At 37.4% G+C, this 72,089-nt stretch overlaps 1 protein-coding gene across 2 annotated transcripts; it reads left to right on the top strand.

The window, feature by feature from the left end:
- The first annotated feature begins 29,172 nt into the window (after window positions 1–29,172).
- On the top strand, window positions 29,173–66,825 carry RNF219 (ring finger protein 219). Of its 2 annotated transcripts, none has more exons than XM_011355465.2 (6): window positions 29,173–29,308; window positions 39,264–39,399; window positions 41,759–41,850; window positions 43,980–44,228; window positions 47,524–47,612; window positions 64,081–66,825. In XM_011355465.2, the coding sequence occupies exons 1-6, from the start codon at window positions 29,237–29,239 to the stop codon at window positions 65,594–65,596; spliced, it is 2,154 nt and encodes a 717-aa protein (XP_011353767.1). In that variant the 5' UTR covers window positions 29,173–29,236; the 3' UTR covers window positions 65,597–66,825. The 2 variants fall into 2 exon arrangements, with proteins under 2 accessions (XP_011353767.1, XP_011353769.1); XM_011355467.2 differs by having other exon boundaries at window positions 29,218–29,348.
- The last annotated feature ends 5,264 nt before the right edge of the window (window positions 66,826–72,089 follow it).

The raw sequence follows: 72,089 nt of genomic DNA, 5'->3' as shown, positions 1-72,089 counted from the left end.
AAGTTCAACAGAATCGCCAAATGGATTTTATTTTTTATCCCCATTACTTTATCCCCACATTACAAGATTGGAAACAGGATTTTAAATGGCCTCTGCCTAGCAGAGTCAAATACCCTGCCCTACCTTAATGCTAAAATATATATAGAATATTTTATATCTATTAAAATATATAAAATAATTTTAAACAAAAGTCCATACAATACTTAGATCTAGAAGTGACAGCCTATGCTAGAATTGGGAAGATCTTTCTGCTATCTAAAACATCAAAGAAGTTGGATTAAGAACAGAAAATAGAGGGCTACTATGCTTCACCTCAATAATGATAGCTTAGTATGTGCCCTGTACTTGTTTTAAATACTATATATCCATTTATCTAAACATCTATCTATTTTTCTAGGTAGACAGATAGATGGTAGATAGATAGGTAGGTAGGTAGGATAGATTGATAGATAGATAGATAGATAGATAGATAGATAGATAGATAGATAGATAGATAGATAGATAGATGAAAGATAGATACATGAGTGAGTATATACTGATTAAATCCTCAAAGGAATCCTAGATGATAGATAACTTTACTATCTCCATTTTTTATCTGAAAAAAAAAAACTGAGATACAGTGAAGTTCAGTAACTTGCACAAGATCAAAGAGTTAAAAGTGTTGGAGGCAGGATTCAAATCCCTATTTTCAAAACCTAGACCTTTGTTTTTACCCATTCTGTTATAATGACTTTCAAAGAGAGAAAGGAGGCTGGAAGTTACCTTGATCTCTCCTCCACCCTCTACCCCTCACTCAGTAAAGGAGGTTCTGTAATATCCAGAATTCTGAGGAGTTGTCCTTGGTAGGTAGAAGTGATGCTTTTTGAGACAGTCAAATGGTTTACCTGCTTCCCCATCTCCAGTTTCCCTAATCCCTGTAGAATGCTTCAGTTCCAAGCGGAGAGGAATCAGAGAGGATTTAGTTGGCCACAGGATTTCTAAAACAATTGGTACCAGGAGTTCCCAGACAGACTGGAAGTGGGGAGAGGAGTAGCTCTTGGGTCCTGAAAAGCAGTAGAGTGATTACTCTGAGGGATTCTTAATCCAAGAGAAGAGAGTCAAAACAGAAGTGCTTGGTTCTCAGGAGTTCTGCCAAATGATGGATATAATAGAAGAATCCTCTGAGAATTGAGAGACTTTGTTTTCTCTGGAGCCTCTGGTGAATGTAGAACTTACAGAAGCTAAAGTCTGGATTGATTTTTGTGGTATGGGTATACTGCTAAGAGTACAAAAATACCAGAGAGAGATGCCAAGTTAATGGCTATTGCCAGAAAGAATTCTAAGACATGCTTGGAAAATTAAACTTAATGGTTTGAGGTCCTGTCCTGGTATCTAGGTGCTGAAAGTTATCAGAGTCAAAAATCAGTGGTCTTCCTACTGAAGTCAGGAATCAGCCATTGTGACAATATCTCACTGTGCCGTACAAATAGAAGCAGCATTCTCATTGAGTTAACAGTTCAATTTAGAAGCTAATGATAAAGATCATTCTAAAAGATAAAACACTAGACCCTTGGTAATTAAACACAGGAACTAGAGAAATGCTCACTATCATTGTTATTTTTAACAGTGTTCTGGAAATCTTAGCCAATGCAAAAATAGGAATAAAATAGTAATAAAAAAGATGTGTATATATGCATTGCAAAGGAAAGAAATAAGGAGAGAGAAAACTGTCCTCATTTGAAGATGGCAAATGATCAGAAGGAATCTATAAAAGAATAGAAAAACTATGGAAACTATTAAGACATTTCAGTAAATTAGTATATTTACTAAATAAAAATTTAAATCTGTGTATGCTGCAAACTATAAAATTAAATGGCAAATTAATTAGGGGAAAACATATAAAATAAGGACAAAAAAGTACTATAAGACTTCATATATAAAAAAGCTTTTACAAATGAATAACTTAAATAAACGTTTGTTAATAACATAGGCAAAATAAATAAACATAAACAATACAATTGAGTATGTAAGAATCTCTTAAATAAAAATTAAAATGTAAAATTTCAAATAAGAGACAACAATATCAATTTGCTAAAAATATTTTAAAAGATATAACATTTGTCAAAACCCATAGAATGTACAACACCAAGAGTACACCCTAATATAAAGTATGGACTTTAGTTGATCAATATGAGTCAATATACGTTCATTGATTGCAACAACTGTACCACTGCGGCGCAGGATGTCGACAGTGGAGGAGATTGTGCGTGTGTGGGAACAAGGGGTATATAAGAACTCCCTGTGCCTTCCATGCTTTCCACTCAATTTTCGTATGAACCTAATACTGCTCTAAGAAAAGCTTATTAATTGAAAGAAGACAAAAACACTCTTGCGCACCACTATGCAAAAGTAATTGGGCATCAGGAATTTTAAAGATATTGATACACGAGGAGCCTATAATTTTGCTTCTAGGAATAAATGTAATTTGTTTAGAATTAGCAAAGATTTTATGTATGAGGATGTTTAGTATTACTTTGTAATGATAAAAATAAACTACAAATAAACAAAACAAAACAGGACCTAAATGCCAATGAGCATTCCAAACTGAAGGAAGTGCAAAGTCACTGAGACAAAAGCAAGCCTGGAATATTTAACAATTTAAAATGCTCAAGGTAAAATCTATAAACAAAAGGAAGATGATATGGTTTTAATCTTAACTTTATAAAAATATAAACACATAATTGCTTCTTAAAAACTCTACGGATGGAGGATCCTCAAAAAATTAAAAATAGAACTACCAAATGATTCAATAATTCCACTTCTGGCAATATATTCAAAGGAAACGAAAACACTAACTCGAAAAGATTTCTGACCCCTATGTTCATAGCAGCATTATTTACAGTAGCCAAGACATGGAAACAACTTAAGTGTCCATAAGTGGATAAACAGGTAAAGGAGTTGTGGTATACACACACACATATACACACATATACATATATATACATATATATGTATATATAAACACATATACACACAATGGAATATTACTCAGCCATAAAAAAAGAGGAAATCTTACCATTTATAATAGCATAGACAGACCTCAAAGGCACTACGTTAAGTGAAATAAGTCAGACAAAAAAAAGATAAATACTGTACGATTTCACTTATACATGGAATCTTTAAAAAAAACTCATAGAAAAGGAGATTAGACTTGTGATTACTGAGATGGGGGTAGGGGAAGGGGAGAAAGGTGGCCAAAAGCACAAGCTTCCAGTTATAAGATAAATAAGTACTAGCAATGTAATGCACAACCTGATGACTGTAGCTTACTATATGATATATAAGAAAGTTAAGGGAGTAAATCTTAAAAGTTCCCATCACAAGGAGAATATTTTTCTCCTTTATTATCTTCGTCATTCTTTCCTTTTTATTGTGTCTAAATGAGAAGATGGATGTTTGCCAAATCTATTATGATAATCGTTTCAGAATACAAGTAAATAAACCATCATGCTGTATGCGTTAAACCTACATAGTGATGTATGTCAATTAATTCTCGATAAAATAGGAAGGAAAAAAGAAACAAAGAGTACTGGGCATGCGCCATCCAAAAATAAAAAACTATATAGAAGTTTACAAATACATTAACAATAGTATCTCTGGGTGGTGAGATTTTCATTGATTTTTACATTTTTTTTCTTTGTCTATTTTCTGAGTGTTCTTTAATAAACATATATTACATATAGAATTTAAACACAAAATAAACATTATTTTAAAAAATTATTACTCAAGTCTAGCTCAATATTTGAAAGTCAATCTAATTATCACATTAGCAGTTTGTAAAAAAAATAACTACATTCTTATATCAATTCATGCAGAAAAGTATTTGACAAAACTCAACATCTCTTCATTATAAAAACTCTCAACTATGACTAGAAGGGAACTTCTTTAATTTAATGAAAGGTATTTACAAAATAACTGCAGTTAACATCACACTTTATGGTAAAATACTGACTACTTTCTTAAGTATTCTGCCATATTTGTTAATGAGAACCAACCTAATATCTTACTACTCAAAGTGTGGTCTGGGGACCCATGGCGTGGTAGAAGTGCAGAATTTCAGGCCAAGTCATCGACTTACTGAACCAGAATCTACAGCTTAACAAGATCCCCAGACAGTCCATTTGCACCTTACAGTCAGAGAAGCCCTTGTGTCACGTACCAGAATAAGCTTTGAAGCTAGACAGCCTTGGCTTTCAATCTCATCTCCACTAGTGTGTGACTTTGGGTAGGTCATCTAACCTTTCTGGGTTTCGGAATCTTCCTCTAAAAAATGGACAAAATGATATCTCCCTTGCCAGGTTGTCATAAAGGTAAAGATAATGGAACTGGTGAAATCATGCTCCCAAATGTGCCAGTGTTATTAAGAATATTCTTTTAAGAAGCCTGAAATATACCTATTTCTTTTATAATAACCACAGCTTGCTAGTGAATAACAAGTACAAAGGTATAACTGTACAGAGAGAAAGCTAACATTACCCAAACTGATAGAAAAAAAGCAAAAACAAGAACTCAGGTCTCCTGAGTGCCAGACTATCACACAGTGTTTGACTTTGCTGGGCCTGCATCACAAAGTTCACAATCCCCCCACCTCCAAGTTGTTTCCTGAATTGCTCAGTTATATATTCCTGGACATAATATCACAGCCATAGGTAATATTAGTCTATGTGTATATAGACTTAGTATTGCTGTCATTTTTAAAGGCCAAATTGAGACCTAGGTAGGACATCTCCTTTTCAATCTACCTTATTTGTCTTTCCAAACTTTAAAAAAGGAAGTTCCTTATTTCAGTCTTATAGTTTGTTGATTTGCCAATTGGCCCCTTATATGCAGAAGGCAAGGAGAGACTGGAGAAAGAGGCAGACCACTTCAGCTTCGTAGGTGACAGGTTAAATAAGCAAGGGAAATTACTTATGGGGATTGTCTTCCACCCCCCGTCATCAGAACCTTAAAAGTATATAGGGGCCTAGATTGGATTCAGTTGTACAGTTCAGATGGTCTCAAAAAAATCTTATTCTCTCAAGACTGTCTTTGAAACAGCTCCCAGTATGAGAATGGTGAGCAGAATGTACATTCCAAGGATGGGGACAGGGTGAGGAGCTTCTGGTTGCCTGGGTCCAGCTCGTGAGTCAGCCAGCTGTCATCTTCTTCATAACCTCCTCCAATAATAGCTCTGGGGGGGAAAAATGTAAAAATAGCTTATCAGAGTGAAAAATACAAAGTGGCAAGTGAAAAGGACCTGTCCTGGAACTCACTTTAGCTCTAAATAGCAATGAGAAGATCAGAAAAATGAATTCCATCCTTTATATTGGTCAACAGCAAAGAATTAATGAGGCTAAGTCAGAACCAGGCTTCTTACTCCTAATTCCAGTATTTCAGGAACTATACTGTCATCATGTGCTCCTTGTGTCTGATTTATTACCTTCCTGCTGCTATTTTAGCCAATGTCTCCTTTTTTGTCCTTAATGAGGATATAGAATATTTGGTCACCAGTTATCTTTGCAAAAAGTTCTCATGTCTTTATTCAATCATCCCTCAGGTTTTTCTTCATCAGTTTTGCTAAATTTTATCTTATGAACAAACCATTTTCCTGTTACCTTTCACTCAAACAAGATACCAAATCCATCTCATCTCTTGTATTTGCCTTAAAATCCCTGAATTCCTTGTCAACTTTGCTCTGGGTGTTTGAAAATGCTAGTTCTTGGAAGAGCTGTATAGCTCTCATCGACCAAGCTAATCTTGTGTCTCTCTTTAAAATCCTGAGGGAGGGCCATCTGTGGGGCTTGACACCAGATCAGTGCCAAGAGGTGCTAGGGCCCCTCATCACTTCTCAGTACTGCATGTTGCCCCACACCAACCCCAGACCCGTGTACATCAGATATCATCCAGTGGCGGGAGAAACATGAGGGCACTACAGTGAGTTTTCATAAAATTGCATTTAAGTCCATGGAAATAGTTGCCTTGTATTCTGAGATTATGTTTTTTGACTTCTGTTTTTTCAAATATCTTTCTTTTGTTGTAATAGTAAAATAACATTGCCCTCCTTTACTTGCTTTGCAAAACTAAAATTGTAGTAACCCTCAGTCAATCTCTTCATCTTTGCTGCTGTTGTTAAGGTTGTGTAGAGGTTAAGAGCTCACACCTTGACCTCTATGGTCCGAGCTGGATAAGAATTCCTGCCCTATTTTCTCTTGATAAAGTAACCACAGACAAGTTGCTAAACCTCTCTAAGCTTTTGTTCATTTATATTACAATGGAGATAACAGTATCTACATTGTCAAAAAAAAGTAATAAATAATATATGCTAAGTGCATAACACAGTACCTGGCACAGAGTAATGAATCAATAAATAGTAAGAATGATTATTATTATAGTCCCTTCAGGATTATTTGGCCAAACACTTAAAATAAGCTCCTATCTGTTGTCAAGATCTCTTTTTCTTTTTACAGAAAAACTAACATGGGGTCAACCTCAAGATCTCACCTTTGATTGCAGGTCAGTCCTACAGGACAGGGCTCTATCACTGAAGCAAAGCCAGTGTATTAATCATATTTTTACTTTCTATATTTTAAGATCTTTTGGCATCTTGGAGGCCTTCTGGACCAGAGGAGGGCCTAGCCCTCCCAGAATCAGCTAATTCCTAGGACTTTTGATATGCAAACCAACCAATTCAAAACCCATAACTCCAACCACCTCCTTTAGCTAACTCTCAAACACCAAGCCAATATTTGCCCTAAATCACCCCAGGGTCTGGTACCAGACAACAAGACCACCCCTGCAGCATTGAGCCCACTGAAATTATTCATAGTAGCCAATCCCAAACAGTTTGCCTTGCCCTGACTTGCCATTCTTGCAAAAACCACCATAAAAGCTTATGCCATGCTTTCTCCTTGACTCTTCCGCCACCTAACAGACTCAGGTGTTTCCATATGTGGCCCTGTGGGCTATGTCTTCTGTTTTTAGGGATCTGTGAGTAAAAGCTTCTTCCTCTTTGGAAGTTGTCTTCTGATTTGTTGGCTTCATCATACCTGATAAAAACAAATCCAGGGTACATTTTAATTCAGTCATCAGATCAGAGCTGTCCCAGATAACTCTTTATGGCTGAATACCCCCTTAAATTTGTATAAACCAAAGCATCACCATCAGAGTACAACTGCATTCCTTACTGATAGACCCCTCTCCTTCTCCACTCCAAATCCACTTGGGACTGGATGTGAATGTCCAGAATGGCTAGAGAATTGACTTGGCCTGCCAAGGCTAACTTCCAGGATTAAATATCATCCACATGGAAAGTGGGGCCACGTTCAGACCTGCTTCTGCAGTATAGAAATAGGGTATTCACTTTGGGAAATTTTTAAAAACCAGACCTCAATTATCTTACAAGTTTTTTGTCCTTTTGTTTTCTTGGAGTCAGTAACAATGCAGAACAAGCAGCATACAAAGAATCAAGACGCCGAGCCACTATTTTAAATAAGAGCCATAATGGAGCAAAAAATTATGTCTTACTTGTTTCCTGGGAAGAAATTTATTTTTATTTACTTACTATGCTTTGATGATATTAAAGGTTCCTTTCAGTTCTTAAGTTATATAATTTTATGCCTATTGCCATCGGTTGATTTTCTCACCAATTTTGATACACTTCACCGAGATACCATTAGGACACATGAAGTCTTATTAACTAACAGATGAGACTTGAGCAAAATATCTGTACTTGTTCCATACAGGAAATAACTTTGTGAAGTTCAAAAATTTAAAGCTTTGTTTTTTCCTATACCACTAACTCTCCTAGAAAAAATCTTCTTGGCCAAAATAAAAGTTTCTCGAAACCACCTAAGAAATTGCTCACCCTCCCGAGGGTCAAACCCCCCCACCCTCCATAGCCGCTGAGGATGGTAAAATGAAGCACAGAATTTTAGTGGCTCCGAATCTCTCACTTTCTTGATTCATCCTAGACATTGACTAGAACGACCTGCTGGGAGACTCCAGTAAAAAGACTCCCTTTACAAACACCTTGCCTTTCCCTTCATTTATAATTGAGGTTGAGCTTGTCAATAAAGCTTTCCAAAGGCCATTCACCACAATACTCTTAGACAAGTATTTACATTCTTTCCTTTTCCCCTATCAAAAGCAAGACTATTTTTTCTCCCTTAAAAAATGAATAGAAGTAGAAGGCAATTGGAAGCAGAGCTTAGCTTTTCTACTCCTGGAATGGTTTTTAAAAATTCCCATTCCAACAGAAATACATCTCGGACAATGAAAATTTGTCCCACTTTTTCCTCCTGCTATATAGATCTTAAGATGTGGGTCTAAAGGAACTTCTAAAATGGCGTCCTGAAGTCCTTTTGCTCTTTGCTTCTCCTGCTGTGGCTATTCTGTTGAGCATTCATTCCATGGCTTTTCTTCTTCTATTACTTTTTTTTTTTTTTTTGGTAATAAATGAAATGAGAAATTACTGGACTTGGGCTCAGTTTTTTTCCCCCAAACATCTATTTTCCTTATTGGGTTTCTGTGCTCATGTTCACATTTATGACAATGATCCTTTGCAGACACCTGTTAAAATACAAAAAAACAAAAAAACGGAAAACAGCTACACTAAAGAGCACATTCCTATTCCTCATCTTTCAGTCATCATCACCGTTTCCTGCTGCACGCTCAGACACCAAGTACTGAAAGTGGCTCCTTTCTCTACTTATAATATTTACTTTATTTTGCCTCACAACTTATGCAAATAAAGATTAGTTGTACCCAGACTATGTACATCATTTTTTAATTAGCAGAGTTCACTATGCTTAGAGAATATGGTGATTAAGTGGGACAGCAAAATGGTTAATCCATCAGAAAATTTACAAGTTTCTCACCTCAAAAAATTTCAACTTAAGATGCTTTTCTTCATTTGAACAACTCAGCCTTGCAGTAAAAGACAAGAAGGCAACTAATGTGAGCTAAAGCCCCATATTTGCATTAGCATCAGTCAATGGAAGAAAACATAACCTATTTTTAATTACATTCAAGGTGTTCATTCCATTAATCTTAAAATTAAACATGCAATAATAAATTTCATTGGTGAAATATTGCTTTACAGCATATTAGAAAAAGAAATACAATCACTCTGGCTACAAAGCAATGTATGGTGAACTCTTCTTGCAAACTCTTGCGTGGTTGTTTCCTGGGAAACCAAAACTCTGCAGATGTACAAACTAAAATGCAGATGTGTGCATTTGAAAGAAGTAAATCCAGTTTTTATTCCTAATGAAGCTGATTCATTTTTAGAGTTTTATGAAGAATACCAGATCCCTCTAAATTGGAATCAAAATCTGATCTCCTAAACGTTAACACTGATGCTATTTGAAGATGAACATTTATTCAATCAAATTTGATTTTTAAACCTATATAATATTTGATCTCCAGAGACTGGTAACTAGTGAACCACTAAGTAACCTTGTTCTTTGATATCTCGCTAGGGGCTCTGCTGAATCATCACCTTACAGGTTGTGTGCCAACTCTGGAACAAACGCAAATGTATATTTCCTCTCCAAATGCCCCACTTCTGCCAGGAAACTAACAGATGCACCAACAAATGTTGCAAGTCTGCCTATTAAATGTGGAGCTCATTGAATTTCTATTGCATTTTTTCCAGCACTAGTGCATTTGGAGCAAAGAAAGAAATTAAAATGAAGTCAGGTGTCATTCAAGAAAATTACAGTCCCACGGAGGATAGTTTTGAGTTGCAGCTTTGAGTTGCCATGCTGTGCCTTTCACAGCTGCCTACAGTTCCTGTCATTAATAATCAGTAAATAAGATCTGCAGGTGGGCCTGGAAGGCACCCGAGCCAAGAAGATGATAGTTAGGGTTTCTGTCTCTAAGATGGGTGGCCAGACTCATTTGCACAATCCTGCTTATGCTTCCATTCAAAAGTGCAACCCTACTTAGCATAGCTTCAGGGAAGCTGCCACAATATAGGGAATGCTAATTACTGTAACCAACTGGCAACGATGCATCCAAAATTAAATGGCCTGTGACTGAGCAGATGAACAATTTTTATGGCCCAAAGATCAGGAAACAGAGATAGTTTGTTAAATTAACTGACAGCCTCTTTGGTCTAAGTAGGTGAGTTGAAGTCATTTGAAAGCTGTGTTTGCGTGCAGTTACATACCAGAGTCTCTCCTGTGTAAGTACAGTTCCCCCTGCAGTTTTATGTGGGAGTATGGCTACATTTAGTACATAAAATTCAAAAAGTTCCCCAGTTCAATTCATAAATGACCAGGAGAAGCTATTCTGAATCCCTGTGGGATTGATTTTTCATACACAAATCTTCGATCTTTTAAAATTTACCTGAAACTAATTCACATAGTTGCATAGAGAGGTTTTTAGCAAACCTACAGAACCCTGCATGAACAAAAGCTTTTAACTTCTAATTTCCAACATTGATCACACTTAGAAACTGAGCCATTTTGCTAGCATATCAGAAATTGCTGTTATTATAAGTTGATTCCCAACTGTTAATGCGTATCTAAGTCTTCCCCCCAAAAATAAATCACAGAGATGAGAGCAAAGCCTTGGAATTTTTCAAAGCACTGCTTTTAGCAAAAAATACTTCTCCATACTATAATTTAAGCCAATATTTCTCAATTTCAACACTATTAGCATTATAAACTGGACAATTATTTGTTCAGGGGAGAGGAGGTGGTTAGAATGGTAACGGGGAGGACTGTTCTGTACATTATAAGGTGTCTATCAACATCCTCCACCTCTACCCACTAGATGCCAGTAGCAACCCCTTTCCCCCAAGTTATGACAATCAAAAATATTTTCAAGCGCTGTTAAATAAGCCCTGGAGAACAAAATTACCCCCTGGTTGAGAATCACTGGCCAATAGTTCAACAAACATTTACTGAATGCCTGTGAAATTACACCAGACTCTGTGAGATGAGGGGTGGAGAATGGGTAAGAGTTATATTGAGAAATAACCTGTGTCAAAACATGACACAATTGTGACCTGGAGGAGAGTGAAGTTTAACAGGGGAGACAAGCACATAAGCAGAACATTTCAACAATATATGGTACAGGCTAAAAGAGAAATGTGTACAGGGTGCTCGGAAAATACAGAGGAGGCAGCTTAACTCCTGCTGGTTCTGGTGAGATTTCCTAGAGGAAACTGAGCTGGGGCTTGAAGAATGAGCTAACACTGTCCAAGTAAAGAAAGAGCATTCCAGAGGCTGCAAGAGGGAAAACACAGAGGTGTGAAACAGCAGGGTATACGTGAGGTACTACATCCAGTTCTAAACACTTCTATCTACTGATACTAGTTTTAAAGGCACACGAGGAAAAAAAAAAAAAAGGAAAGACTGTTCAGAGGTGGGAGTGGCGTATATGTTTTTTGATGTTACAAGAAAGTACTTCCTAATCAATAATTCAACAAACATTAATTTACTGTCAACTAGAAATTCAAGGATATGTATGAGACTCCTTGCTATCTAGATGCTCACCATCTGGTAAGATATGAGAAGTACAGGTATGACTCAGATATGTTCTAAACTGCAGACTGAAATATAACTGTTACCCTAGGCTCTAGAATATTCTATTCATATATTGAATTTCACTAAGAGACATTAGAATTGCCAGATTTCCACGGCAGCCTTACAAGGGAATCTGAAGAAACTGAAAACAACAAATCATGGAAATTATGAAAAATGCCAAAGAAGAGGTACAGATTCCTAGAGTTGCAGAAGAGGTGGAAATAATGGTAGATTCCCATGATCAGACAAGACCTTGAGAAAGATATGTAATTTACTCTGATCTATTCTGATCTTAAAAATGGACTGTATTAAAATGGTAGAAATAGTAGAAAGAGTAAAAACATTTCAGACAATGGGAAAAATGGCAAGTATAATAAAACAGATGTTGGCTTGTGCTTGGCATTGTGAGGACAGTAAGGAGACATACCTGGGCATAACGATGCATTCCCATGGGAAGAAAGAATAGAAAGTAGACAGCAGCAAGATGTGGAGAATCTTCAAGCTGGAGAATGGGGGTTAGACAGTGCTTGATACTTATGTCTACCATTGAAAGATGGATAGAATATTGATAAGAGTTAGGGGGGAAACATAGACAGTGGCAAGAGGGTGGGAAATTATAGTGTATATCCAATGGCTGCAAAGTTTCATTGGCTTTGGATGGTCCCATGTGGAGGATGAAAGGGATTACTTACCCACAGTTTTCTGTATTTCATGGTAAACACCATTTCTTTTTTAGCATCATGCTAACATACTAATTACCACAAACAATTACTAGAAGGTTTATATTTTGTTAGGAAAAAATGTAAAAATCATGCCTCAAAGTGTACTATACCTCAGCAACCAAATGTCAAACCTCTAGGAAATGACTTCTGCCATTCTACACTAATTCTGACTTCAATAAAATGACATCCACTTTTCTCAGGCCCACAGAATAGGCAGTAAATGATGCCTCCCAACCACGGTGCCTCTGCCCCACACCCCTTAGGGACTTTGTTGCCTGCAGCCAATAGATTTAGGTGCATTCCTGCCTAGAGCAGGTAATAATCCAGCCCTGCTAGTTAGCATCGTGCAAGTTAACTCCGTCTCTCCCAGAGGCAGGTGTGGGGATCTCATCTTATTTTCCTTATCATTCTTTGTAAGCACATAATTTTGACTGTAAAAGGCAAGAGATTGGATATAAGTTCTGCCTTCCTTTGACCCTTTGGCCCCAGCACAGAGGCCAGCACTCTTATTTTATAAGTGACTGAATATACAAAAAAAATTTCTGCCCATGGTTCTCAAATTTGAGTGCACATAAGAATCACATGGAGACCCACCACCCAGAAATTATGATTCAGTAAGCATGAGGTTAGTATCTCTGCTTTTGCTTAGATGGTTCTGATACAGGAACAAATTTTTAGAAACAGTTTTTAGAAGAGTAAGAAGTATAGCTTTTTGAAGGATATTTCAGATATTTTTGTGGAAATTAAGGCCAGTTGTTCTTAGCTTTGAATTTTTATCCTCTCTAAATAGATGAATAAATAAATGTATTAGACAAAAAGCAACCTTGTTCCTTTTGAAGTGTCTCAGGAGTAGTCAGTCAACACTTTAAAGTCACTTGAGGTTTCCTTCAAGGAAATCTGCGATAAGTCTCAAGGCCCAGAATCGAATCTTCCATTCCTACATTAGTCACATTTTTAAAGAGATACAAGGGTCTCCAAAAAGACACTTGTTAAGAAATCTGCTTTCATTGAACAAAAAATCTTCACAATCTTTTGGAGTGTGTTGAGTGCCAGCCTTAGGTAAACTTAAGATCTGATGATAGTTCCCACAAAACTTACCTGATTGTCCTTCATTCTGTTCCTCTATTCTTTGCCACAGAAATCATGGAGTTACAGACACATAGAAAAGAAAATGTTGAACTAAACTTGGGAACAATTTGGCATGGCCACACTTGAACATCAGCCAAGGTGGGACAAAAGAATCTGACTTACTCCTGGACATGAAAGCACCGAAGAGATAAGGGATGGAGAAAGCAAAAACTTCATCAAAACTAAAAACTTCTGTTCTTAAAAAAATTGTTAAAAATAAAAAAGAGAAACTACAAACTGGGGAGAAAAATATTTTCAAAGCATATGTCTGACCACAGACTTGTATGTAGAATATATAAAGAACTCTTACAACTAGAAAAGAAGACAAGCAACCACTTTTAAATATGGGTAAGAGACATGAGCAGACATTTCACCAAAGAAGAAATATGATGGCAAATAAACACATGGAAAGATCCTTTAGGGAGGTGAAAAGTAATACCATAGTAGATATTCCCACATACCTATTAGAATGACTAAACATATGAAAGCCTAACCATACCAACTCCTAAAGAGGATGTGGGGCAACTGGAATTCCCATACACTGCTGGTGGGAATGTAAAATGATGAACCACCATGGACAATATTTTGGTAATTTCTTAAACACGAACACTAACAACCTGAAGTATGTCAATTGCAGGAGTTGCCGTGTAGTTAGCAATGGCATGTAAGACGTAAGAAATTGAAAACGGAGCCTCGTAGTCTCCTTTTGAAGCAGGGAGGATACTCTGGTGGCATTTTTTTTTTTCCTGGGCAAGTGTGAAATACAATAAGTCAACAGCAGAGATGCCTGCCTTCTAATGTGTGTCTCGGGATTGGCCTGCAAGGCTCGATACCCCCGTACTTAGCCTTGCAGATTTCATGTCACTTCTCCTGGTACTGAGCATGCCTGTCACTAGCAGCAGCATGCCAGCGGGGGCTGTCAGCTGCAGCTGTTTCCCAGCTGTTTACAGCACAGCTACATTGCTTCAGGCTGAACTTCTGTGTGTTGTCCAGCCACCTGGCCTGATTTCTTCCACCAACTTCTGTACATCAAATGATGATTGTCTAAGTTTCGATGATTCGGGGAATATCATAAAGTCCGATACTCTCATTAGGAGCTGAATTACAATGTTGTGTTCCCCAGAGGGGTGCTAGGCATTTCTCTTAGTCTAAACTTGTCCTAAGATTAGGTCATGCAGCCCAAGAGGCACACCTGGCCCCTAACTATGCATTCTGGGTTGATTTCAGAGCTTTCTGAACCACTGGATTCACTCTGGGGGCACTCCTGTTTAGTCATTTTCCTGTTCAAAGAGTTATATGTCTTTTTATTTTTAAAATGACCAGAGCCCTAAAATGTCACTCATCCTCATCCTCATCTATCAAAACCACCCCTTAGCAAATCTGATCATTCTTCGAAGCCCAGACCAATTCATTCCTGGTCTACAAAATCTTTCAATATTCTAGCCTATAGAGATTCATCTCTCTTATTCCTGGTTGCACATAGCACACATAATATTTTTCCTTTTTATTCCACAATTCAATCCATTTTATACATCGTTGATAGGTCAGATTTTCTGAAGCATAACTCCAATCATAGGCCTCCCAGCCCCCATACCCCACCATGGTAAGATATTTCCATCAGCTCTCAAGAGCTCACAAAACAAAGTCCAACATCCCGGGAAACTCCACCAATGGCCTCAGCTTATGCAGCTGGCCTACTGCTGCTCTTATCCAGCTAAACTTGAACTGTAGGATGTTCCTTAATGCTTTCCAATTTTCATAATTTAGCTTATGATAACACTTCCACCTAGAATATCTTTCCCCCTACTCCATGTAGATGAAAAGCTCAAATGGTGTTTTTCTATGAAGACTTCTCTTGTATGCTCACTGAAAATAATCTTTTCCACCAACCAATTCCCATTGCCACATATATGAATCTCTCTTAAGATGCTTGCCTTTTTATTTCTTTATAGGAATTATTTATGTTTAAGTAGTCTCAGCCTCCCTGCTGAACTACAAGTGCTATATTCCATTTATCTTTGTGCATAGTGTCTTGATTAGAACAGGAGATTAATAAACAATTCTTCCTTTGCTCAATCTTTTCCGCCAAATAGAGACAGCTGGGCCAAAATTTATGAGAATTTGAATATTTGTCCCAATGTTTGTAGTTCTGTGTCCTGGGGCAGCCACTTAGTCTCCATTTCTTCAAATGTAACACTGAAATAATAGCATCTTTCCTGTCTGCTCACTGGTTCATGGTGATGAGCTAATCAGATAATATGTTGATAGAGAGTCAAAAAACTGCAAAATGCTACACAGGCTTACATTCCCAAAAGTCAACATCTGAAATATGCTTGTGAAGTGCATACACTTTTATAAACTGCATCTTAAACTTTTAGGCACATAGGATCATTATAAAATTAGAGTTAACTCAGTGACATTTCATCTAGTACTTGTAAGGCCAGAGAAGCTTAGGAACTTTCTCTTTAATAGTGTCAGGGACACAACTATAACGGTGCCTACCTCTCAGTCTTATGCTATTTCCATTAAGCCATGTATAGTAGAACACTCAGAAATACTTGCTAAACCAATTAGATTCTGTGACATTTTGACTTATAGTTCAAAGGGCACTATAGATTGAGGTTCCCTTAGGGACTTACATGACTGAGAAAATAATATTGAATCAGTAGCTAAGAGCACGTGCTCTATGTCCTACCACACAATAACTGTCTTATTTTGAGCAAGGTCTCAAAACCTCTCTGAGCCCCTGCCAGAATGTAAACTCTTAGAGGGTGGGGAATTTGTGTCTATTTCGGTCACTGCTGTGTACCCAAACCTAGATCAGTGCCTGGCATATAATGTGTGTTTGATTTGTATTTGTTGAATGAATGAATGAATGAATCTCCATTTTCTTAAAAGGAAAATAGTAACAACCTCATAGAGCTGTACTACTGTCAATTAAATGAACGGAAGCATGTAACGCTCTTAACAGTGACTGGAATCCAGTAAGTGGAATCTAGTAAACTGGCTATTGTTACTCTCCTGAAAACAAATCTCTCATTGTTTCTTCCAGTTGGGGATGGGGAAAGGAGAGGTCTCCAAAAGAATGGGTTTTCTCTGATCCTGGTTACTAGGAACTGCAAGTCTAGACAGAATTAAAAAGCATATTGTGGCATATGTTAATTGTCCAGAGATGCGTCTACCAAACTAAGCATTATCACTGAAGATGAGAAACTGGAACAACTAGAGATGAAAAGAGATACAGAACAAAAACTAGAGAACAAAACACAAAACTAGAGAATAAAAAGGGCTCACTGATGCCATATACTAACATTATATGTCGATTTTTTCCAAAAACCAAAGAAACACCTCTCTTCTACCAAATACCTCAAAAATTAAATTGTAACCAAACATATAAATAAGGCAAAAGTAGGACATGTAGGTTATATTATTTTTATATTAAGGAGATATCTTATTAAATGCCACATTTATACTCACAGCTGAAGGCCACTTATGAAATCAAATGTACATGTTAACTCACTTTTTTCACAAATGTTCATACATAGAAGATTAAAACATAGTCAAGTAACTAGATCAAATGATAGCAACAATGTATCACACAGAGGGATAACCAATATCCAAATAATATAATAAAATCTAATTAACAATAATATAGACCTTGACATAATTTAATATGCCCTTGAGGATCCCAGAGGCATCTCAAGATTCTTCAGAGTCATAGAATCATCATTAAGAACTTCAGTTATAATTGTGTACTATTGATACTGGTTATCTGCTCTTTCTAGTTATTTGAATTCTGTATAATAGACATTTGTTACATAGGTACATAAAAGTAGGTATGTGGTTGGGGTGTATGTATATACATATAGCATAAATACAGTTTGAATACAGAATGTATAAATTTCCTTAATGCCTTGCTTTCCTTTTCTAGAACATTGCCTCCATTTTTCCATTAAAAAAAACCATAGCAGATTCTAAATAAAACATTTTTACCAGTTTATAAAAGGGCTTTAGGTTGTACTTAAAAATTTTTCCATTTAGCACATGGTTTGACTCATAAAAACTTGTGCTTTCATATTTTTAAAAGTTTATTTTAAAACAATGATGTTTTATCCTTTGCAGATCCATCCAAATAATGGTTAAAATGACAAAATAATGACAGAGCCATTCAAACATTAATGAATTCAATATTCATTTTTGACAGTATCCTGTTATCATTCAACAAGACTGCATCTTCTGGTGATTACCTGCCCATTATCCACTCACTGCATTGGTTTCTCCTATCTATATAAACATTCTAAACCTGAATTCTCCTATTTGATTAATCTTTTAGGTATAGATTTTAAATTAAGAGACAAGAGTCCCTTATGGAAAGGCTTGCATATTGAAGTATACTGAGATATATTCTCTTTTTTTTCAAAATAAAATTCCTACAACAAAAATACCTGATTTTAGTTCAGCCAGCTTTTTCCACAACTTATTCATGACAAATATAAACTTGATAGTTTAGAAAGTGTTCGGTCTTCCAGGAAGAAAGTATCTACGTTAAGACCACAATACTGCATCTTGAGTGAGCTTATAAAATTCAATAATTGCCTGTTTATACCACCTCCACCACCACCACCACCACCCACTTGCTACCAAAGCTACAAATCCTGGAATATTCCTGACTCCCCTTCCACCATCCCATAGCCAAACTCTTGCACCCATCTTGATAATAGAAGTCTCTCACCCAGCCAGTTCCTCTGCACACATAAGTCCTGCTGTTCTGGGGGGCCTTGCTGTTCCCTTCAATTGCTGGATTGTCTATCCTTTCCTACTGATGTAATAGCTGATCCCTACCCTGAAAGGCTTTCTCCTTAGGATCCCCACAACACTGTGCGGACCTTGTACTCAGCCCAGAAAAAGTGCTCTATAAGTGGTGGCTGTCCTGACTATATTATCTTGCCATATTTGATCAAGATTTAAATGTCTCTCTAGCCCCAGAGTGATTCAAGCTCCTTAAGGACAGACACCACATCTTGCTAGTTTAGTATCCTGCAGGTATAATACATGTTTTCTGGAACACAGTATATTCTTGACAAATGATTGTTGAATGAAAAGCCACAGAACACAAGTTAGAAAATCCATTTATGGCACTTAATAGTTATGTAGTTTTGCTACCTCTCTGAAACTCAATTTTCAAACTTCCCTTCAGTTTTTGCAAAGTCAGAGCAATAAGGTTGAGATTATGTATTGAAAACATAGAAAGCTTAACTGTATGCTTTGGTGAAGGGGTAAGAAGAGAACGGCATGAGGGCAGAGAAGAAAAGCCTTCATCGAAGCCCCTTTGGGTTGGTAAAATACCTTTTGGCTTAGGGCAGGTGAGTGGGGGAGGACTAGAAGATTCATTTGGCCCAAGTCTTACCTTTATCATATGACTCAAATTTTGACCTTTAACATTATCTCGAAAAGAATGTAAATACTTCATCATAGATACACTGATAATATTAAAAAGAGATATTCATCATTCAGCCTAAACACGTATATTAGGATACTGGTTCCCAAACTTTTTAATATAAAACTCAGTAAAAAATATATTTTACATCACAACCCAGCAAAAAATAATATTTATATTACCACATGCAATGCATTGTATATATGTGTTTAATTAAGTTTCTTAAAGTGTTGGTTGAAACCAGGACAGATGGAGGTGACGGTGAGGAGATGGGAATCGAGGAGAAAGTCAGTACAAATTACCAAGATCCTGTGGGCTGGAAGGGGGCGTAAAGATTTTCTATCAATTCACCTTGGCTGGAGGGAGAGAAGGTGAAGGAGTTTTTCACAACCTGGTTGCTCTGCTCATCACCCACTAATTGGTTTCATGATGTGACCCATGGATTGAAACCAATAACAAAGACCAAAAATTGTATAAGACAACACTGCCTATAATATATGTGCCAGAAATTAATGTTCTATGATGACTCCTATAATCATTTTGGGCAATGTGAAAGTAAGTATATTGTATTTTGGGTTAAAAGAATTAATGTTAAATGTAAATTTTAAAAATATACCACAATATTTGTGATACTATATTGGCTTTTTGCCATTTTTAATATACTATAGTGAAAAATGTTAAAAATAAATAAAAACAAACAAAAACTAAGTGGCCCAGCCTCTTGACCTCTGAAAGGTCCTTCTTATACCCAATGACTTTAAACAAAGAAACTAGGTTGCCTTCTGAAAGTTAAACTTGCACATTTGACATATCCACTGAAAAAAGGTAGGTCTCTGAGGCCCACAGAAGCAAAGGCTAGCTACAGCTAATTAACAATAAATAATGGCATATTTATAGAATAGAACAAGAAAAGTAGGGAGACACCAAGTCAGAGAGATCTATAAGCAGTACATGTGTGCACGTGCATGTGCACACACACACACACAAACGCACATGATATTTTCTTTATAGACAGACATGTTGCTGCAGGTTGGATTCTCTGGGAAGAAGATTCTGAAACAGAGTGGAACATACAGGAGGTCTGTCAGGAAGTGCCCTTGTGAGCAACACCTATAGAAGGGAAGGGAAGAAGTAGGATTGGGCAAAGTAATAAGTCAAGCTAGGATCCAGACCCAGCAACACTTGAGCAGATTCCATAGGGAACTCTAGAGCTGAATGGCCCATCAGGGTTGTTCTTCATTAGCCAGGCCTTTATATCTCTACCTCCATCAGTAACCAAATGTGGGCCAGCCTAGGAAGGATATGACTTTGGTTGCAACAGTTGCCTCTCTGTGGCTGATGCAAACCCTGAAGGGGCTGAGAGCTGAAAAATGTCTGCTGACAATACTCTCAACAACTAGGACATCAAGGTCCCTCTGAAAGGAAGAGTAGAGTGCGTTATCTCTGTGTCTATCACACTTGTAGTCCCAAGAAAGGGCTAGCCTGTGCTCTATGTACAGAAATTGCAGAGTCTTACATAAAATGAGCACTTAGAGGGCAGGATTATTGTATCCATGAGGAAGGGCTAGGATGTGCGGCTATAAAAAAAAAACACTCCAAAATCTCAGTAGCTTATAACAACAGACTTATTTCTAGCTCACATTTCAAATCTACTGCACATGGCCTGAGGCTCTGCTCTATGTTGTCTCCACTGCAGGACTCAGGCTTAAAGAGCAGCTGCCTCTGAAAGATTTCCAGTAGCCATGGCAAAAGAAAAAGGGGTGTGAGGAAGCAAGGACAGGTAGGCTCTTACAGCTTCAGCATGGAAAAGATCTGTTACTTCTCCTCATATTTCATTGGCCAGAGAAAGTCACCTAATCAAGCCTAACTTCAGTACAACTCAAAAACATAATCCTTTCTCAGGACGTGGAGGCAACATAGATTTTTGTGAACAGTAATACGATTTACCACAGTTAATTACATGTAAGTTCATGAAGTACAGAAATGATGTATGTTATCATTAAAAGTCTGTAATTGCAGAAAGGGAGGTAGTAGATTTGTGTGAGACCCTTAGGACAGTGGCATGGAAACTGTGGCTGGACACAGCAGGCCCTTGATACATTTCTATGAAATTGAATTGAATGGAGATTTTCATGTGGTTTTTCTTTGAATTTAATTCATTATAAAAGATAACCTAGGCAGCACATCCACTAAAATATATGGCATAATGATGCATGCTTTGAAGGATGTTTTTCTAATACTAAAACTTTTATGGTTATAAAAATTTTTTCACAGTTTAAGAAAAATAAATAATTCATGAATAAGAAAAGAACCTAAATAAGAAAACATATATAAGTAAATATAAATAAGAGAAAAAAAATATTTTAATGCATGTTGCTATGACAAAATACCATTGATCAGATGGCTTAAAAAACAGAAATTTATTTAATCACTGTTCTGAGACCAGAAGTTCTACCTAGATCAGGGAACCAGATCTAGTCGGACTCCCATGAGAGTTCTCTTCCTGGCTTACAGATAGCCTCTGTCTTGCTGTGTCCCCACATGGGTGTGTGTGTGTATGTTGAGAGAAAGAGAAAGAGGGGGAGGGAGAGAAGGATAGAATCTTCTTCTTACAGGGCCACAGTCCTACCAAATTAGGGTCTCACCTTTATGACCTCATTTAACCTTAATTGCCTCCTAAAGACCCCATCTCCAGATACAGTTGCATTGAGGGTTCAGGCTCCAACATGTAAATTTCGAGGAGACACAATTCAGTCCATAGCAAAAAGTGTAAACAAAATAAAAATAAATCATATCGCCCAAAGTTATTATATCAGGAGAGACTGATATAATATGAAAGTTGTGCTATGGTAACACATCTTAGTTACTTACGATAACAAAGGTTTAAATCTCTTTTAGGCTACTTGCCTGCAAAAAGCCACTCAGGGGCTTTGCTCCATGTTGCCTCACTCTGGAATCTAAAACTGATGACGTGGGAATTGTCTTTTTTTTAAAAGGTTTTTATTAAAATATAGCTAACATACAATATTGTATTAGTTTCAGGTGTACGCCATAGCTATTCAACATTTACATACTTAAAGAAGTAACCACTGTGATAAGTCCAGGAACCATGTGACACCATACAATGCTATCATAATATTATTGACTACATTCCCTGTGCTGTACACCACATGCTCATGACTTGTTTTATACCTAGAAATTTTAACCTCTTATTCCTCTTTACCTCCCTGCCCTTGTTTTGATTTTTTCAATTATAGTCGACATTCAATATTATTTTTTATTAGTTTAAGATGTACAGCATAGTGGTTAGACATTCATATAATTTACGAAGTGATCCCTTCCCTCCCATTAGTCTAGTACCCACCTGGCACTATAGTTATTACCATATTATTGACTATATTCTCTATGCTTTACTTTACATCCCCATGACTTTTGTCTTTCTTAATCCCTTAACCTTTTTCACCCCATTCCACAATCCCCCTTCTCATCTGGCAACCATTAGCTTGTTTTCTGCATTAATGAGTCTATTTTGAGGCAGGAATTGTCTTAAATGTTGCTGTCACCAAGACAGAGGGAAAGAGAGCTCTCAACAACTTCCAACAGGTAATGAAAAGCTTCAGCCAGGAAGTAACCACATTATTTCTACTTGTATCTTATTTGTCAAACTAGAACCAGAGCCCCACCACAGATAAAGGGCTAGGCAGGGAACTGTACATCACCGTAAACAGTATTCATGGTTACTGTTATAGGTCGAATTGTTTCCCCCCAAAATTCATATCAAAGTCCTAACCTCAGAATGTGACTTTTTTCAGAAATAAGGTAATCATATATATAATTAATTAAGATGAGGTCATACTGAAGTAGGGCAGACCCCTAATCCAATATGACTGTCCTCTTTATAAAAAAGGGAAATTTGAAAACAGACATGCATACCATGTAGTGAAGATGAAGGCAGAGATCAGTGATGCTTCTTAGCCAAGAAATGCTAAAGATTGCCAGCAAACCACCAGCAGCTAAGAGAGAAGCATGGAACAGATTAGATTCTTCCTCAAAGCCATCAGAAGGAACCAACCCTGCTGACACCTTGATCTCAGACTTAAAGCTCCCCGAAATGTAAGACAATACATTTCAATTATTTAAGTCACCCAGTTTTCAATGATTTGTTATAGCAGCCCTTGCAAACAAATACAGCTCTCATTGAATTCAGTCTCAGTGAACAGTAACACTGATTCACTGCAAAAAAATTTTTTTCAGTTACACTGTTAATTTATGGTGAATTACAGTGCTTATTTGCTCATACCTTTGCCCCCACTGGATATTATCTTATCTAGTCACAAAAGTTGAACTCTGATTAAATAGCCATGCCTTCACCATTAAGCCAAGCTTAAGAATGAGAGGACTCTGGATAAGTGCTCCCAGATAACTATGATCTGACCATTTTATTACCACAACCTCAAAATCATTTTCTATAGGTGATAGTTCTAAGGTGATCACATAATTACATGCCTTCTTTGAATGGCAATCAGACCCAGCTACTTAAAAGGAGTCCACTGGCCTTGCAGGGGCCACTCCAAGTTTCTGGGAATAAGAGGCCAACACTCTCTAAGGGAGAGAAATGAAGTCAGTGGAAGCAGTTGGTGTACTAAGGGTGAAGGAAAGGTGCTTTTACGCTATAAGGCCCCCAGTTGTTTCTGAGAAAATATCTTATTACCTACCTGTTCTGTGATTTGGATGCACTTCTTCCTCTAAGTTGAATTCAAATGCTGTATAGTAGAAAAGACCCTTCCCCTAGCTTACTCCTCAAGGTTCTTGCCCATGGCCTTACTATTCTGGATAGATTCTCCTATTTCTTACAGAGAAACATAAATTCGTATGATGGTTTGAAAACATCATTCTTAAGAATACACATACACACACATACACACACACACACACACACACACACACACACACACACACTTGTTCTTTCTAATCTTAAAAACTGTTCAAATGAATTAATATACATTATAAAATGGTGATGTGGAAATAGAGACATTGAGCTAAAGGAACAGATTGCCAATCAGCTATTATTTGCTGACACCTTGAATAATGGTGCCACACATGAATAATGGACCTTCAGTCTGGTTAGGGAGAGATTTTTTAAAAACATAGAGCCTAATATGCCTCTCTGTATGGCTGAGGTAGGCGCTCTCCTTGTCTACTCCTGCAGGAATTAACTCACTATATAATTGATGACTTCCTAATATATTTGCCTTCCTGCATTTAGACTATAAACTTCACCAGGACAGGGCTAAATCTGTCCTTCAACTTTTTAGCTTTAGCATTTGTCGCAGTACTTGACCTACGGTAGATGTTAAATAAGGGTTTGCAGAATAAATTCATGAGGTAAAAAATTGGTTGATAGAGAGGATAAATGTTAAAGAATTTGAAAGGCAAGGTGATTGTGAGGAGGCTGGAGCAGATAGGAAAAGTATCACAAAAGAGATGAAACTTGAGACTTTATCATAATGAATGGTATGAGAAAAGAAAGAAAAGTCATTGATCAAAGAGTTGAGGATGGTGATGTGGGGAAATGGAGCCATGTCTTAAATAACACTTGCAATAAATGATTCGTCTGCTAAAACAATGACTGAGAGTGTTGAGTATGTAAAGGTGTTGATGCCTTACCTAAAAGCAGTAAAGCAACTTGGCAATTCTCCAGCCAATTGCCGAAGACACGGCCAAGTGCACGATGCTTTTGTGGGAGAGGAGCCCTCAGATAGAAGGCAATTATTTATAGGCTTTCAGTAAATAGGATGAAAACAGGGGCTTGGCTTTGAGTTTCCATAGGAGGACCTCACCTTGGAAGATCTGCTCACACTTAAGCTGAGGGGCAGGGGAGAAAAAAAAAAGTGTGTTCTGTTGGCAAATTAAAGACAAAAACAGCCAGGATCTCAGAGCTGGGTCCTTTATTCTGCTACTTCGGCAAATCCCATAGCCTCTCCGTCTTAATGGTTACTATTACGATATTCCTGGAGATAATATTTCCTTCATTTATTCTCTAGCAATCAACAAACACTTGTGAAGTACCTCTAAGCCTTAGACAGAACTAAAACATTCTTTTAAAAACTACCTAATTTAAACCAGTTACCCAACTTGCAACATTTTAAAATATTTAACATTCTAATTTGTGTCATAATCCCAAGGGCTAACCAACAAAAGAGCATCCAGAAGAAAAAAATTACTGTAGAAATAGGCATTTTTTTGTGGAATAGAATAGTAAGGTCATTTATAAAATGGCTCATTAATAGTACAGTGGCTGGCACATCATTGGTAGTCAATAAAATATTTGTTGAATGAATAAATGTAGGCAGGGACCTTATCTTATTCGCAGCTGTATACCTAATCCTTAGATGAGTGCCTGCTACAAGGTATTTATATTTTGGTGGAATAACAAATAACTAATTACCTGTATTTATTTCTTCTGCAATCATTTACATTGTATTACATATAAACTTGATATGCAGATTCAATATTAAAACTTCAAGTGCTACTCAAGAGGCTGGGATTTGGTTCTAAGCTAGTGTAGCATAACTTTTCCACTAGAATGTAAACTCCATAAGACAGAACTTTGTCTAAGTTAGTTGCTTCTTAACGTTTTTAATAAAAATGCATTAAATGAAGAGTGCTAACTTTCAGCAGTCTATTCTAAAAAAAAAAAAAAACCCACAAGAAAAAGCCAAGTTCCTTTGCTATAGTAATAAGCATCTTTCATGTCATGATCTTCAGACATTTTAGCTCAGAATTTCCAGCCTGTGAGTAGATGGTACCATGCCTGACGTCCGTGCAACTGGGCCAGCACCTCTGATTAATTTTTAATCTAACTTTTATGAGTTTTCTCAGTGTTAACCACAATCTAAGTGGGGGTATATAAATTTAAAACAAACAAACAAAAAGATTGTCTTTCAGGAATGAAAAATAAATGTAATCTGAAATCAATATTTATGAAGTTGTGATTAATTGACTGATGACCAAATGATTACAAAACGTCTGTCTGAAACATCTACTCAAATTTATTAGCTTTGACGAAAAAAATTAAAAAACAATCTGAACTGGGTCAATGAAAGAATAATGCATTCCTAATCAATTTTTAATAGCACTTAAGATTTTATATTTTTTTAAACTTGCTTTTAAATAATTTATCATAAAAATGAATCTGATTTAAACAAGGGGTAAAAGGTGTTCCATAGCTATTTGATGGTTTTCTTAGGAAAGAAATTCAATTATGACTGATTTTATTACTGAATTATTTTATTAATAATAATACATCTTGCACTTACACGAAGGCATCGGGCCAACGATTTCAGGGTCCAAGAAAAATCTAGGATTTAGCTTCAACTCTACAATTATCTGATGGTTTACCTTATCTATGCCTCAATTCCATCATCTATAAAAGAAAAGACCTATGTAAAACCCCCTAAAATCCTTTCTAGTTCTAAAAGTTTATAATTCTAAGGATTTAAGAGGTTTAGCTCATCCCAGGTGCTACCTCTGATAGAACACCTCAGGTTACTAAGGAGTTCTGATAGAACTCCTAAGGCTACTAAGAAGTTGAGAAAGAAATGGAGCAGAAAGTTAATGAGCCATGTAATCTTCGTTTTCCTATTAAAGTAATGATAACATTATTTAACAGTTTTGGCCAAATAATGACTAAATGAACATGATTTGTTGAAGAAGGAAATGCCCGTCATAAAGCAGAGGGAAGACATAGTGTTCATGGCCTTAAACTCTCTGCATTATTAAAAGCAAACCCTGGGAGTTGGCCTGGAATCAATTTGGACCTAGAGAGAGTCCTAATCAGCTGGTCTTGCTAACAATATTATTTAGATATGTGTGTGTGTGTGTGTGTGTGTGTGTGTGTGTGTATTTATCTACAAAGCATTAGTGTATAAAGCAGGTATGCTATTGTATGATCCTATTTGTGCTTATGCACAGTAATATATGAATTAAAATATTTGTAAAGATATGCTCTAGAATGTATATAGTGATTACCACACAGGACAGAGAGGTGAGGCATAAACGCAGAGGAATTTCTGCTTATTACTCTATATATGTACAAATGGCTTAATTTTCTTAAGATGAGCCTTATTATTTTTATAATTAGCAAAAAAGCAATAGTCTTCCATTCTGAAGTGGAAAACAAGTAAAGACAATGTTTAAAACAGCCTGGGGTAATAATAAAGGTAGTTCATAGCTGAAGAAAATACTATGGTTTGTAGAACAGTCACTTAATACCAGATACTAGATAAATCAGATACAATTCCTGACCTCAAGAAACAGTCTGTTGTGGGGACGAACACATAAACAACCAACTATATAACCATGTGATCACAGAAGTAGATATATGGACAGAGCACTAAAACAGCACTGAGAAGCTATGACAATGATAGTAACTGTGAAGAGAGATGTTGGAAATAGTTTAGGTTTTAACATTCTACTTAAAATATAGGTTATGATTTTTAAAATTTATCTTTGTGACTGAGTATTAACACCAATCTCCAAAATGGTTAGCAAGAAATGAACTTGCTCCAGCAGCAATGGAAAAGTCTAAAATATATATATATTAGACATGCTTTTACCCTGCGCTGTTTCCAGGGATCAATGTGAGAGATGGAATATTCTCAGTCCTACATCCCACTCAGAGGGTGGGGATGACAGGCCCTAAAATACCACCTTAGGTATAAGCAAGATAAGAACAGGGAATGGGCAAGATGAGAATAGGGAAGAACATAGTAAGATGCGGAAACCTGAATGACACTAGGTAATGACCTGGAGCTTTCTCATTCTGAAGCCTGAGAGCTAAAGCCAGGAATGTGAAAGACGCATTAGCAAACACGTGAATTCTAGTTCTCATATAATATGACTTCAAACAGCCAGGAAATAGCCAAACCAGATGACTTTTATGCCAGACATTCTGAAAAAAGTGGCCATTTAACAATCAATATGACTTTTGCCCAGTTCTCTAATTCCAAGCATATGATAGTCTCCAGCTCCTAGGAAATGAAGTTACTGAGCTGTCTGGAAGAATTCTTAACTGTCACCTGTGAGCCGATTTAGAACTAGATTTAGGCTTCTTCAAGTGAACTACTAGCTGCTCCAGTTTCATTATTGCCTGTTCCTTTTATAGACATGGCGGGTAGTATAATACATTGACCTCATTGAAATTGAACACACACACACACACACACACACACACACACACACACACACACACACACACTTTTAACAACAAGGAAGCTAAGAAGCAGAGAGGTTAAATTTTCTGAGGCTGGTAGAGCCAGGAAATTGTTCCGACAGGGACTTCTACTCCCACAATCCAGGTCCTGCACCTCTTCCCTTCAACCAAGAGGCTGTTTCTTGAGATGATACAGCCTCTTTTCCCAAAAGATTAGTGAAAGTAGTTCCCTTGGTTTTGTTTCTAAATCTCTCAACTCATAGATTGTATTTGTTTGCATAAATCGATCACATTGGCTCTTCACTTAAAGTAGCAGTTAAATCCCTAATCTGCTATGTTCAAGATTCATTTAGGAACTTTCGGTTTTCCTTTTTCATTGGTAGGAAATGGGAATTTATAACCTCACACGTTCTCGTTCGGTCATATCCATCCATACACGCTTTAAACTCAAGTGCATTCTGGGAGTGGGAATGGTTTACACTATTAATACAGCTTTCTCACCTGTGGGTGTGTAAATCAATCTGTGGCTCTGACCCTTAAATCTCACTTTAGATAGAAATCACAGAAGCGCCAACAGTGAAAATGTGTCTTCAGGGAAAGCTGCGATTAAATATACTCAAAACATCCCAGAAACAGATAAAGACACAATCATAGTTTGTTCTTTTTAAGTGACATTACATCATTTAAGAATAAAGAGAGCTGAGAGTGGCAGAAAGTTGTTTTGAAAAATAAAAATGTAAAGATCGTTTTTTCTCTTCTTGTTTTGACTGCACGGTCTGTTTGCAGGTTGTGTGGGGTTTAATCTTTGGACAGAAAATTCCCCCCACCCACCCACTCTTCGGGAAAGACTTGGGGATTTAAAATCGTCTTTATTTTCTCTCCTCTCACCACTACTACGCTTTCATTTAAACTTTCAAGATCCTCAATGCCTGTACTAAATCGTCTTCCCTCTCATTCCCAGGAATCTTGCAGCTTCTGACCAGGGGAAAGTTTTTTTCCAAATTTAAGGAAAGAAGAAAGAGAAAAACCGTGGCGACCGCGCGTTTCAAGAGCGCGTTTTCGTTTCCTCTCCTGGCGGGCTATGGCCCTGCTGGGCTGCCGTAGCCGGCCTCGCGCTGTCCCAGTCGCAGCAAGGATCCGCGGTCGGCGGGACTTCCGTGTTGGCGGGATTCTGAACGCTGCCATGGCTCAGACTGTGCAGAACGTTACATTGTCGCTCACTCTGCCCATCACGTGCCACATTTGCTTGGGGAAGGTAATGGGTGATTCCAGGCACAGCTACGAAACGGGATCGGGTATGAAGTCACTCGCCGGAGCCGAGGGCGGTCTCCGTGTGTAGCGGGGACCGGGCGTAAGGCGCCGAGATGGGTGAAGATGCTAAGCCGTATTCGCAGGCGATGGGAGCCCGTGTCCTGGGGACCGAGGGAGGGCGCGATGATAAAAGGGTTGATCTGTGCGCCTTTCCGAGGGGGATGACAATGGCCTGGGGTTTGAAGGAAGGGCGGCGATACGGCTTTGCTACCGCCGGCGGCCTCACCCGGCCAACGCCGACATCGAAGGAGGCCTCGTTAGAAACGAATCGCAACAAGATTTTACTCTTCTGTGCAAACCCGTATGGCGTGTAGTGAAGCCCATTAAAGCACATTTCCTGGAGACCTCACCTAAGGTTCTTTCCTACCCTACACAATTAGATGTTCATGTTCTTGGGCCTGCAGTGCTAGGTGGGGAGTCTTCTACGTCCAGGATCCTTCTCCTTGCTTAACCTGGCCTTGAGTGGCCTTTGCTCTGGATTCAGAATTTGAAAAGTATATAACACGTGTCTCTGAATGGAGTTTAGAATGAGAGGTATGGTCTTAAATTCCGAGAACAGATCAGTCACGAGATAGAATACCCTTTCATTGTGATGCAAGAGGTGCCTAAAGTATTTTGTGATACTAGGTAGAGAATGTAGTTCTGAATTGGAAACGGAGTTTTGAATGTTTTGATACAGTCTTCTCCGATTCCTTTCTGCTTGTGCCTCCCATTCAGTTTATAAAAGAGCATTTCTTAACTATGTACATCAAGAAGGGAGAAGATACTGTGAACGACCTGATTTTTTCTCCATCCTGATTTTTTTTTTCCGTTGGTGGTGTGTCTGTGTGTTTACCCCAAGTGCAGACTTAGCTTACAGCTGTCGGCTTAGAATTGAGAAATACAAACTTCATAGAGAAATATTTTGAGTGCCAGCCAATACAATCAACTGCCTTAGGTGTTTGGGGTTCTGTGTGAATTTACTGAGTTCAAGAAGTAGTAGGAAGTCAGGTTTGGAAGCAACTAATAATTCTTGATACCAGTCAGAATGAAATGCCAAGAAAATGTGCTGTGAGAGTGTACAGGGAATGGCTTGATCAGTTCTGACTGGAGAGATCAAGGGTGGTCTGGTGGAGGATGGTATTTGAGCTGGCATTTGCTACCATTGCCTGTGTACATGGCTGGAGGGAGGAGCTGATGTATCTATTTGCTACAATCTATATTTGGCCCTTGACATGAAGTTCCCACAAGTATGTGTTAAGTTCTGAGTGAATTTCCTCCAACAGTAGCCTTAAAGGCTGATAAAAATGTCCTTGGGAAATAATTTTCACTTGGTCTTAGTTGTACATGTTTATATCTAGTTCCCATTAGTTAATAGGCCATCTTTTTCAATTGTGTTGAAAATGTGTTCATCTTGGTTGATTTTCCATACCTCTATCCTTTTTATGATTAACAAAAATGATACCTAATAGAATATAGAGATTTGAGGATTACAGAATGCTTTCATATGCATTTAATTATTTCATTTACTCCTCTCACTAGTGCTATGAGATAGTGAGGACTGATTTCCTCATTTTTTAAAGTAAGATGATTAAGGCTTAGAGTCACTAGCATTGGAACCTCAATTGCAACCTTTTGTCTTTAGTAGATTACTTCCTGAAAACTCAACTTGAGTTCATCTGTGACAGCAGAAACTTTTGGTGTCCTTCCGCCTCCCGGTATTAGCTGTTTTCTAAAATTAAATCTGATAATAAAAGATAATAATTTGTAAACAGGCATTTTTACAGAAGCAGAAAGGTATGGTGGTTGAGGGCCTGAGTTCTATGTTCAGACTGCATGAATTCTAATCTAGGCTCTTCTACTTACTAGTTATATGACCTTACATAGGACATATTACTTAATCTCAGAAAATTTTCCTTATCTGTAAAATGGGAATGGTAATAGTATCAATATCCATCCTTGTGTTTTGGGGAGGAATAAATGAATTAATTCATATGCAGTGTTTAACGTGAAGTCTGGCACATAATAATATTCAATAAATACTAACTTTACTATGGCATCGAGGCAGGCCCTCAAACTGAGGAAATCAGCCTTTTCTAGTAATTGTTCTTCCCAGTTGCTTTGTGAGGCTGGTACCCTGACTAGATGAAGATTTGCATTACCAGCAGAGTGGGACCTGTTTGTTCTGGAAGGTGTTTCAAGAAGCAAAAGGTCAATGGCCAGTGCAAAAGAGTGAAAAAGCAAAACTTTAACCTTTCCATTTAATCTGTCAAAATGCCACAGTACATCTAGGGGTTTTAATTGGTTCCATATGACTGTTGTTTTTTGTATAGTTGAAGCAAATCTGATCTGCTTGTGATACTCACCCTCCAACATACACTTCTATTTGTGGGTTACTGGAGATAGCATGGCCTGGAACAGGACCCGATGTCACTTCCACTTCCCTGACATACAGCATCTAGCCCTCTATGATTCTTGTGATAATGATTCTTGTGCTGCCATCACCATTGTCCCCAAAATCTCACCATCAGCAATCTTCTCTTTTGACTGTTCAACAGAGTTAGGGGCCTTTATTTCTGGAGGGTCACCATGGGGCGGTGGGGGCGGGGGGTGGGGGTATGTATTGCATTAAAAGAGAGGCTGTGGAGGAGACATTGAACCTGAAGAGGATATAGATACTGATAGAGGTGGGGAAGAATAGAGAGGAAAGAAGTGGTGATAGTGTAAGTATGCACAGAGTCAGTGCTTTGTCTTTTGAATACAAATGTTGTACTTAAAATTGGAAATTAGGCATTTGGCATTTACTACCTCTATTCTACTTCAGTCTTAAAGGTGAATTTTCTGCCCATTAATGTTTAGCAACCTTGCCAATGTTGTAAGAAAGAGCTCTGGTGTGGCCTGAGGAAGTTAGGTACAGGTCTTGTGGGATGATTTATGTATAACATTTTCTCGTCTGTTTCTCCTTAATTTTTACCCCATGCCTTGGACTAGTGGGCCAGCAGAAATAAAGGAATGATCTAGCCCAGGATATCTGTTAAGTGGCATTTTGGTACTGCCACCAGAATGCTACAGACCAGGTTATCTCTAGATAATTCCAGGTATTTATCTCTTCAGTTAGGATTCAAGCTGTGAAACCAAATTGTTGTTGCATGTAATACTTTTATTAACTGTATTTGTGTTTTGCCACGAGTGACAGCCAAATGTGGCCCACAGTTTTATGAAAGGACAAAGAATTACAGGTTATAGGATTAATCTTTCTGCACCTAGGACTGCTCCCCTCAGGCTCATTCCAGTGAGGAGAGGCCACTTTTACACTTGCTTTCTCTTCTCCTCCTTACTAGCTTCAGGGGGCATTACCCTAGGATATCACTTTAACATGCTTTCTCCAGATGAGTTTGGAATTGTACTTGTCACTTACCCTTGCCATCGTCATCTTGCATTTTTATTTTATACGAGTACTGTTTTATTGCCACAGATCTCATTTGAAGTTAAATTAGCTATAAAGTCTCATAACATAGGCAAATTACAACTATTTCAATATCTTGGGAAGATCTTATTAAAGAAAATTGTGTGTGTTTTGATGTTGTATATAGCAAGATCTGAGTAGAAGAGTATGGGTGGACAGCAATTGAGGGAAGGCTAGATTCTTTATATTTTGCCCCTGTAGCTTACAGTCAAATAAATAACGAGTACTATAAATTGGTATAATAGTTCTTTCTCTTTTATAGGTTTCTATTCTCCTAAATTTAAACCTAGAAATCATCATTTGATAACTACTTGGTCCAAAGAAATGAATTGGTCAACCATTTCAAAAATCCAACACAATGACAGTGACAATATTGGATATTGAACAGTGAAAATCATTTTGCTGTATGCGGCATTGCTAATGGCTCTTAGATTCGAGTAGTCTGCATGTGGTTGTTCTTTATCGTTTTGACAGATTAAATGGAAAGGTTAAAGTTTTGCTTTTTCACTCTTTTGCACTGGCCATTGACCTTTTGCTTCTTGAAACACCTTTAGAAGCATTATCTCAGCCTTTCATTTTAATATATCAGAATTCACTTTTATTAATGTCAGAGTGTGCAAGGCATTGTGTCAGGTGCTGTAGGTGCATACAAAGATGAGTAGGATATAGCTGCTGCCCCCAAGGAGCCTGGAATCTAATAGGGAAGGCAGTGTATAAACTATTTTCTAAGTACAGCACACACAGAAAATAGTGAACATTAAATTAAGCCTAAGGAGTACCCGTAGGATCAAAGACCCAGTCACTTTAAAAAAGGATTAATGAAGGCCTTATGGAGGAGATAGTATTTGGTTTTCATCTTGAAAGGTATAAGGGATTTTATTTCGATTAGGGAAACTGGAGGCCAACAGGACAAATCAAGCTAAGAAACAAGAGCAAAATAAACAGGGAGCCTTACCTATTCATATTCTTTTTGGTGAACATCAAGTATTCACTAAAATGAATATGCATGGTTACTGTAGGTTATGTCAAGTATTGAAATAGCAGATTAAGGGAAAAGGCTGTTTAAGAACAAGATTATGTTGCTCTTTGATTGCTGCACTTAAAACAATGAGCAAGGAAAACCATTGCTGTTTTGCAGAAGAGCAGTAAAAGCTGCTAATCTATTTTTTAGGAAGGTAGCTCTGTCATCAATACGAAAGGTGGCCAGAAGTGAACATTTGGAAGCAAGGAAGTTTGGGGGGGGGGGTGATTACAGTAGATTAGGAGTAAAAGAATGAGAACCTGAACTCATTATTGAAGTGACGATGAAAAAGAAGGGATAGCTGATAGGTAAAAGAACATTTAGAGGTAGCTTTGCCATATATCAACTATTCGGGGATGTACTTTTTTTCCATGTTATAACATCTCTGAAATCTGGTTGCATCTTATAAGTGATGGCATCTTATAGTTGTAATTGCAGCATTTTTCATTCATTTTACTTAATGGTACAGAAAATATTGGTATATCTTAAAATCTCTGGCTTAGTCTCAATAAATGATAGCGAGATTTGGTGACAGGTTAGATGGTGAGGAAAAGTTTTAAGGGTGAGTCTCAGACAGCTCTGAGTATTCTATAGAGCCCAAGTGCTGAAGAGGTGGTGGTGCCGGTAACTTAGCCAAGAGGGAGTGTAGGAGGAGGAGCGAATATGTGGAGGAGGCCAAGTTTGGTTTTGGACATGTTATGGTTGAGGCAGCTGCGAGATCTTTACAGGAAATTGGTTCCTGAGCTGAATATAGTAATATTGTTACCTTTTCTTTCTTTTGTTGATTGAAGAGTTGTTATGTGAAAGTCTTTGCTTACATCTTTACACTATTAAATCCTAACACCTGAATGAAAAGTATACTAGGTTAAACTGCAATTCTCAGAGGTGGAAAGTGATGCCCCTTATAACTAAAGGGCTCAACTCAGTCAAACAGCTCAATAAGTGGCGGAGCTGGAGCTGGCCCCTGGTTTATCTCTTGATGCCTAAGCTTTCACACTTATAGTTACGGAGGATTTTCAGGAGCTGTCACCATAGAAAAGATGTTAACACCATGTGATACATGAGAGGTTAAGAGAGAAATAGAACTATGTCACATAAGATGGCCAAGGACAAAACATTAGAGAGAGCAGCTGTACCACCTCCAGTATTTTGACTAAGCATATCAGTCTGTGATCCTCTTCCCATCATACCTGCTCTCCAGAAATATGTCAGCCTTACCCAGACCCACTCTATGACTCATTTTTTTCACTGTCATTACCATTCAAGTACTCATTTCTCTTATTAGCCATGGTCATTTATTATCATCATTCCTTTGTCTCACTCTTCCTCTTTGGCAAAACTCTAACTCTGAGTAAACCCAACTAATTTACTTCCTGTCTGAACCTGAGCAGCTAAAAGTTGGTAGGAAAATTACACACCTGTGTTAATTGGTCTTACTTTATTGTCAAAACCACAGACCTCGACTAGGAACTCAGCAGTGTTAGGCAATCCTGCTACATGTGCCTAGTACATTTACTTTCTCACTTTTCAAAATAAGTACTTTATTTTCCTATTTTTTCAAGTTGATGTCTGTCTCGGCTTCTCACTTTCAGCTGGTAACCTCATCATATTTAATGACAAAACATAGGCTGTTGGAACAGTTGCAACATGAGTTCTCTAATCTTTCCATCAACAGATCTTCCATCTCCTTTGTGTTAGTTCTCATACCCTCAGCCTTCCGTCCTGTTATAATAGAAGATACAGCCTAACTCCTACATAAGCCAGAATTTCTCCCTTGTGCTTTATAGCTCATTCCCCTCTTGACTTCTTAGGAGCTTTGCTCGCTGTGGCTCTAATCCCTCTCCTTTCTTCCTCCACCATAAATAGCCTCTTTTTGCCATTGCCGTTCCTTACCATGGCCTCATTTTTATGTTCTTTCCTATACAGCAAAACATGAAAGAATTGTCTGTATTATCTCTTTTCACTTCTTCAACCTTCTTGTCTTTCAGCCTCCAATCAACTTTCCATCCCCACCATTTACTGAAACAATTCTTGTCAGTAACAGATCACACTGACTTCCATGCAGTTAAATCCCATAGTTACTTCTCTGGCCAGATCAAACACAGTCTCTCCCTAATATGTGACATATTTGGCCACTGTCTCCCTCTTGAAAAATTTTGTTCTCTTGACGTCTGTGAGACCGTACTCCTGTCTTCCAACATGGGCCCCTCCTTCTCAGCGCCTTTAGCTGATCGCTCCTCCTCTTCCTCTGCTTGCTGGAATGCCTTGTCTCCAGCTGTTCTGCCCATGCAGAGGCTTTCTTCAGGTCCTGTGGATTTAAGTGGCATCATTTTTTTTTTTTTATGCCAGCGATTCTCAGACCTTCCCTTGTCCACTTAAAAGTCAGTTTGGCATTAAAAATTTAACATGGCCCAAACGGAATTCTTGATTTCTACCATGTGCTAGACCTTCTCTTACTCTTGTCTTTCTCACCTTAGTTAATATTAGCACCAACCACTAAGTTGTTCAAGTATCTTCCTGATACTTAGTTTGAGACTTTTTTGTTCTTAAAACATTTCATGACTTAAAGATTAAATTAAAACATACGTGAATAGATTATGGTCTAGACTTCCAAATCAAATGAATTTTTAGGAAAAAACAGAACCTGCAAAGAAAATCCAAGCTTGTCTGCCTCTTGAGACTGATGAGGAATGCCTCCCTGAAAGAGTTCCTGGAGCTAGTTGCATCTAGTGTATGGAGGCTGCCCCCACCAGCAAGCAATTCTCAGAAGCCAGTAGGGTGTCCAAAAATCAACTGAATTCTGGCACTATCTACCGAGAGATAGAATCAGATTCCACAGGTAAAGAGCTTAGGCCCACAACCGCCTTCCACTTTTTCAGAAGCCAGTCCCAAGCCCAGGTTGTTCCTCCTTTAATAATAATGTTTTTCTCCTTTAATGATATTAGCAATTCTTTTGTTATTATTAACAGTCCTTCTGATTGACTGTAAATCAGAGGTTCCCACAATTCCCTCCTCAGGGGTCAATTGGTTTGCTAGAACAGCTTACAGAACTGAAGAAAACCCATTTACCCACTAGTTTACCAATTTATTACAGGGGATAGTAAAGGACATGAATCAACAGCCAGATGAAGAGATACATAGGGAAGGACTCAAACAAAAGAGCGTCTGTCTTCTTGGAGCTTGAGACCTGGCACAGTGGCCCTTTGAAGCATTCTCATTCTCCAATGTGGAAGTTCTCTGAAAAAGAGGTTTCATTACTAGTCATGATTGACTAACTCACTGGCCATTGGCAGTTGATTCAACCTCAAGCCCTCTCCCTGCCCTGGAAATCAGGGGGTAGGACTGAAAGTTCCAATCCTCTAACCACAAAGTTAGCTCCTCCTGGCACCCAGCCCCCACCTTGGGTGAGATCCCAAAGTCCCCTCATTAACATAAGAGACACCATTGTTGCTCCCATCACTTAGAAAATTCCATGGAGTTTGAGAGCTGTGAGCCAGGAGCTGTGGATCAAATATATCTGGAGAATATATTTAGGTCATCTGAATTATCAAATACATATATTTCTTATAAATCACAATATTGTACTCCCAGATAAGCATTCACTCCTGGCTGTTGGTAGGAGTCCTTTGGAAGAAGAAGAGTTTGAGAAGCTGTGCTTTATGGTCTTACTTTTGTTTATTTGTTTATTTTAATTAGTCCTATCAAATCAGTTGAACTGAATGAATTAAAATTGCTTTCTACAAGAGGAAGTTTAAATCTGTGCTGAATTATCTTCTCTGTTTAGCTTTCTTATGCTAGTCTTCTTAATCAAGGGAGCATCTATGTGTTTGGAAAGCCAGACTAAGACTGGAGAGTACTTCGTAGTGAGTCTTCAACTGATTACCTGCCTGATATGGATCGCCATAGGTCTGTGATTTCTTTGAGGGTAGGGACCCCTTTAAAATTGGTGACTGACTACTCATATTCTGAGTTTTCACATACTGAGGTGGACATAGGGCTGCACACGTGTTTTCTCTGAGCAAAGTGGTGTGTAGTGGTTTGTCTCTTCTTTCTCCTTTTGCTTTCTCTGCTTTCCCTTGATCTTCTGGTCCCTAGGTCAGAAGCATTCTACAGTAGCATTGTGGTTATTATTAAGGGAGAAAAACATTGAAAATGGCCACCAAATGTTTTGAGTCCCACAGTAAAATTACCATGTAAATCAAGTGAAAGCCTAAGCATTTCTTTCTTGGTTTTATTTTTACTGTTAAATTTGCGCTGTTTGAAGAATATTAAGTAATTATTCCCTCTGTAGAGTTCCCCCAACTAATTGAATATTAAATACTGTCTTAATAGCAATTACTTCATTCAGCAAACCTTTACTGAATAGGTACCTGTTGTACACTAAGCTGTCTTCTAGGCACCAAGGATTTAGGGATGAATGAAACTGAGGAGCTTCTTTCATTCTTGGACCTTCCATTTTAATGGGGGAGATAGACAATTAATATGTAAACAAACATATAATACCAGGTAGAAAACTAAAGCAACTTCTCTCCTATTTTCCTTCTGGGGAGATAGATAATAAATATGTAAACAACCAAAGTATCATATCAGTTATAAAACTAAAGCAAATTCTTTTTTTATTTTCCATCTGATAAAACAACTAAACAGTCAAAACACCTAATTAACCCTGAGGAAGCCATCTAAGTTTTTCTCACCTTGGTTTCCTTATTTGTAAAGTATATTCACTCTGTTTACCTCGCAGTGTTATTTAAAAATAGACACACAAAAAAACACACAAAGAAGATAAAATGCATGTAAAGGTCCTTTGTAAAATATGACTCTATAAGTGTAAAGTATTATTGTTTGTACTTGTTTAAATGGAGTGTATTTGGTGTATGTTAATATTTATTTCAGTGTTGTTTGCTCTTTAATTATATACCACTTGAGAGTGGGACTCTTAGAGTTGTTTTAGCTTTCAGGCCTCTGGTTTAGGGGACTTTCTAGTAAGATGCGTATGCTTTAACTGTTGGTTACTGTTGCTCTGTAATATAGTAGAATGAATTGAGGGAAGGATTCAAGCATGAGATAGGTGTTTGGACTAAATGATCTTTAAAGAGCCTTCTAATTCTCATTTCATAATTCTGAAATAGAATAGTTGAAGGAAAATTGTCTCAGCCTTAGTGGAACAAAATGCACTTTCTTTTGGGCCATGAATGTGGTTTGGAACAAAATAAAAACATGATATGTCAAAAGTTTCAGTCTCTATGACCAGATATCTCAGCTAGTATCTCTGTTAAAAATAGTTAAGAAACTGTGGTGGCAAAAACATCTACCCTATGTCTACACTTACTCTGTTCTAGAAAAGCAATTTGTTTGCTTGCTCTTAACTAAACCTGTTGGGATTCTAGTTATGACTGTTGCCCTGTACTAAAAGTAATGTTTCTTTTTTCAAAGGTGCGCCAGCCTGTCATATGCATCAACAACCATGTATTTTGTTCAGTTTGTATCGATTTATGGTTGAAGAATAATAGCCAGTGTCCAGCTTGCAGAGTCCCCATCACTCCTGAAAATCCTTGCAAAGAGATTATCGGTAAGGGCCTATTTTATAAACACATAGAAATAGATTTGAAATAATCTCTAAGTAGTGCATATTTGGAGGAAAACCAAAATAGATGACTTTCAATGATGTTTTGCCAATTTCATACTGGATGGATTGGTCATTTGTATAATCTATAAGTAGAACAACTGAGGAGCACAAGGCACTATGAGAAATCTTACAGTTTGGTAGAGGTGCATGTAGATCAAAATATTAATAGTTTAAAGCAGCTTACATTTTGGTAGAGGTGCATGTGGACCAAAATATTAATAGTTTAAAGCAGCAGACGCTAAAGGCCAAGAAAAGGCCCACAAAATTCAAGCAAGAAAGTTGAGCTAGAAATGTCAAGAAAGGCTTTATGAATAGGTGACCTTTAAGATGGAGATTTAAGGATGGGTAAAATTTCGGTAATGATTAAGGAAGGTATTTTATGCAGCGGGAATACCATGAACTAAAGTTTAGAGGTAGGAAAACACAAAGCTTGTTTTTGGAAATGATCAGTAGTCTAGTATGGGTCTGACTACTGAAATGAGACTGAAAAGTTAATTGAGACTTTAGTACAGAGAATCTTCAGTGACAAATAAAATCTGGGACTTGCTCTGTGGATGAAAAGAATGGTGAGGTAGGCATGATGGTTTTGAGCAAAGAAATGGCAAGATCCAGAATATGCTTGAAGAATATTACTCAGGCGATGATATTTGGTTAGGCTGTAGGGGAAAGACAGAATGTGAGTAGGTCAGGTAGGAGGCTCTTGCCTTGGTGAGAGAGAATATGAGTCTAGATGAAGGGTAAAAAAGAACATTCAGTGCCATACCAGTACAGGTAAGAGGGGGTTAAGACTTTAAAAGATCCTTGAAAAATAAAACATTTAAAGATCTTTTTGGGTGTTAGGTTTTTGTTCTGTGCTCATATAAGTTATTTTTCTTAGACTGTAAAAATTGAAATGATTTTGTTGTTGTTTTTGCTTTAGGAAAAATTGAAAGTAAATCTGTCATTAGCTATGTATAGAAAACACCTTTCAGAAAACTTAAGGAGTCATTGTAATGGTTCCAAATTAGGGAAAATGGACTTAAGTAAGATTTTCACACTGGAAATGGAAAGGAAAATAAATGCTAGAATAAAAAGAACTTTGGAACTAAGAGATCTGAAGGAGGAATCAGAGATGACTCTTAGTTTCTTTCTTGAGTACTGGATGAAGTCTGTTAGAGGACTTCTCTGCTTGCTGCATACTGCAGTGTTAATCTCTCTGCCTTTAGATTTTTGCCCGTACTGTATTTCACTGAGTCAAGTCTTTTGCAAAACATGAGATTAGATCATTAAAATAATTGGAATGTTTTCCCCCAGCTTCTAGTCACATCCCTACTCCTTCTTTCATTCATTTATATCTAAGTGATACTTCATAAATTCTTTCAAGTAAAATAGTTCATCTATCCTTGCATTTGGATAGTACATCCTGAAAAAGAACATCTGTAAAATGCCTTTGCTATTATCATGATGCTAAGAAGTATAAAGAAAGTAACCACAGCATAAGTGAAGAGCTTTCAGGAAAAATTGTTTTTAGTATATTTGATGAGTCATTACTAGCAGATAATAATTCTGTGATTTATAATCCACTATAACTGAGTTGTTAGAATCAGTGAAAAGACACATTAATCTGTTTAGTGTTACCAGGAACTAGGTATGTTTGAATAAATACATTGGCTGTAATAATATATATCAGAATGTATATATTATGTATTATGATTTATAGATAATATATATTTGGTGATTATCAAATATATGAAATATAGATAATGTTAACCATATTTATATAATTTATTGGTTAATATATATAATAATGGGTTTTGTCTTATTTTTGTTCTCCTAAAGTTATTTCTTCTGTTTTTTTTTTGTCTATAACATACAAAAGTTGAAAGATATAGAGATATTATAGTCTTATATATTTTATTATAGTGCTTCTGTATAATATATGATGGTACTTTTTAAATTAAATTTATTGGGGTAACATTAGTTAATAAGTTTTTATCATTATTTAACAATTCTTTGGCATTCAAAATTTGAATCCAAATATGATAATTAATAAAATATAGCATTTGCCTTGAGTTTACTATAGTAAGATACATAGGTAAGTAAACTCAACATGATATTTTACAGAAGATATTTCTTTGTTACTTGATATTTATCTTTTCTCAGGGTTGAGATAGAGAAAAGGCCAAGATGGCAACCCCAAGTATATATATAAGTAGAAATTTAGCTGGAGAACTATATAAAACAATAAGAAAAGGATTCATTTTTATTTTCATTCTGCCCAAATCAGAATGAAAAGTTAGGTTTTGTGTTTTTTTTCCTGTAGGAGGGACCAGTGAAAGCGAACCTATGCTAAGCCATACAGTTCGTAAGCACCTTCGGAAAACTAGACTTGAGTTACTCCACAAAGAATATGAGGTAAATAATAATTAAAATTTAAAATGATGACAGCACTGAATTCAAGGTGAAACTGAGCTATCTCAGTCCATGGACTTCTTAGAGCACACATCCAATGAAATCTTAATTTAATGACAATTTAAAAATACCTATTTGGTAAGTACTTTTTTCTTTTTCCCTTTCCTATTTCAAATAGAGGAAAGGAACAGATGGAAGCATTTTCTTTTTTTCTTTCTTTTAATTTAAAATTTGTCCTCAACAGACACATCATTTTGTAAGTGTTTACTCCCTCAGGAAATTGGGAGATAAAAGAAACCATCTTGTGAAAATCAGTCTTCCAACCCCCGCAAGGTATTATGAATGCTCTGGTAAATAGTGACTACAGTCCTCAGTCTGCTTTTGTTTCTGCCTGTAAATTCACCAATAATTATAAGCTTCATTGGTTCTAAAAGTGAATATGCCTCTGTCAACTACCAGCAAAGAGATTTTTCGAGTGAAATATGGTATTTCCTAATTGTTTTTTTGCATGTAAAACTTTTTAAATTGAAAAAATTGTATATATTTAAGGTGTACAACTCGATGTTTCTATGTACACGTACATAATGAAATGATTCCTTCGGTCAAGCTAATTAACGTGTCATGTCCACCTCCTCACATAGTTACTTTTTTATGTGTGTATGGTGAGAGCATCTTAAATCTCAGCAAATTTCCAGTATACGATACAGTATTACCAACTGTAGTTATCATGTTGTATATTAGATCCCTAAATTTATTTATCCTACATAATAACAATATTTTAACCTTTGACCCATCTCTCCACTTCTCCTACTTCCTCACTTCCCGACCACCTCCCTGCCCCTAGTAACCACTGTTTAACTCTCTGCTTCTATGTATTTGACTTTTTAAGCTTCCATGTATAAGTGAGATCATGCAGTAGTTTTCTTTCTGTGAAGGTGATTTGATATGGTGATGAAATTTTTCCAAATTAGCTTCATGCTAATGGAATAGATATACTTTTGAATAGTAAACATTAAGCCAGATTGTCATTTTATGTTTACTAAAGTGGGGGGTGGGGATATTGTTATTCTCTTCTTTTGGTACAAAATATCTTTAAGTTAAACTATATAAGTGAAAGTTACTTCAGCTGGCTCAAAATTTTTTTTAATAAAGTGGGACATAAATAAATGACTGAATAAATGCTCATTCATATATGTGTTTTTCTGCTTATATTTGTTTATTAATATATTAATTCAAACAAATAGTGATTTTTCTCATTTTATAATGCTATTTAACTTGAAGTGTAATGTAATTTAAAATAATAAGTACTTTCTGTGTTAATTCTAAAATGTATTCTTACATACTTAATGAATATTTATCATACTTAGGTACTAATCAAATTAATCTTTTAGAAGATCATGGCATATTGAGCCACGTGGAGTTTATTTTCTAACCACAGAATTTTTCAGTCTTAATTTAAGAAGAAATAATCCATCCATTTTAGATGAAAAAATGGTATCACAGAAAAGGATTTTACCCGAATGTTTAATAATTGGATTTAAGATAATAAGCAGTTCCAGATGGGGAAATCTAGTACTTGGAATGGTCACGATTGTATTTGAAGAATCAGAATGTAGAAAAGTTAAAAATTAACTACAGATATTATTCTGAAGTGGAAAGAGGAAGGAAATGGTATAGGGTTTGAACTCCTACTTCAAATGTAGAAGCAAAAATATAAACGTCAAACAAAACTATAATAGATCATCTTTAACAACACTGTATTTTTAATTTCCCTCAGTAAAAAAATTAAACATACCTTAGAATTTTCTGTTGAGGAATCTATTTCCTTGTTGAATTCATGACTTTTGTTTCCCTGATATCTTGAATCAAAGGTTTAACATTTTTATTTATTTAAACCACAAACTGTCATTGAATTTAAATGAAAGCAGTGGAAATGGCAGTTATTATCAAAGTCAAAATACATTTCGAGAATGTCAACTGTGTGTGACTTTCTGCCTACAAAACTATTCTGTTGCATAAAGAATCTGTATCTACAGCATTTTTAGTATAAAATTTAAATTATTGGCTTCAGGTAAGCATATGTATGTACTTAGTGTCTGTGTCCACCTAATGGCTTTGCAATGCCTTTTCAGGATGAAATAGATTGTCTGCAGAAAGAGATGGAAGAACTCAAAAGTAAAAATCTCAGCTTGGAGTCACAGATCAAGACTATTCTGGATCCTTTAATCTTCACACAGGGCAACCAAAGTGAAGACAAACATCCAGTTGTAGATAATCCAAGTAAAATTGACCCAGAAACTGTAGCAGAGTGGAAGAAAAAACTTAGAACAGCTAATGAAATATATGAAAAAGTAAAAGATGATGTGGATAAGTTAAAGGAAGTAAGTTGTGGTTGTTTTTAAAATTCTATTATAGTTTTAAAATTTCTATTAAGTTATTTTTAAAATTCTGTAATATTGTTAAGTACCTTCAAAAGTACAAATAGCCATATTATCTTGACTCATCATTAGATGATTTGTGAGGAAAGGACAGAATCCCTGGATGAACATTTCTAAGCAATAGGAAATCTTTTTCTCCTTAAATGTCAGTAGCTGCCAGGAAATATCAGGTGGTTCCATTTGTGACTATAATTAGAGATTCTAGTACTTCTATATGTGTTTGTATCTTGTAGGGGAGTGACATCAATTTAAAGAATGTATTTTTTTCCCCCTCTTTGTGGTTTACTTTAATTTTTTTAAGCTTATGTCAGTGACTGCTCTGTATACATAAAAACAAATGTGTCCATTTCCCTAACTGTAAAATGAAAGTCTTGGACCATATCTTTTATAGCAGTACCATTCTCTGATTTTTAATTCGAAACGAGCTATGAGTAGCCTCTTTAGACTATATCATACAAAAGAATATTGTAGCTTATGAAGTGGGTTCATTTTCTTCAATTCTTCTGTCCATCCAACAGGATAGAGAAAGTATAGGTAAAAAAGCCAAACCTAGTATTTTCCAATCTAGGAAAGGAGATGAGATCCATGAGATCCATGCGATCAGCACTAGAGATTAAAATCAAGTGCCGTATGGCTTTGTTGACCAAGCTTGACTTCAAGTTTATTCACAGTGGAGTCCTTTTGTGCTGAATGGGGATGGTTTTCTGGTATCCAGGTCCACAACCACCAATTCAACCTATGCGCATTCACTTAAAGTACTGTCACCATACTGAATTGCTAAATCCTGCCTCCTAAAATCATTGATGAGCTCTGTATGATATTTTAAAGAAGTACCACCACATACTGGCCCTCAGATCTTCAGTAAGGTTAAGTAGCAGAGAAGAATCTGCAACTTAGTATAAATACTAAGACATTTTCACATACCCACATATAAAATAAATGCTGTTTGGGCTCAGAAAAGGCCAAGATAAGAGAAAGAAGGGAGCTTAGTGCTTTCAGAGAGAGAGAAAAAAAAAAAACTACAGATATAATTGCGCTACGTTTGTCACAAGTTTAGGGGACATGTGTAGTTTCTTTGGGTATTGATGGCCAACATTAGCATGTTGATTTGTCTAAGAAGAGAACAGGACACAAAAAGGAAAGAGCTGGGAAGTTGCAGTATTTATCAATCTGCCATGTCTTGTTAACTTCCCTTTCTCTTCTTGATCCATCAGGAAGTTCTACATGGTCTCCTTTGTAGTTGTTAGACTTCATTTAAGTTTTTGGCAATACAAGCATGAGGCTTGACATAAAAACTACTCTGGTCTCATAAGAATGGTGTTGGGGATATATGTCAAGGAAAAGCACATAAAACAGTTTTTCTCTGCTCTTTTAAAGGTCACATGTTAAATTCAATACCCAAAGCTACCCTGAGACCTCAGAATTATTTGAGATATTTAATAAACCCATTTTGGGTGCCTAGTGATGGTATTAGATAGTAAGAGACAATAAACTGGAGCAAAAAAATGAATTAAAAATCATGGACTACAGAGGCAAAACTTGAAGGTGAAGAACAGAATAATAACATACTATAAATCAAATACAGGACTACAAAAGATTCAGAGTGAAGGACTACTTAGAATGAGTGAAATAGACTTTTTTTCTGATGTTTTTAGTACTAAGTAAGTTTTAAACAATTACGAAGCCAGAATGAGTGTTGAGCATGCAAAATAGTTAGCTGAAGACTTCATTACTCTTAGATGCGAAATCTAGAACTCTGCCCTTTGTAATCTTTACCCCTCACCCCCACAATCCTCCTGAACTTGAAAATATCTCCTGATATTTGAGGAACTAGCCAGCCCATAAAGAGAATATTAGACAGCCCCAGGACTGGTGAGAGACCTTGAAATATAACAATACAGTACAGATGAGATGGGGAAAAGCAATCTCAAATGAGTTTCTAATTTAAGCTTATCATCATCATCAAAAAGCATTTACTAAGTGCCTTCTCTTATGGTGCTATGCTTGAGAGCTTAATTCATTGTCTGTGTGTATGGGGAAGTAAATGACTTTTCTTATATCTTCAGAGGGGCAGTAATGGTGTTTATCAGTCACTTAAAGAATTAACCCTTTACAATCCTGGTTGGTTGTGCAACTATGAAGATAAACAGGTGCTCAGAGCCCAAGAGGAACCTGCATGAATATAAGAGAGTTAGGCTTTGTACCCAGAAGAATGTTCTCTGCCTTGCTTCTCTTATTATTCTCTTGGGCATTTGCGTGAGGGTGGGCAAGTAATATAGTCAGAGGTTCTGGAAATTAGTCAAAAACATTAGTCAAATTTTTTAAATCCGTTTTTAAGTCTTGGTTTAAACCTTTCTGTTGACAATAGTTCTTGTGACCCATTCACTTTGAATGCTAATGTTCTAGTCCAACAAAGATTTTCTTTTGCTAGGTAAGTGAAATTCGTTTCTACTCTAGGGAGTCATATTTCTTCGGAATTCAAAAATGCAATGACTAGGGGATTTAAAGGAGTTAGCTTTTAAGAAAACTCTAAAAATTAGGCACACTACTTTTCAAGCTATCTGTAATCAATATTGAGCCTGTAGATTTTCTAGCAATTAATATTTTGTTAGGCAATATTTAGGTACCATGCACTTAAAAAAATAAAGTCATACTTGGAATTTTTTTTTTTAATCAAAAGAGAATCCATAGAATTTTTTAGAAGATATTAACTCAATTTTGAGAGTCTCAGAAGTTATGAGTCAAGGCACTTGGGAAAGCCTTCTGGAGAAAGAAAGCAAGTGGTTTAATCATATTAGATTTGTTATCACTAAAAAGCTATTTTTAAGTAGCAACCAAAAATCAATCACAAAGTCAAGAATTAACTCAGCATAAGTTTTGTGAATAATTGCATATGATATAATGTTACCCTGCTGAGAGCGTTCAGTTATGTGAAAAAAGAAAAAAAAATACCATTAGTACAGTCCCTTAATGACTATACTAGGCTAACTAACATAGTTCCTTTTATTTCCCTGGACAGGAGATTTACAGAGTGGTGGGGGAATACAGATTTAAAATGCTTGGTTGTATTCACAGCTTCACAAGTCATTCCAGTGGTGATTTTAAGTTTCTGAAGGTCATGCTCTAGCATTTAGTTTTCTCATACTCTCTAAAAAAATACTGATGACTCATGTCATAATTTTTACAAGGCACTTTTGTTTTAGCTTGTGCTTAATTATTTTCAACTCTTTTTTTTAAGGCAAATAAAAAATTAAAATTGGAAAATGGTGGCCTCATGAGAGAGAATTTACGACTGAAGGCTGAAGTTGATAACAGATCACCCCAGAAGTATGTATTTTGTTCATAAAGCAATGTTTCAAATTATGTCAGTGTTTTAGAATAAGCTGCTATTATTGATGTGTTATTCATTTGACTCTTTCCATTGAAGTGTGTAGATTTAAGTAAAATGTCTTGCCTCTAAAAGTTGAGTGTATAGTTATGTTATTGGTAGAATCTTAGTTGCAGTTATGGCTAATTTCGAAGAGAGGATTTCATTGTTATCCTTTTTCCTTCCCTGATTAGCAAGGGGATTGTTTTGTGACCTAAAGCAGGTAAACTTTCACTTGGTTTTACATATAACTGTTTAATAGTACTAACAAAGAGTAGGGAGATTAACAATGCCCTTTAGAAGTTTTCTGAAATAATCTTAATAATAGTTAACATTCATATAGTGTTTTCTCTTTGCCAAGTACAACAACCTGTGATGGAGAACTATTATTATTCTCCATTTACAGATGAGGAAATGGAGGCATAGAGAGAGATTAATTTATCTAAATCTGCACAGCTAGTGAGTAGTGGAAATAGGATTTGAACCCAGGTAGTCCAGCCCCAGATTCCATGCTCTATTCCATTACACTACAAGGCATATCTGAAATAGAATTTAAGGCTTTAATCATTCAATTTTGGACTGATTTGGACTATATACAATTAAGTGTTTTATTCTTTCTTTATGATGGAATAGTTTTCATTCCATTCCAAAATATAAGAGATTGCAGGTATGACCCGCTTAACATTCTGTTTAAAATTATAAGAAACAGTTGAGAGTTAAGAGTTGAATATGGAGAAAAAATGAGATACAGCACTTGAGGTTTTTCTTCTTCTAGGAAAAAAAATGAGAAGTGGGAAGAGAATATGGCCCCCATGCCTCTCTGAGGGGTGGCATATCCGAACTCCATACTTTCTTCCTGTCCAACCACTAAACTTCATCTCTTCCTAGTGGAAAAAGACAAGACAAGTATTGGCAAACAAGGGAAATTTATCCTACCAGAAGTAGCTCTCTACTTGTCATTTGAAAAGGACAAAATGTTGCCTTCAGTAAAACCAAGTGGGGTATCAGGAAATGGTAGAAGTAAACCATAATTACTCAGAACAGAGGTAACTAACCAACAGAAGGAGAAGCATAGCTTTTACTTCTAAATAGTTCCTTCCCGTGTGTCTCCAACCTCATTTTGCTTTCACGTCAGATAATGTCCTACTTTGACAAATTAGTGAAATAAGCTTAGGAAGTGCTGCTGTTATGTGGTAGTTTTGAATCTCTGCTCCCTCATTTATTGGCAGCTCGCCTTGCCAGTCATAATAATGCTTGTCCATTAGCCATTTCCCACAGCATGCTGAATGGAACTAAAGCTATTTTGTTTGTAGCTTTTATTTCTTGAAAAATTGCCCACAAGATTTCAGATTTAATGCCAGCCACAACGTGTGTTTTTAAATATCCACGGCTCCAGCCTGATAAGTAACTGAAGAATCTCACCTGAAGAAGCCTGGCTTCTGTCTTTTCTAATAAGCAGCCATACTATAAATTTAGAATTTGCTATTTTTAACTTGTTTCTTCCTTTCAGGGGAAGGGGACATTTTCACTTAAAAAAATGATATGAACTGACCCCTATTTCAGATCACTTTGTAATGCATTGAAGTATTAAATGTATTGCATTTGATTTATAGCTTTGTTTGCTCTGCATCACCAAACCCTAGTGGGATTCAAAGAGAAGCTGACCACAGCTGAAAATGCCCAGATCTGGTTCACCTGAGGAGAGCTTCTACTTATACTGAAAAGAATATGAAAATTCAGGAGTTTAAGAGTACATGCAAGCAAATAAAAACCATTCATTCTAATTTGTTCCCTTGATTAGGAAGTGCCTTGACCAATTATTTTTCTATTATCTACCTAGTTAGATGTCAAGGAATGCTTTTTATAGACATGGCCTTAGTTTCTGATATATCCTTCAAGTTATGCAGATATATTCTACAAATCTTTCAGAAAAGCTTTAAATTGTAAACACTAGAGAGTTTAAACTAGGAAGGTGTATTTATCAGCTTGGAGTGCCATAACAAAATACTCTAGTTGAGTGGCTTAAACACAGGATATTTATTTTCTCACAGTTCTGAAGGCTAGAAGACCGATACCAAGGTTCAGCAGTTTTGGTTTCTGGCGAGGACTTTTTTTGGCTTGACACAGCCAGCCACCTTCTTACTATGTCTTCACATGTGTGTGTGTGTGTGTGTGTGTGTGTGTGAGAGAGAGAGAGAGAGAGAGAGAGAGAGAATGTGATAGAGGGAGAGGTCTCTGGTCTCTCTTCCTCTTCTTATAAGGATACCAATCCTGTTGGATTAGGGCCTCATCCTTATGATCTCATTTAACCTTAATTACATCCTAAAAACCCTATCTCTAATTATGGTTGCATTGGGGGTTAGGGCTTCAACATATAATTTGGTGGAGTGGGGTGGAGGTGTGTAGAACACAATTTAGTCCACACTAGAATTTATTTCTTTTCAGGACACTCAAACAAATATGCTAGTGCCCCCAAACTAGACTAGCATGTTTGGAAAGAGGAGAGCTTAAACATTTACATTGGTCTCAAGTAGATGGTATTGTACAAAAGTAATATATTTCATAATCCACTTAAAAACAGTGCATTATCTTTTTAAATGAAGATCTGGATTATCATTTATTTCTTCTGTTACTGTTTTTCTGTTATATCTGTTACTCTTTATTATATCCAATCTTAAAGTGCACCTGAATACTTTTCCTTCCTCAGTTTTAACTTAAAGTCCTTTTGAGCAATGTGACACATATCCTACTAAGCATATTCTTCTAGATTTCAATAGTATTCATTCTATTCCTCATCAAAAGTTTATTATCCTAATATCTAAACTGGTAGTCAGGAAATTTGATCTTTTTCTTTGACTTTGTCTATCTACACTTCCCAAATTCTTCTTTTCTCTTCTCAAATAATATATTTCACCTGGGGGAACCATCATTTTTTCTAATATGGACTACTAAGAGAATCAGATTTGATGTTCAGAACTCAACAAGTGGTATGTCCTTTAGCTTACAAGGCTGATATCTGATGAAAACTCACCCTCCTAGCCAACCCAGAAATACTGAATATTTATTTACTTAACACTGTGTAAAGTGCTTTGAACTTTACAAAGTAAATACTCTTCCTGATCCCTAAAATAGATTAGGTTCCCTTGCTGTAATTTCTCTTACTGCTGTGTACTTGACCTTCTTAGCACATATCACAATTATTAATAATGTTTTGCGTAATTACTTGTTTTATGACTTTCTTGTGTTTGATCGAGGACTATAGTTGTATTCACTGTTATGGCCACTGCTTTCTGGCTTATAATTTGTTCCTAATAAATATTTGTTGAGTGAATGAATGAAAAACATAGCCCCTAGAACTATGAGGAAGCAAGCATACAATCCAGAATGTGGTACACTCAATAAGAAAATAACTAGGTTTCTTCATGAAATCATTGGCAAAATGAGAGGGGGAGGCCTGCTCCACAACAAAAGAGAACTAAAAGACATAACCAAATGCAGTGCGGTTGTGCACCATGGGTTTGAACTGCGCAGATTCACTTATTGTGGATTTTTTTCAATAAATGTACAGATGGCTCACCGTATAGCCAGGGTTTCACATCTGGGATTCACCCAACTACATATGGAAAACAGCAATTTCCATCCACGGTTGGGAGTCCATGGATGTGGAGAGCTGATTATATGGATTGTTGCACGCCATTTTATATAAAGAACCAATCCTTCATGGATACCAAGAGATGACAGTAGTTAAGTTTTGGGGGAGTCAAAAGTTATTTTATATAAGGGAATTGAACATCTGCAGGTTTTTGACTGTGCAGGGAGTCAGCACCCCTAACCCCCATGTTGTTCAAGGGTCAACTGTATGGATGTTATGTGGGTATTGATTACTAATGAAGCATGTCAAAAGACATTTTGAGGTAATTAGGTAAATTTGAATATGAACTAGATATTAGATTATACCATGGAATTACTGTTAATTTTGTTTAGATATTATGGTTACTTAAGATAATGTCCTTTCTTTTTTTAGAAATGCATATTAAAATATGGACTATAGAATATTTTAACAAAAGAAAAAAGGGATATGTATATGTGAGAAATGAGGCAAAATCTTGGTAATTTTTGGAAGTGAGTGATGAGTATATAGGGATTTGTTATATATTTCTCTCTACTTCTGTGAATATTTGAACATTTTTATAATAAAAAAAAATTAAAACCAACAAAACATGGTCCCAATCTCTAGGAAGCTCATAATCTAATGAAGGCAAGAGACAAAAATATAGGAAACAATTAAATATTAAACAGATACTAAGCCAAATAGCAGAGATAGCAGTATGGGTTTAGAAAATGGTAGGTGGGTTGTAGTGATGAGAGTCTTTGTCAAAGAGGCAGGACTTGAGCCCACCTTTGAAGAATGGAGATTTCATTGAGGAGGAAGGCATTCTGAGCAAGAGGAAACAGCTCGTGCTATTAGGAGTACTGTGTGGTCTCTTCAGCTCCAGTCCCTTCTCACTAGTAACAACCAGGAAACAACAAGAATGAGAAGCTGAAGAGTAGACTTTCGTGTTGCATTTTCACATTCTTAAATTCCCTTGGCTTCAATTACTGTTCCTTAAGTGTACCAGAAAATGTGGATACATTTGTCCCTTGAAGAGGTATGAAAAATTGACTCACAGAACATATGAAAGTGTCATGCCCTCTCTTCAAGTTCTCTGTGTTTAGTTGTGTCATGTTTTTGCGTTAGGCATGAGAAGCAGGGTTCACGCCATGTTGCCAGCTATTTTGAGGCTTTGCAGAGCAGCTGTTCTTTCACTCAATTGCTAACTCACCTTAATAGCAAACTTCATAGGTCATTTATATCAACTTGGTTATAATTGGATTAATGGATTTCCTTTCTATAAGTATGTATTCAAGAATGTTCTGTGTTCTTATTGTGGCTTTAGTAAGATCTATGGCTTTGATAATGTCTCCTTGCATGCAGCGCTCTTTTCCCCAAGGCTTGTCACTTCAGAGCAGTCTTCACCCATGCCCCAGCTCCTTCTGAGGGAAGGTAAAGGCTCCAAATACCTTCTGGACAGTAAGCAGTATTTCCTTTCATTAGTATATGAAAAAGAAGTGCTCTGTAGAAGAAAGAATAGACCTCATAGATTATGACATGGCTTTGTTCTCTTTTTGCTGTATTCGTGTTCCCTGAGCCATCTCATCTATCCCAATAGCTTTAATAATAATCTGCCTGTATGTCAGAGATTATAAAAGAAAATTTAAAACTTTGGTCTCACATGTTTGTGGTGATGCTGGTGTGAACAAACCTACTCCACTGTCAATTGTATAAAAGTATTGCACATGCAATTACAGTGATGGGCTGTATCATCTAGGTTTGCGTAAGTACACTGATGTTCACACAAGGCCGAAATCTGCCTAACATCACATTTCTCAAAACATATCCCCATCATTAAGTGGTGAATGACTTTACAGTAGTTCTCCCCGCCCTTATCTGAAGTTTTGCTTTCCACGGTTCTAGTTACCCAAGGCTAACAGCAGTCCAAAAATATTAAATGGAAAATTCCAGAAATAAACAATTCATAAGTTTTAAGTTGTGCACCATTCTATGTAGCAGGATGGAATCTCCCGTTGTCCCACCCCTTCTTTCCCGAGAAGTGAATCATCCCTTTGTCCGATGTACCCATGTTATACGTGTTTTCCTCCCCTTACTCACTAAGTAGCCATCTCCCTTATCAGATCATCTGTGGCAGTATAGTGGTGGTGCTTGCATTCAGGTAACCCTTATTTTACTTGGTAATTACCCTAAAGCTATTCACATAAGTTTTATTACAGTATTTTGTTATAATTTTTCTAGTTTATTATTAGTGTTAATCTCTTACTGTGCCTAATTTATAAATTAAACTTTTCATGGGTATATATATATATGGGGAAAAAAACGTATATATATATATAGGATTCAGTACTATCCGTGATTTCAGGCACCCACTGGGGGTCTTGGAACATGTCCCCCGTGGATAAGGAGGGACCACTGTAAATGCTTAGATCTGGAGACGGATTACCTGAATTCAAACTTCGCTGCTTTTGCTCTGCCCCGTCTTCCCCTACCCAGTTCGTTTTCACCACACTTGAAATTGTCTTTTTATAAAGTTTAAGTGAAATTATAGCTAAATTTATACCTAACAATATCCACTGTTTTCCTGAAATAAAATTCAGATCCTTCACAAGCTAGTCTATACTTGCCTACAAACTGTCATCTCATTCATCTCATTCTCATTCCCCCAGCTCATCCTGCTCCAGCCATACTGGCCTTCTTCTGTTTCTAAAACATGCTGGACCTTTTCCCACTGCTTAGAATGTTCTGCTTCCAGATCTTTATGTGACTGTCTCTGTCATCAGATTCAGAGACGTGTTTCCTGATCATTCAATCAAAAGCACCTTCTACTTCTTTGCTCTGTTAGGGATACCGTAATAATAAAATGGTGTGGTGAAGCTATACAGTGAATAATTATGAGCTCCTGAGCCAGGCTCCCTAGGACTGAACTCTGCTTTGTTTACTTACTAGCTCTGTGATTTGAGGGAAGATATTTAACCTTTCTGTATCTCGGTTTTTGTCTTCTGTGGAGTGGGGACAGTAGTAGTACCTACCTAATTGTAGTGAGGATTCAATGAATTAAAACTTGAAATGCACTTAGAGCCCATGGCTAATGCTCAACTAATGTTATAGTATTGTTGTTTTCTTAGTCCTTACCAATATCTGAAATTATCTTGTTCGTTTAATTGCTTGACCTTTTATTTGTCTGTCTCCTCCATTCTAAACTTAAAACTCCGAAAATAAACTAATAAGTAAATAAATAAACTTGAAACTCCACAAGGGTAGGGACTTAGCTGCTATCTTCTTCACTTGCAAAGCCCTGGCACCTGAAAGGCACCTGATTAATACTTGTTGAAAATTAAATGAACAGATAAATAACATTAGATAAGTTACTTAACCTCTTAGAGCTATCAGGTTTTCTTTATGCAAAATGTTATCTATATTGTGGATATTGAGATGATTAAAGGAAATAATTTTATGTCTTTGGTGCAATACGCAGCACAAAGAACTGGTAGAGGCGGGTGTGTAAATAATTGTATCCATTATCCATCCCATACAGAACATTGTTTATCCTATTGCTCAGTTGCTGTTCTTCCTAATGGCTTTACTACTCCTCTGGTTGCCTAAGATGAAAACCTCAGTCTTCCTGTATTTCTCCACCCCTTCTATTCCCACACCTAATTGTTCAGTATATTGTATCTATCCTACTCTTAAATGCCTTTGTAATCTATCTTCTTCTCTTTTCCACTAGTTTAGATCCACATGATTTCTTGCTTAGTCTGTTTTAACAACCTTCCAACTTCTTGCTTTTCTTTTCCACACTCAATCCTCTAGCACCCGCTTTATTGTCGCCTACTTTTAGAATATAAATTTGATCATCTTACTCCCTTGCTTAATGACCTTTGGTGATTCCCCACTGTCCGCAAATTAAAACTTAAATTCCTTACTAGTAGGACTTCAGTTTTAGCCTTCTTATCTCCTCTCCACCTTCCCCATTCTTGTACTCTGCTTTGGCCATGCTAAATTTCTCACTTGGCACAGATTCTCCATGTTGGGACATGTCTTTGTACCTTTGCTCATGCCTTTTCCTTTGCCTTCCCTAGCTCTCTGCATTAGCTTTTCCCTATTCCTTTTTATTCTGCCTGGTTAATTCCTACCTATTCTTTGAGATCTAGGCCAGTTGTCACTTTATCTGTGAGGCTCTCTGTGATTTCCCTAGACAGAGGGAACACTTTCCTTTTGTTATTCTATCATATTGTTTTAAGGATCACATTGTATATTGACCTTCCTGACTGTTGTGCTCAGTTAATCTACCAGCTCCTTGGAGCTAAGACATATATTTTAAAACGCACACATATGTGTATATAGAAAATAGATGTATGCACACCGATGTACCTTCTCTGGGGTCTGGTGGAAGGAAGGAGTTCTTATATTCTAATACTCTATACTACCACTTGAAGGGAACTGACCAGGGAATTAAGATTTTGAGCTTTCTTGAAATTTAAAGTACAAAAGGTTTAAGAGGGCAAGAAATCAGATTCCTGGCATTTTCTCCAGATGAGGAGAGCAGATGGATTTCTTGAAGTTTTCCTAAACTGTATTAGATATTGGGAAAGGAGGAGGCCTGCCTGGCTTCCAGACAAGATTTCTTCTCTGAGTCTCCTTGCTGAAACTGGGTTTCCCTGCCCTTATCTGTCTCCGTGCTGACTCTGAGCTGTGGTCCCTTCCCCTTTCATAGATCTGCTCTTCCTAAACTGTGTTCTAAGACTTGCCTGTATCACTGGGACTACTGGCTTTCTGCTTCCTCAGCAGCACCTCTGGTCTTGCTGGCCATGACTGTTGTCCCTTTTTGACCTGTTCTGGCCTTTTTTGTTTATTATGATCCTGCTCTGACAAACACTATGATTCCTGGTATTTGACCCCAACCTGATCCATGAGTGATTCTGCTATGCCCTTCGGTTTTCCCGGAAGGGGAACTTATCGACTGTCAGGGGAGCCAGATGATACCCTGGGGCCAGACTGTGACAGCCTGGTATGCTCAGGCCCCTCAGCTGCCTGAGGAACCCTTCTCTGGATATTCAGCTAATTGGGGATGGACAGTTACTGCATTTTCCTGTCAACTTGTAAAGACAAGTTGTATTGATAAGATATTTTAGGAGCTTGCAGTGCATGCTAATGACTAAGCAATAAGGTTGTCAGAAAGATTATGAACTGCTTGAGGACAAGGATAATGTCTTTTACTCCTTTTGTTTCCCTTCTTCATAGCCCCTCAGCAAACATTAGTCCTCAATGACTGTCATCTGAGTAATAATTACCAAGTGGCTGGATCACAGTTTTTTCTTTTGTCTTTTTTTTCTTTTGTTTCTTTTTAGATTGTTCCTTGTGCTGAGAGATTGATTTAACTGTAATGGAAAATGTATAGATAGATACTAGTCCAGAGATTTTAAAGTATGCTTTTTTCACTCAACAATAGTTGTACTCTTACACTATTGAGATTTTGTTGTTATTAAGATTATTGTATTTTGGGAAGAGGTGTAAGTCCTTTATTCCTCTTGGAACTGTAAAAAGATATGAAATAGCATGTCTTAAGGTTCTCTCCTTCCATGAAAGATTATGATGCCCACTGACGTCATACAAACTTGAAGGCTGATCTTTTCTTTTTCGGGCAGAAAATTAGGGCATTTCTGCATAGAATTGAAATGAAATATATTTATCAAGTAGAACTGAATTTATTTCATAGTAAAAAGAGTAGTCCACCTTCACAGGCAGTGAGTATATATATATGGGTCAGCCCGTTTAAAATACTTAAGCACAAAAGGGAATTGATTCCTCTTCAATTTACATATGCTGCCTAAAACTTGGGTTGTTTCTATTAAGAATTTCCAGATATCTCAGCAAGAACTTTCAACACCACAATTTTTGACAAATGCGTGGTTAGTTTAATAAAATAAACACATGTACACACACACAAAACTTCCCTTAAAATTGTATTAATGATATGAGCCATAATTTTTAAACTCTGCTCTCCATTTGAAAGCTTGTAAAGCAAACTATACATTAATTTTCAAATACGTTTGGGAGGTAGAGGGAGGAGGAATGGCTGCAAGAGCCTCAATTCTTTGTCTAGTTCTACTGCCCTTGTGATCTTTGTCATGAAGGAAAAAATTGTGTGTTTTCTAAATTATTCTTGCAAATAATGAAGCACTTTATGTTTTGTAACTAAACTAAGATGCCATATAACAGAGTTTGTATTTCTTTATTTCTCAATATTAAACCCCAAAACCAAGTACCTAGGTGATGTTTAGGCTCTAAAATTTTTTATTTAAATTTTTGCCTTTTTCATATAAATAGCATTGTTTCCTTATAGTTGAAAATGCCTGCTGATTGTGCATAAGATAGACAGGATGATCATGTATACTTTCTATTCCTAGTGCATTAAAGTTGGAGCTTTCAGTTCATAGTTCTGGTTTAGAACTAGTTTTCATATCTTTGGTTAAAATAGCCACCCTCCTTGGGTTGGCATTTGCCAGCATAATCTGTCTGTGCTATAGTTTCCTGCAAGGCTACTTTAAAAAATGATCTTTGGAAACTTCAAAATATTCTTGACCTTGTGTCTAAAACAGAGTAGGTGTTTGATAAATATTTTTCAACTTTGTACATACATATCTGTATGTCTTCTCACATCTTTTCTTTTCTCTCCATGTTTCTATTAGCAAATGTATGTATTAATAAATATTACAATACTAGTCCCTTGACTGTGTATACAGACTTTGTGCTCAGTAAACCTAGCTTGAATTTTATACCATTTTACAGTATAAATAGATGCTAATATTACTTAAGAAGGGATCTCATGTTCACATACTTCATATGGGTTCAAACATTGTGTTTGGATTCAGACTTGAATCCAAATCCTTTTCTTGCTATTTACTTTCTGTATAACCTTTTTAAGCCTCGCGTTTCTCATCTTTAGAGCAAAAATAACAGATCTCCCTTCATAAAGTTGACATGACAATTTAAGAAAATGTATATCAAGCATATAGCTTGAAACAAGTAAACATTCAATAATTTGTGGTTGCCGCTGTTGTTACTGTCATCATCATTGTCAATAGTTGTCACTTAGACTACTAAAAGTTTATTTGTTACATATACTCTTGGTAAGTTTCATCCCAAAAGTTCACATTCCTCTTTTTTTTTTTTAAATTATGGGCCAGGGAACAAAAACTTTATCTCGAGTTTCCAGGAGGGAAGAATTTTTTCCTGTTCTCTCTCAGTAGCCTCACATTTAATATATTTTTATGGAACCAACTGCGTGATTAGGATAGATGATACAATTATGATTAACAAATTCTCTAAGAACGTAGCATTTTCATAACAGAGTGTTTAATTTTTTAAAAACTCTCTTAAAGAAACACTGCAAGTCATACGGGTCAGCAACAGATAAGAATGTATAGGCCACTTCTGAAAGCTTCCCTAGTAATTTAAAGACAGATGCTTCCTCGCGTCTTGACACAAGCACAGGATGAGCTAGATATGGGTAACGTACAAACAACTCATTGGAAGCAGGTGAGAGAGAAAGTCGTCATGTCCCTGTCACCCTTTCCCCGGCTAAAGAGGTTTAAGCTCCCTACAGTCCTGGTCCCAACTGTCCTCTCTCCCTAAAATATGACCCCTCCCCACCCTGTACACAGCACCCAAGGCAGAGCATAGCATTGAGACCGCTTGCTTTTCTTCCCATTTCTATCAAAACTCAGGTTCCCAAGGAGGTAATATTACAAGCTACTCGAGTTATGTGCAGTCAAAAAAAGGAGTTTGTGAATTGAAAAGATCTAACTGGTAGATCATGATTTAGGAGACAATATTTAGGGAAGGGAAAGAATCAATGGAAAGTTCTTCCATCTGAAATTCTGCCTTCTCCTTCGTACCTCTCTTTATTTTAAAATAGAGAAGATAACTTTCCTACTATCTCTGAAAGGGAATGAGAAGATATACAACTACAGCTAAGTAGACAGATAACTCTACAATAAAATACACTCTATGAAAGAGTCCTTCTTAGGGTAAATGTGGTAATTCTTCAAAAAAATTTTTTTGAGACACATAAGTTTACTTAGTTTTCTCACTTACCAGCCATTACTTTAGTATATAGGTCATCCTTTGCCCCCTTTTGGCAGGATATATACTAAAATTGGTAAGCCTCACCTTGCATGGTTATATAGGACCATAAAAATGATCATTCAAGCAAAAACAATACAAAGCATCCATAATAATCAATAGAAACAATTGAATTGTTCTGTAACCTTGAACAATTTTTATCAAAACATTAAATCTCTTACTGTCAGTTATAAATGTATATGAAAATGAAAAAAATAGTGAAACTAGTATTTAGTACACTAGTATTTATATAGTACAGTTTAAAACATTAGAAACATTTAGAATTAAAATGTTTTATTTTTTGTAAAAAACTCGTATAGAATAATCCAAATAGTGCTTGCCACTTTATCATATAATTTATGATACGAAGCTAGCATATTTTCTGACGCCTTAACAAACTGTCATACTCCTAAGTTTGCATCATTCCCATTCCAGCATTTTATCTTTTGTGCTTTCGATGTCATGAAATATCTCCATATTGTTGCAATGTGAAGTTTTTTGCCAGTCTGTCACTTCCTCTAGACATCTTTATCCTTTTTGTCACAACCACTTTTCTCATTTATGTCAGTAGTTTGCCTCTGACTAACAGAGGTCCCTTGAATGATGACAATTTCAACATCCCCATGGTCAGCTGTTCTTCTATAACTACATTTACATTTGATTATAATTTTATTTCTAACAATCACTTTTTATCTTTGTTGCACCTTTATCTTTGTTGGGTAATTGTCTTTTGATTATGCCTTTTTGTAAAATGTCACGTGGCAGCACAACCTCATGTCTTACTGTCTGTGTGTGAACTGAATAATAGATGCTCAACAACTGGTCACTTTCAGACTTTGAAAGAAATGACCTGATTGGCCACTGATCGTGTTGCACATCTGTTACTTATATAGTGTTTTGTGAACTGAAAAACTAGCAGTGAAGTTTTTACCTTATGCAGTTACTCACAGTTCATATAATGTGATAAGTCTGAACCATGTTGTTAATTGACTGGTGTTATTTAATTAAACTGTGGTAACTAAAATTCGAGCATATCAGAACCGTGTACAACAAGGACATCAAATTGAAAATCTGTCAGGTAGGCCAAATCCAAAGATTGTTTTCATTTTGTTTCACTGTTACTTCAACTAGCAAGTAAAGAAAAGATAAAAAATCAAAGATACATGGGAGTCAGGTGAGCTCACATCACCAGTGTCCCCCTTGTTCCTCAAGATGATATTTTTTAAGTTTATCTTAAAAACTTAAGATAAGTTTTGGAACCTGCTGGGCGTGCTGCATTTATCCCTTCTGTTGGGGATGCCATTGAGAACTAGAGAGCAAAATAAATTGTTCGAGTTTTCACAACTAGTTAATGGTGGCATAGCACTGGAGGTTAGTTCCATTGACACTTGGTTCTGGTATTTATTCTTTACCATAGTTGCTTTCTTCTGACCCCCTTCAAACATACATTCTGTTCCTCTTAAGGGATGGCCTTGAGAAAATGTGATCTTGGAAGCTTTCCTTTGTTGGAGGTGCCCTTACAATAGTTACAGTACCTCAAAAGTCAAACCAATAGGACTTTCATTTCTCTTCTAGTAGGGATAGGAATAGTCTTGTACTTCTGTAGCTTTTTGGACAAGGGGAGCCCTAAACTAGAATGTACATATCAGTTAACATTGAAAGATCAAAAATCCTTTAAGCTTCTCTTAGAGTCTAGCAGAACACACTTCCCATATCAGTTGCAGCTCCCATACTGCTCTGTGCTGTTTTCTCTGACAAAATGAAGCCTTTGGCCATCACTGCTATTTTGAAAATCAAAGCCTTTGGTCTCTAATGGAATGTTTATGAAAATACTCCATTTTGAAATTTGCTCAGGAAAAGGAAGTATAGTAAATGATGTTAGAAGTCCCTCCGGCTTGCCTTGGCATTGATTCATTTAATGATATGTACTCTAGAAATTTCTGGAATTAGTGTGAATAAGAGTATTAAAACCCAAAGCTGAATAAGCTCTTATCTTATTTATCTTCTTCCATGGAAGTATAGCATTAGATATGCATCCCTAATTGTTATTTCCATATGATCAAGTAAATTTCCATTTGCCAAATTTAATACAGGTATCTAGGGTAAGCTTAAAAATCCCTAATACCTATGTCAAAACTCTCATCTGTTTGCATTCTTTTGCAAAGGTGAAAGTGGAAGTTTTTTTGGATGGAACAGTGTAGAATGGCAAACCTATAGTAAAAAAACTATCTGTATATCTGTCATTCTCTATTGCTTTCCTTGGTGTCAGTAGAAAAAAAAAAAAAAAGAAACAGTCAAATGTATGAAACATTTAGTTTTGTAATATAGTAAATCATAATACTCACATGTAAAAGAGGCCCAAGGACCTTTGGCTTATCCTTTGGTGTTGGCTATGTCTTGATGTAAAGCATTGATGTATCTTAAAGTAAGAAAATATCATTTATTCAAGAAATATTTATTGAGAGACTGCTGAATACCAGGAATTGTTCTAGAGAGCTAGTAATAGATAAAAGATAGTCAAACTCCTTGCTTTCCTGGAGCTTATACTCTAATGGGGAAGAAAGAGACAGAAAATAAATTACGTGGCTTGATTAATTAATTGATCAGTTCCATGGCTTTCACTATACATTTCTGTTTGTTTGCCTCTCAGCCCACTGCCTTACTAGCCTGGTCTGATCACTCAAAGTATTATAGACTTGTGAAGTATTGAAATGGAACTTTGGGGAATTGAGGGCAGTGACCTTTTAGAAAATAGACAACTCTATCAGTGACTTCTGCTTGCTTGTTCCTCTCACATGTGCTCTGTTTCTGGCCTTTGTTGTTAGTTCTCAGGGAACTTCAGCTTTCTCTTGGAAATAACACACACAAAAAAAATGATTAGAGCTATCATTTTGACTTCAACTCAGAACCATTTGTTAACTTACTTCTTTTAAAAAATAATTTAAAAAAAAACATGTGGAGCAAATATAGCATCTTTAAATGACATTATGTTTGAATTTCCAGGCTAAAACTATGAGTAAGAAGTAAGTTAACAAATGGTTCTGAGTTGAAGTCAAAATGATAGCTCTAATCAACAAATTTTATTATAGTTGCTTTTGTTTTTGTTATACCTTTGGTTTTTTGTTTTGCTTTTTAGAGGTTGAAGGGATAATGCTCTTTCTGAAAGTTCAGTTAATTGCAGTGAGTAGATCAATATTTGGCAACGAGTCTTTTAAGGCCCTTTCTAACCCTGAGATTTTATGAATCTATATTTACCTTTGCCCCTGCTTTTTTCCCTTAGTGACAAGAGCTGGGATCATGTCAGGAGTAAGCTGGAGAGTGAATTGGGCTACAATTTAGGAGGAGGTGATGGGTATCGAGTGGAAGTCATAAAACATATAGCACAGTTATTATTGGTTCCTTCTCCTTTATAGTTTTTTTTAAATACTAGGCATATTTTATTAATTGTTATTATTTTTATTATTAGGAGAAGAAAAAGATAAACCTATAGATAAAACAATTTTAAGAAGTCGCCTTCTCAGGTACCTTCCTTCAAAGAGACAACCCGTGAATTCTTCAAGATGGGTCAATATTTCATAAAAAAAATGAATAAGAAAAGGCTTTTTAAGAGAACTTTTGTGGAGAGAAATTATTTTTCATGAGATTAGAATGTAAGGCTTATTTTTATTGGCTCATTGAAAGCAGTTTCCTGAAAAATGGAATTTTCCTTGGTGGTCAGATGGAATTTGAAGTAGTTTTATATCCCCTGAAGCTGGGACAGTCTTATGGATCTTTGTATCCCCAGCTCTGGATATACCACCAGGCCATACCAGGTGCTCACAAATTGTTTTTTTGGCTGAACCAATACCCATTCTTCAGGGAATAATGAAAATAAAATAATCTCAAGTAAAAGGGGTAAATTTTTGATGTGTTCTTTTTCAGTTACTCTCTAAAATATTCCTTTTCAGAAATGTGAAAATGTTTTTTATGTGCAAAATATTGGAACCACAAGTGCTGACTTTGTATTTCAGAGTTAGAGTGAATGAGATTGATGTTTCATACAGTTATAAAATGCCAAAAATAAGTAGAACTGAAATGAATTAAAGCCCAGTGTTCAGAAAAGCCAAGTAAAAGCTTCAGATCAAGGGTGGCTATAATTGGAAGGTACCAAATAAGTATTTAAAACCACCCCTGCTGGGACGCTAAGATTTCTGAATTTCAAATTGGCATTTTATGTTTGACAAGGTGACACTGTATAAGAAATGTATTATAAAACACTGCTGTATGATAGGAAAATGATTGAATGTAAATATTTCAAGATGTGGACCACTGTTCAAATGTTATCATAAATCTTTGCCATTGTTTTAGGAGATAACTCTTCATGCATATATGAGCTGAATTGATAGAGCTAGCTCTTGGAAGGGAACTCGTCAGTGAGTTTCTGCCTCTCTGCTACCACTAGACCAATTTGACCACAAAAGTATTCTGTTAGATCTTTGGCATTATTATCATATGCGTATTGTTACATAGTGAGAGAACCCTTTTTTTGAAGATACTACATCTGGTATTGCTTTTGTCCTCTGCATTGAGTAGTCTGAAATGTCACTATCATGTGAAATTAGAACAGACTGAGATAGTTGGTACTCTTAGACTTGGAAAAGGAAAGAAAAAAGCTTGAACTATGTAGTTAACTGTCCCTCCATTTCTTGCAGATTTGGAAGGTTTACAATAGCTGCTCTTCAGTCCAAAGTAGAACAGTATGAACGTGAAACCAATCGCCTCAAGAAAGCCCTAGAACGAAGTGATAAGTATATAGAGGAACTAGAATCTCAAATTGCACAGCTAAAAAATTCAAGTGAAGAGAAGGAAGCAATGAATTCCATTTGCCAGAACACGCTTTCTACAGATGACAAGGGGAGCAAAGGCAGCAAGGAAGATATGCCTTCAAAGAATCAAGGTGATGGGGCCAGAAAGCAGCTTTGCTCAGCCACCTCGAGTTCTCACCTGGCACAGCCTTCTAACAGTTCTGCCCGGCAGGAAAGCACCAGCAAAACAGAACCAAATTGTTCTAAGAACAAAGACCTATATCAAAAACAAGTGGAAATAATGTTAGATGTGACAGATACAAGTATGGATACTTACTTAGAAAGAGAATGGGGTAATAAGACAAGTGATTGTGCACCCTATAAAGCCGAAGAACTTTATGACCTTCCAGCTCCTTGTACTCCTTTGTCCCTTAGTTGCCTTCAGCTCAGTACTCCAGAAAATAGAGAGAACTCTGTGGGAAAAGCAGGATGCTCCAAAAATCACTCAAACCATCTCAGAAAATTGGTGTTTGATGATTTTTGTGATTCTCCAAATGTTTGTAATAAAGACTCTTCAGAAGACGGCAGAAGTGAAAATGAAAAGAAATCGGAATGTTTTACTTCCCCAAAGACAGGGTTTTGGGATTGTTGTTCCACAAGCTATGCCCAAAGCTTAGATTTTGAAAACTCAGAGGGGAACCTGATAGCAAATTCTGTTGGAGAAATTTCTTCAAAATTCAGTGAGAAATCAGGCTCATGTTTATCCAAAAGGTTGAATTCTATTCGCTCTTTTGAAATGAATCGGACGAGAACATCCAGTGAAGCCTCAATGGACGCAGCTTATCTTGACAAAATTTCTGAGCTAGATTCTATGATGTCGGAATCAGACAATAGCAAGAGCCCTTGTAATAACGGTTTTAAGTCAGTGGATTTGGATGGGTTATCAAAGTCATCTCAAGGCAGTGAATTTCTTGAGGAACCAGATGAGTTGGAAGAAAGAACTAAGCCAGACCTTTCCAAAGGTTCTCTAACTACTGGTCAGTTAGAAAATGGAAATGAATGGAAACCCACTTCTTATTTTTTCCTCTCTCCATCTGACCAGGAAATGAATGAAGATTTTTCACTTCATCCCAGTTCTGACTCAGGAACGACTGAAATCAAACCCCCAAGCTGTTTGTTTCAGACTGAGTTTTCCCAGAGTGTTTTGTTAAGCAGTTCACACCGGCTATTTGAAGATCAAAGATTTGAGTCATCTTTGTTTAAGATGTCCTCAGAGATGCATGGTCTTCATAACCACCTTCAGTCTCCTTGGTCTACTTCTTTTGTGCCTGAAAAGAGGAATAAAAATGTGAATCAATCAACAAAAAGAAAAATCCAGAGCAGCCTTTCCAATGCCAGCCCATCAAAAGCAACTAAAAGTTGACTCATTAGAAAGCTGTCATTTATGTTTTTGTCCTGAAAGGAATATAAGTTTTTAAAGTACTTTTTTCCCCCTTATAAATGTTCTATATGATTTTGAATTGGTAATCTTTTAGTCAAGTGTCAAGTCAGAATGGTGGATTAGCCTGTATCAGAATACTTTTGTCCATTTTGAGCAGTTTGTTCTTTTTTTTTTTTTCATTTGGGAATCTTTTTTACCAGAAAAGGTAAAGAGATGGTTTCTTTTTAATGAATAGTGTATGTGTCTGGATTTGATATATTATATTTTGAATCTTGATTTAACTGTTAGCTACAATGGCCTATTAATGAGCCTTTAATAGAACTTGGATTCCTTAAGTAAAACTTTAAGTTTTGTCTACACACTGCTCATAAGACACTTGAGTTTCTTTAAAGCTTTCCCTAGGGTGGGTGTTATTTTGCCTGCCCCCTTTAATTTATGTTTAGTGGTGGCCTAGGCCATGATGGAAAATTAGCACTCTAACCCTATACCAATATTCATTTACTTTTTTTTTTTTAGGTTTTACATGTATGTTTGCATTTTTAATACTGTGTTTTGTTCAATTTTTGTAAAAAATATTTTTTGCTAGTATGAAAGAATACATTTCTATTTGAAAATATTTGTTTTATGTCAGAGAACTTTCATTTGCTCATCTTTGTGTGCATGTTGAAAATCAGAAATTGAGCTTGTTTTGGGGGGGGGGAAAAAAAGGCATGGAACAGTTGGGTTTAGAGGAGCCTAAAATGGTAGCTTCATTGTTCCAGACTTAGAGGTGCAAAAGCACTCACCGACAAGTTCTTGATCCACTTACATCCCAGGGAAGCTTTTTGGAGCAATGATGTTCCTCTTTGCATGTTCTGTTCTCTGTGAAAACTCTATGCATGGTAGCGTTCTTGCTTGCACTATTTTTTCTTAAGAAAAAGAAGTTTCAGTTGGCTAATAGAATACCTTTTATGTAGGACAAAATTTTTTTTTCATGAAAAGTGGGTGAGATCAGGTCAGCTAAGCACAATTTTTAATTTAGGCTATGAAAATGTATATTCTAAACATGTTTGGTAGGCCTATGTAGGCTTTTAAAAATGGTTTGTATGTCAATGACTTGTTTATCTAATGTGCACTGAACAATTGTACATTAATACTGTACTGTTTTACATTAATACTGCATGCTTTTCTATGTGAATTGAATAAAGGCTGTCATAAGCACTCTTAACCCATGATGTTGTCTCAGCTATTGAATTAGCCTATAAAGACCAGACAAACATCATTTTTAATCGATCTTATGATAATAGGGGTTGACAGACTATGGCCCATGGACCAAATCTGGCCTGCACCTGTTTTTATGAAAGGCCTGTGAACTAGAAACGGTTTTTATGGTTTTTAAAAACCCTAAATCTAGTTCATAACACAGGAAAATACATGAAATTCAAAATTAAATGTTTCTAAATAGTCTTATTAGAACACAGCTATACTCATTGTTTACATATTATCTCTGGCTGCTTTTGCACTGCAATGGCAGAGTTAAAGAGTTGTGACAGAGACCATGTTGTCCACAAAGCCTAAAATATTTACGAGTTGTCCCTTCACAGAAAAAAATTGCTGACCCCTGTTATAACAGATTCTAAGGATTCAACAAAACTATAAGAAAGTATAACAAATCACTTTTATAATTTAGAGAATCATGCCCTCCACTTTAGAAGTATAAGAGCCAAAATAAAATTTTTGAAAAGCTAATATAAAACAGTTTTTGTTTTGGCTTATATATTTTCCAGTAAGTATTTGTACATTATCTTTATGACATGGTTAAAGCTAATGGATACTTTCCGAGATTTTAGCAGTTTAGATATCTTTGACAATGTAGTTATATGAAATTTTATTAAATGTAGAAATCTAAAAATTTCTGAACTAATAGAGTAAATTTGGGGATAAGCCTCACTCTTATTCTGTCTGTAACTTCTTTATCATGAATGTGTCAGTTTTTAATCCAAATGTATACTGGTACTATGCCATGGAAATCCTGATTTAACTAAAGCCTTCCCAGGGTGAGAGTGTCTATGTTGGACCAGAGTGTTTCCCAGCTGCTTCAGAAACTGTTCCATCCTCTTCAAAACAATATTTCATAAATTAGGCCTGTGACATTCCTCAGTTGAAGGGAATAATCTGTGCAGGATGTGATTTTAATCACACATTCTCATTTGTCCTCTTTACCATAATCTGATATGTTCTAACAAATATGGCGGTCTCACATATTTTTTAAATATATCTATTATATACACACTAAAAAAACCCTACATATTGAAACCAAGTACTTCACTAGGCTCTATCTCTAATCTGCTTTTCAGATTCTGTGAGCCAACTATTATCCCCAGTTTACATATAAGTGAATTGAGGATTAGTGGTCACACACAGCTGGAATGGAATAGAACTCTCTCTTAGAGCTGGGCTTCTGACTCCAGAGCTTATACTCTTCCTCCCCCGTGCATGGGAGTTTACATTTGTAGGCCAAAGGATGAATGGATTTGAAATGTCTAAGGATTCCTTTTAAAGTAGTATTTTAGAAGTAATAGCATGTTTTTTTTCCCAAGTAGCATTTAATTCCTGTCTGTGTTCCTAGATCTAACTCTACGACTAAGTGGAAGCTCAGTGATGGGAGTGTGTGTGTGTGTATTTATAAAGATTCACATTAACTGACATTTAGGTGAATTTTAGAATAGCACTAAAACTATGTTAGAAAAAGATGCAGTAGTGAGAAAGGAAGCAGACACTTATCAGTTCATCTTTACCAAAACAGCATCTGTTGACTGCTCATCTTTCTAAAATGCTATGGCTAAGGGAATGTGACATGATGCTAGATTTTTTTTTTTTGACATGACCTTAATTTTCAAAATCTTCAAACCATGCAAAATGACAAGTCTTTTTCCTGTTTGAATGGATCAACTGAGACCAAAAGCGAAAAGGTAAACTTTAAAATTTATAGCCCCTTAATTTCAAATCTGCTTTGTTTCCCTAGAGTCTCTCAATCTATTTACATTGGTTTGAAACAATTAAAGATCCCACTCAACAAGGGAAGAACTTTGGTCTTGAACCCTAAGGTGTTTTAAGAACTTGTTTCTATATATTTGAATGGTTTTCAATTTTTCAAAGTAACACATGCATTGTTTTCTCCTCACTTTTATACTTGTGACTGATGGTTGTAGAAAACATCAAACTGAGATGGAACAGTTTAACTTTATGGAGTGTGGCCTATTAGATTAGAAGGGTTTCCCAAAGCCTCCTAAAGTCTTTAATTTCTTTCATGGGTGCCCTACAACACAGTCTTTGCCTATCATGTAACCCGATCCTTCTAATAATACTTGGCAGAGAGAAACCCTTTTAAGCAATGATCTCAGAGTGCATAGTGAACATTTATTGCCTAATTCTCGGAATCCCACTCTGAGGGAGGAAGCATCTACTAAATGCAGATTTCTTTTAAGAAGTCGGCTGGAGCTCAGGCTAGGGTGATCAGCTTTATATGACAGAAGCAGCCTAGAATTTCTTGAAGCTCCACTTCGTAAAAGAAGATGGATTCCTAGGTCTGCTGTCCTAATAGGGAGCAGGCGCCCTCTAATAAATGTTGGATTAACCCAAATATGTAGACTAGTGCGCCTTGCGTGACACTTATAATTTGGGGGTGTAAAGATCCAGTCCCCAAAGGCAAGCGTTTGACAGGCATTTACTGATACTTCTGTGAAGAGGAAGAACCTAGTTCTGGTCCGTTATAATTCATATAACATTGATAAGTAGAAAAGTGCCTGTGCTGGGAATAGAATGGAACAGGGGAACCCAGGCGGCTTCACGGAGGCACTATTTGCTTTGGGTTTTTAAATTCATTGTGGAAGAGGACATCTCTTCCACGTGTTCCTGGAGGGGGCGCCTATTCAGATATCATAGCAGAAGAGATGTAGAAGGAACCATTCCCCTAATGCCAGGGCTCCCGATTGAAAAAGGTTTCCAGATTGCAGGCTTAGCTTGCAAGTTTGGCTCTGCCCCGCCTTCTCTCTCTGAGCGTCCAGAGAGACTCCCAGCTCGCTCGCCCTCGCCGCTAGGGCCGGCGGCCTGATGGCGAGACAGTGACTCCCTGGGCGCTGGAAGTCTCAGAAGGTGGCCCGGCTGGCCCATCATCTGTCCATTAAGCCGAGGCTTGGCGCTCCGAAGGCCAGAAGGCGCGACCTTGCTTCACTCATAGGGTCATTTTTGTGTTGCGAATGGAGGAGTGAGGTCTGGCCCGCTGGCCTCGTTTCCGTGCTGTCTTTCCACCCTCTGAATCCAGCGAACCCAGCCTCCCCGGATTCCCGCAGCCAGTGCTGCTCTCCTTCCGCGTCCCTCCTCCCCGCGCTCTTACTCTCCCGGTAGGACTGACCCGCCGGTGTCTCTCCCGCCGGAGTTTCCAGCGTTCTTGAGGGCGCTCCCACTTCGTCCCGCCCAAGCCCCCCACCTCCCCCACCCGCCGCCCGACCCTCCACCCCGCCAAGAAACAGCTAGCTCTGCGGTTTCATTTTATTACCACTCACGAAACCTGGCGATTAAGACGCGAAACCAACAAAGAGTTTTCTTTCCACCTTAACCTTGCACACAATCCTTTAACAAATTAATTAATCCTAATGAATTAACACTTCATTTATTTAAACGCGCTACAGTCCATGAATTAAATTTTCATGCAGTGATTAAAGGCTGTTAAAATATGCATGATTTCGTTAAAATTTTATAATAAATCAGGGCAATGTGTTACATGACAAGGCAACTATTTCCCAGTCCCTCGCAAGGGGCTTTGATTTGTGCGGGTGGCGGAGAGGAGGGGCTGCTGGCGGTGGCGCCGGCAAGCGTTGCAGCCGGGCGACAGGACCCAGCTCCACACTCTGGCGTTTGGACTCGCAGCTTCGCGCTTTCTTCTGCGGCTTCTGGAGCCTTTGAGGAATCCTGCTCTTGCAGGCAGAGCTGAGCCTGCGGAGGGCGACGGAGCCCGCCTCTCGGTGCGAGGAACTGCACTCGTGGGGGGCTGGGGGGTCCCCTGCTGTCCATTTGCGCCAGCGGAACTCCTTCCAACCAAGACGTGCGTGCGTTCCTGCCGCAGCCGCGGGCAGACTTATCTGGGGAGTGGGAAGGCGACAGAACTTCCATCTCGTCGCTTGGGGTCATGGATGGGGATGTCTGTCGTAGAGTCGTTTTGTTCGTTGTTGTTTTTATCCCGGAGACCTCGAGGCCCCTTCTCTGACCATCACGCTCTTTGAAGGTGCCTGGCTGGGTAGGCGGGCTTTGCTCCTCTTGAGACCTAAGCCTCAGGGGCCCGAGGCCATATTTAGTGGTACAACGTTGTTCCCTTGGACAGCAAAACTCGTTCTGGCAACTAGCGGGCGGGGAGGCGTGTCCGTTAGCATGGAGTTGTCTTGTATCACCCGTAAGGCTTTCACAAGGTAGGTGGGTTTTAAGTCCACAGAGAGATTAGGGTAGAGGTGGATACACTGATTTCTACACATGTAGCGCCAAGAGTGATAGTGACCCACGGTGAACTCCACTGGGCGCATCTGTAGGGGCGCAAGGGCATCAGCGACATCTCGGGATAGGGTGGGTGGTCCACATCCAGGAAAGTGTTCCCCAAAGAAGTTGCATTTGAATTAAACGGCCAGAAGAAAGAAAACTAGGTTTTCCACCGCCTTACTCAAGAACCAGCTGGGACCTGGTCTGAATGCCGGGCTGAGAGTCTCACAGGAGATCATCTCCAGCCCCAACAACTCTCCCAGCTCCTCCTTGTAGACCGAGGGAGACGAGTGCCCGCGGGTACCCGCAGGACGGGGTAGAAAAGAAGGACCGTGGGCCCCAGAAAGTCTCCGAGCCTCTGCCAGCAAGAGCGTGGCTCTGGATGCACGCCTTGGGCTGAGCTGGGCCCTGGGGGTGGCAGAAGGCAGAAGCACCGTCCAGGATGGGATGGTGTGGGCACCCGGGCCTTGCAGGCTGTGCGGGGAGGTCAGAGGGCCCCTGGCAGGGCCGGAGACGAGCTCACTCTTTTCACCACGTGAGGGACGCGGCCAGAATGCGCGAGGAGTAGCGCTGAGACCGGGGATCAACGCAGCCCAGACGTGGCCCCGGGAAGGCGGCCCCGAGGCGAAGCGAAAGTACCGCACCAGTCCCCCTGTAGCTCACCTCTCAGACAGGGTCCCAGCAGGAGCGCGCCGAGACCGCCCTAGTGCAGCCCCTCTTTCTGAGAACCGAGCCCCCCGCACACACACCCCACACACACTTGTGGGCCCCTCCTCTTTGCCTGCTTAAAACAATCTCAGCTGCTTCTAAAGCCGACTGTCTCTGGACTTTGGGGGGCTTCTCCTGCAAAGCCGAGTTTCAAACTGGGCAACTGCCCGCGGGAAACTTGGCACCCCGAGTTTGGGAGGAAGAGAAATCACTCTTGGGCCGTCTGAACCCTAGGCGGCCCGGCCTGCAGGTAGGGAAA

Source organism: Pteropus vampyrus, unplaced genomic scaffold, assembly GCF_000151845.1.
Source record: "Pteropus vampyrus isolate Shadow unplaced genomic scaffold, Pvam_2.0 Scaffold21, whole genome shotgun sequence".
In the NCBI taxonomy this organism is placed as follows: domain Eukaryota; kingdom Metazoa; phylum Chordata; class Mammalia; order Chiroptera; family Pteropodidae; genus Pteropus; species Pteropus vampyrus.
The sequence above is the reverse complement of the archived record's forward strand: the minus strand, read 5'-3'. Positions and strand labels throughout refer to the sequence as shown.

What these genes read in the sequence shown, in the direction of transcription:
- RNF219 (XM_011355465.2), top strand. Translation starts at nt 29,237, where the DNA reads ATGGCTCAGACTGTGCAGAACGTTACATTGTCGCTCACTCTGCCCATC. An exon ending in GCCACATTTGCTTGGGGAAG is followed by an intron (nt 29,309 to 39,263) that starts GTAATGGGTGAT and finishes CTTTTTTCAAAG; the next exon opens with GTGCGCCAGCCTGTCATATG. An exon ending in GATAACAGATCACCCCAGAA is followed by an intron (nt 47,613 to 64,080) that starts GTATGTATTTTG and finishes CATTTCTTGCAG; the next exon opens with ATTTGGAAGGTTTACAATAG.